Below are 72,089 nucleotides of genomic sequence, written 5' to 3'. Positions count from 1 at the left end.
GACTAATAACACACCGCTGGATAGATGAGCTGTTCCATAAGGGTGTTTCACCTCATCTGAGGAGTTACATCTGAAGCGTAATATCCCCAAAAAGACTTCCCTGCAGATAAGACATTTAGTTCAAACTAGACCTGGTAGTCTCAATAGTTCTGGGCCCGTATGTATAGACACTTCTCAGAAATGCTCTTAAGAATAGACTTAAGCTTTGACTTAAAACACTCTTGGTAAACAGCAGGACTTTTCTAAGAGTAGAGACTTTAATAAAGCAGCTAAAGGAAACTTTCAGTAAAGTCTAAGACTGATTCTTAAGTGCTGACAGAGGACTAAGGACTACAACACGACTACAATTTGAGAAAAAAGGTTTAGCGCATACATATATTTAACTGAGAAACCATACCTTACACACATCTGTTCTGTTCAAATACTCTTATTAATAGAGTTCTCACATCGTGATGAATACATTAGGAGAGTACGACAATGTAACTCGGTTCAATCTAAGGCTATTTGTGTTTGTTTGTGTGTGTGTGTGTGTGTGTGTGTTATCTGTTTAGAGAAACCAGACCTGGGCTGAGAATAGATCATAATGCATTTACTGCAGTCGACAAGAAACTGCTTACTCCTTCAACAAAAGATTTCATCTGATTCAGTCACTAAAGAGTTAAAACCGAATGACATTGAGAAAAAACATATGTGACTATATCATAACGTTTATAAAAGAAAGTAAATTCAATAGAAGTGTATTGAAATGAAACTGCTTTGTAATTTATATAGTACTAGACACATTTTTGAATACATAGGCCTACACTTTATTGGCTGAATAACTGGCGCGAAGATGCTCAGTCTGCACGTAGAGATGAAGGCGGCAAAGAGGACTGCATGGGGACTGCATCTGTAGAAAGGTTTGTGTTTTCAGTGTTAAATCGATTTTAACCGAGTTATCGTGTAGTAGGTACAAACTCTGCACGTACAGTAATTGTTTTATTATTATGATGTGTATGATTTCTCTCTCTGTCGTGTAGTGACAGAAAACAGTCTGCTTTTGTAAGCTTAATTTGGAGTCAGAAGCTCGTCAGAGTGACTGTTTGAATCCGCTGCTCGAGAACAACAGACACAAAGAAACAGTTCTTCATCGAGTGTAAGTCCGTCTGATGAGCTAACCGTCTCTCACAGATGTGGGGTGTGTGTTCATGAATGTGACTGTTGTACTGCAGATGTCGTTGATTAAGAGGAGAGAGAGGAGGTCAGGATTGATGAACAGACTCCAGCAGGTGAGCGTCATCATCATCTCTGTCACATCGCGTCATAGTACTGAGACTGCTCTCCTTAGAAGTATTAAAGCACCTTTTTAGTATATTAAGAACAAAATTAGTTTGTGAAAGTAGTGCACTAAGCACATAATGGAAGTGTACTTGTTTTTCACCTGGGGATCTATATAGCAAAAAAAATTAAAAACTTGTCTGTGTTCTGTACTAGACTAACTGAGACTTGTCAAGGCGCATGTATACTGTTGTTGTTCTCTTGTTGACCTGACTGCTTCTAATCTCATTTGTAAGTGGCTTTGGATAAAAGCGTCTGCTAAATGATTAAATGTAAATGTAATAGCACACTAGTATTGTCACGAGACTGGTAACTATCTTACATATCTATCTTACATAGGCCTACACTTTATTGGCTGAATAACTGGCGCGAAGATGCCGCACGAGCTCAGTCTGCACGTAGAGATGGAGGCGGCAAAGAGGACTGCATGGGGAGCAACAGCGCTGTTTCTGGTTAAACATGATTTTGACGACTTCATTAAGTTTTGTTTTATAGAAAACTATTTTTAAAAGATTTTCGTTTTGTATAAATTGTATCTTAATTTTGATCCATGTTTTATCAATCAGTTGCCCGTATTTAATAAATAAGAAGCAAATATATAGCCTAGCAGACAATGTAATAAGGCGCCGACACAATCACTTACATTGCATGTGAACTAAACTCAGCGTGTGCCTCAGATTTGAGAAATATAGGCTATATATTACAGAAAGCTTGAAATGTCTTCTTTTAAATGAAAATATTCAAACCAAAATAAACGGGCTACTCCCTGATGATGTAATCCATATGAAATGTGCATTTCTCTGGCGTTCATGGCGAGTCTGCATTGTCAACTTCATCTTTGCAGCGACACAGAAAACACCAGTTTATTACTAAACAATTAAATGACTGCTTGCATATTGTCGAACCAGCAGGCCGTTCTGGATTGAGCGAGACCCCACGGAATGAGCGAACGGATCGGGATATTCAGAAATGCGCTCTGCGCTCACGAGCTCTGATTGGAACAAACCCGAGCCTCAATGTCTGCTGACCTTGCAGAAACATACAAATAGACATAGCCAGACTAGACTCGTTTAGTACAAATTATGAGCTTACTGACGATTTTTTATGATTCTTGATGAAATTATAATATATAGAGCTGAAACAACGAATCGATTAAAATCGATTATTAAAATAGTTGTCAACTAATTTAGTCATCAATTCGTTGCTAAATAACTTTTATTCGGCTCATTTCGTGCATATTTCAAATCTGCGGTGACCAAAGTGTGGCAGTAATGAGCCACCGGGGGTTTTACTCAGCCAGTACAACTGGAGAAGTAGTGAATAGCCAATAGCTGGCCTCGTTTTATGTCACGTGCTTCCCGAACAGCGTCTCTGCAGCATTCAGTGGGATGTGGGAGTACTTTACTTTGAGCCTTCAAAATAGAAGATTAACCTGTAAACTCTGCACTACTGAACTGTTTAAGGGGCCGTTCACATGTCGTGTCTTTTGTGCGCTCAAGTTCGTTATTTCCAATGCATGCGCGCTCATAATGGAAGCGACGCGGTCGCGACGCGCACACGGTGCGAGGCGTCTGTTTTTCCAGGTACGTCCGCACCGCATTGCATCAATAGCTCTCCATCGAGTTAAAAACATCTCAACTTTTCAGAATGCTGCAAGCGCACCGCGGGTCATGTGACAAGAACTAACCAATCAGCTTCATCCTTTCCCGTAACAACGTTAAAAGCTCAGCCAAGATGAAGAAACAGCTGATCATAGCTGTATATGGATTTCCATTTTGAAATAAATTCAGTAGCAGAGCTACTGCAAGCGATTTTTAGAGTTGCAAATCCATTTATAATTTCCTGAAATTTCCGCGTCTTCATGGAGAGAGCACATCATGGTTGCTTAACAAAGGCAGACGCCTCAGGGGCGCAACTGCCCGAGCGCTTTGGAAAGAAGGAGAAAGTGGTGCGCCTAGCGTTTTACACGCGTTTTTAGGCACGATATGTGAACTGCCCCTAAGACTTTTATTTGTGCAGATTCTCCAGTACAAGGTTGTTTGCAAATGTTTAGTTGTAAAAGCTGATAACATTGCTTTTTAACTGTTAATATTTAAAGCTTTACAAACATGTTCTATGATCAGTTTGTCGTTTACCAGTTCCTAATTCAGTCTTGCAGCCTAATTATGACTGAATGAGAGAGGTAAATGTTTAAACATATTTGAAATGCACTTTTTTTCTAAGTATTCACTGCTCTTTTTTACACAGCAGGTTTTTTGTCTGTTCAGTTTTTTTTTTCTGGACAACCTTCTGATGGATTTTACTTTAAATTGTGAGTTCCATTCAGGTTTCATTTCAATTACATTTTATTCTGACGCTGAATTTCCATTTTCTAATGTCTCAACGGTTCTCATGTCAGATATAAGGTTGTCTAGGTCACGCTTGTTCTGCACGGGAGAAAGAACAACAGGATTTCACGGATTTTGATAAATGTGGGTATGTTTGTGGCTTCTGTCCAAAAAATTACGAACATTAAAATGTTACGAACGTGGTAAACTTTGGTTAAGTAAACATTAAATAGGATCATTGTGGTGAGAAAGGATGAAAGAGTGTGCTAGTCGTATGATTGCTAGTGGTTTCGGACCGAAAAGTGCGTCATGTTCATCGTGAAAGAGCATGCATGCATGGTGGTTGTACATTTTGACAGATTCTGCACATCTTGTTTGTAAATAAGACGGAAATTTTTAGTCTGTCCAACTTCGAACGTTATTTTCTGAGCATTTTTGACTCAATAAGCTGTTCATGAAAGTCAACATCATCAATGAATTTGCTGTCTTTTTTCCCGTTTTTTTTTTTTCTGTCCAATGTTCGTAAGAATATAGCTTAGGCTGCTGAAGTTAACACGTTAATAGTGCGTTAACACAATCTCACTTATGCCATTATAAACTGTCTGCGTTAATCGCATAGATTTTTAGACAACTGGGCTATAATGTTAAGAAACACGCAGATTTTCCGCACTGGCTAGCTTTGTGGTAAAATGAAGCTCCACAGCTTGTCAAGTGTACCTTCATCATGTCCAAATTATGTAGTCCACAGGCGATGCGCGAGGTTACTTTTAGTTCCACCGGAAGCTCCGTTTGATGGCAGTTGAGCGTACCGTGAATTTGTGCTCATTTTCTTGCCTGTATTAGAGCTGTAATCCCGACAGGTTTCGGCCCGAGCCCGACAAGTACATTTTGATTAACAGCTTTTTAAAAGCCATTATAAACATGGTCAAAACTTTTCCACACCTCAGACTTTGCTGTAGTTGCTGGTGCAACCAAAACGTAATCGCCAGAGGCAAGCCTCCATTACACCTACTCAGCACTAATTTTCTCATCTTTCTCGCACTAATCGAACACATCAAATGACCGCTCATTTACCTCGCAAACCGGAGCGCAAGACTGAGTCCGCGTAACATGATATAAATTAATCCCTAACCTGACCGAACCCGTTGGGTCCCATCGGGTCCGGTCGGGTTCGGGCAAAGATCTTCAGCTCTAGCCTGTATTGGTCGATTAGTCATGCGATTCAGCGTTACCTCACTTAATTGACCAGTCAAGAGTCCAACTATTTCCTGAGTGCAAGTGTAGCCGACAGCCACAGCTCAGCAATAGCCTAAAGTCTTGTGTATTATTTCTCCAAATCATATTTAGCACATCATGCCTAAATGTCCTAAGTAGCCTATTCATTATTTTAAAAGGCAGGCATAAAAAAAACTTTTCCAAATACTATGTAGGCCACCATTCATGTAGCATCATATTCTGTAAATCAGGCTATGTAAATAAGTTGTTGACGTCCCTCATGTGAAGTTCAAGTGTTTACACAAACATCCGGCGTGCAACTCATTCTCGTGGCCAAGGAGAGACGACATTGAGTGTGTTCATCCAATGTGGATCTTTTATGGACCCGTTACCATAACGGGACACAACCCATTCAAAGTTTCTGACTTGTTTGAAGTTGTTTTAGCATTCCAGGACCGCAGGACACAGTCATAGTAGGTTATTGACTGCCATGATTGTCACCAGGCAGATATCAGGCTCACCCTGACCGCTGCTTTATCTGCCTCAACTGCCTTTCAATTACTTCTGCAGTAAATTAATTGTCCTCTAGTTTACAAATATTCAGGTTTACTTTGAATAAAGAGTTATTGGTGCTCTATTCAGCAGAATTACTCATTTTATCTTTCCACATTACAAATGTTATTTCATTCACGATGTATGAATTTGCTAGTAAATGATGACAGGTTATTTTAATGTGTTTTGAACTTGTTCTATTTGCCAATTTTCATGAAATGGTATTATTTTGTGTTACAGAGGCAATCTTGCAGGATTGTTGATTTTTTTTCCGTCCACGTTACATGGGTTATAACTTTGCACACTTGTAGGAGTTCCTTTGGCTTCTACATTTGGCAAATACATTTGAAAAATATACCTGTTGTATTTGCTAGTAATTATTCTGGCTTTCAGTTTATGAACATACCAGAATCAAAAATGCATCTTTAAGTTTATAGAACAGATAATATTAGATGGCCACCCTGCCTACATGGAAGTCCTATTACCAGTTTTGTGAACCATACACAACACATGACTCATAATATACCAAATTAGGAACAAAGTAAAACATAAACTGGGATTCAACCAGAATTGTATTAAACTGAATTAGATTAAGTAAACTTTCTGCTTGAATTTACACAGTTTTTCCGTCCATGTTACATACGTTAAATTTTACATCAACTCAACTTTGATCAAAGTTTACTAGTTTACCATTGCCAGATTTATCCTGCTTTTAACACAGATGTAACCCAGGTTTTCTCAGGATGTTAATCTGAGGACAATGGCTATCATTATATTTATATGCAGTTCATTATATTTATATACAGTTGAAAAATATTTTTGTTTACATTTTCAGTTTTAAAACTTTATAAAACTTGTAGCCTACCTAAGCTTGCTCGAGTGACAATCTCACTGATCAATGTTGTGAATGTGTCCTCGCGTTCCCCTTCAGGGATGAAAGGAAGACTCTTGAAACGAGGGTCCGGAAGTTTCAGCGCAGCTTGCGATGCTAGATTTAGTGTGTGAGCAGTTCTTGAAGACCTGGCGCACATCATCTTCACAGATTTGAAGAGCAGGAGGTGTGGAGAGTGGGATTGCAGGATGTGTTAATGGTTGTGTAGGGAGATGGTCAGAATGGGTGATGGGGGTTTCAAATCTGCAATAAAACTCATTCAGGTCGTTAGCAAGTCGTTGATTAGCCTCAGTGCAAGGGGATGGTGTCTTGTAGTTTGTGATGGCCCTCAGTCCTCTCCACACTGAAGTTGAGTCGTTGGAAGTAAACTGGTCTTCCAACTTTTTAGCGTAGGTCTTTTTAGCTGCTCTAATCTCTTTGTTCAGTGTGTTCCTGGCCTGATTGTACAAGACTCTGTCCCCATTTCTGTAGGCATCCTCTTTGGCCTGACGAAGATGTCTGAGTTTTACTGTAAACCATGGCTTATCAACGTTGAATGTTAAATAAGTCCTGGTAGGAATGCAAACATCCTCACAGAAACTAATATAGGATGTTACGGTCTCTGTGAGTTCGTCCAGATCGGTGGTAGCAGCTTCAAAAACACTCCAATCAGTGAGGTCAAAACAAGATTGTAAATCCTGCTCTGTTTCGCTGGTCCATCTCTTCACAGTCTTTACTACAGGTTTAGCAGATTTAAGTTTTTGCTTGTAGGACGGTATAAGATGAACCAGAAGGTGATCAGAACGTCCCAAAGCTGCTCGTGGAACAGAGTGATATGCATCCTTTATTGTGGTGTAGCAGTGATCCAATATATTACTGTCTCTGGTGGGACATGTAACATGCTGTCTGTATTTTGGCAGTTCACGGGACAGATTGGCTTTATTATAAAACCACAGAATGATTAAAACAGAGTCCGGGTGCTGTTGTTCTGTGTCTGTGATCTGATCAGAGAGTTTCTGTAAAGCCAGACTTGCGTGCGCTTGTGGAGGAATGTAAACACTCACCAGAAAGAACGAGTGAAACTCACGTGGTGAGCAGAACGGCTTGCAGTTCATGAAGAGTGTTCCTAGATCAGGACAACACATTTTCTTTAACACTTGAACATGCATAGTTTATATTTCTATATTTACATAGTCTATATTTAATTATTATATATTTAAATATAAAATATAATTTCTAGTCTTAGTGTGTGTATGTTTCTTATTTTTTTTATATTTTAATTCTTTACATAGTTTTTGCACTTGTTTTGGTATTTATTATGGACAGCAAAGAAAGAATTTCATTGTACAAAACTTTTTTTTTACCTTTCTGTACACATTACAATAAACACTTTGATTATTGAATCTACTAACTACGGGGTCTATTGTACATATTTTAGTTTTGATTATCCATGTTGATTTTAATTCTTTAATGTATACAAATGTTTTGATGTCTGTGGCTTTGTGATTAAACTGGGGTAAACCTTTATTTGTCTTTTTGCCTTAGGCATGATGCTGCTGAAAGAGGAACCTGAAGTGCTGAATCAAATAGAAGAGAAAGCTCCAAATAAGAATCATTTCATAAACTGAAGGGAACTCTTTTAGGTGCCCACAGACTGAAAAGACTTCCTCAGAAGAAAAACAAACTAAGGGTTATTTCACCTGTTTTGAGTGTGGGATGAATTTCATTCACCCTGAAAGCCTTAGAATCCACATGGGAATCCACAATGGAGAGAATCCTTACACCTGCCAATATTGTGGACAGGGTTTCAGTGAAGATGAAAGCCTTAGAGCCCATATGGGAATCCACAATGAAGAGAAGGGTTTCACCTGCCAAGAGTGTGGAAAGAGGTTCAGTGAATATCAAAGCCTTCTAGTCCACATGAGAATCCACAATGAAGAGGATCCTTACACCTGCTAATGATGTGGAAAGAGTTATGTTCAAACTGCAAGCCTGAAAGTACACATGAGAACTCACATCGGAGAGATACATTTTACCTGCCAAGAGTGTGGAAAGAGTTTCAATCTAAAACAAACCCTTCTAAATCACATGAAAGTTCACATTGGACCGCAGCCTTTTGCATGCCAACAATGTGAAAAGAGCTTCACAACAGAAGTAGACCTGAAGTCACACATGAACGTTCACATTGGAGAGAAGCCATTTGAATGCGTTCAGTGTGGAAAGAGATTTCTTCATAAAATAAGCCTTAATAACCACTTGAAGATTCATTCGGAAGAGAACTGCTTTGTATGTCAACAATGCAGAAGACGTTTTGCTCACAAATCACATCTTAGAGTCCACATGAGAGTTCACACAGGAGAAAAGCCTTACTTTTGCAATCAGTGTGGAAAGAGTTTCACGTATAAAAAAACTCTCGAGTCGCACATGATAAGTCACACTGGAAAGAGCCGTTTCACCTGCAAAACATGTGGGAAGGTCTTCACAAACAAGGTGGGCCTCATGTATCACATGAACGTTCACACCGGAGAGAAGCCGTTCAAATGTGATCAGTGTGGAAAGAGGTTTGCAGGTAAAGCTGCCCTTGAGAGACACATGAGGATTCACTCAAAAGAGAAAAAGTTTTATATGTAACTAGTGCCATAAAATGATTGGCCTTAGGAGGCATAGGAGAATTCGCTGGAGAGTGAAAACCTCCCAAACGCAACCTGTGTGAAAGGATTTTGCTATTTATTATACCTTCAAGTATCACATGAGGCTTCACACCAGGGAGAAGCCTTGAAGTGTCATCTGTGTTTGAGCGGAGCTTCTCATATCGCCGGTGCCTGAAATGCTATTACCAAGGTGCATTCTGGGAAGAAACCGTAGTGCTCCAAGTGTGGCAAAATCATTTGTGCAATCACTCTGGACAAAGGCCATTTAAATGTGAGGAAAGCTTTAATTTGCCATCACATGTTCATATACATATGAAAACTCATGCTTATGTGAAGCCATATTTGTGTTTACTGTATGGAAAGAGTGTCATGGCTTAGCAATCTGAAATGGCAAAAGAAAATACGAGTTTGTGTGAAATTAAGGCTACATATACACTGCACAGATCGATGTGGCACAGATTCGATTTTTCTGGTCGAATGTATAACGTTTTTTGGCCAGGCTGTTAAAGTAACCTTTAAATGTGGCCCATATCCGATGGTCAGTGATTTGGTGATGTTCATTTGTTTTATTTGCATCCTTCATGTCATTATATTTTGTCTTTTTTTTTAAAATCAAGAGAAGTGAAAGTACAGCCAAGTATGGTGTCCCATACTCAGAATTCGTGCTCTGCATTTAACCCATCCAAAGTGCACACACACAGTAAACACTCAATTTGAGTCAAATTGAACACTTCTGAAATGTTTATATGACTCCCTCCATTTTGGAGTTAAAATAACACTTTTTGAAAGTGTGAAATATGTTCATTATTATATTATATTATATATATTATATTCATTCATTACACACAGACTGAATGTTTATTACTTTTAATTTTGATGATTATAACTGACAACTAAATTCAACCAAATTCAGTATCTCAGAAAAGTAGAATATAACTTAAGACCAATACAAAGAAAGGATTTTTAGAAATCTTGTCCAAAGGAAGAGTATGAACATGTAAAGTATGAGCATGTACAGCACTCAATACTTAGTTGTGGCTCCTATTGTCTGAATGACTGCAGCAATGCGGCGTGGCATGGAGTGGATCAGTCTGTGGCACTGCTCAGGTGTTATGAGAGACCAGGTGTCTCTGATAGTGGCCTTCAGCTCGTCTGCATTGTTGGGTCTGGCATATCACATCCTCCTCTTCACAGTACCCCATAGTTTTATTATAAGGTTAAGGTCAGGTGAGTTTACTGGCCAATTAAGAACACCATGGTCCTTAAACCAGGTACTGGTAGCTTTAGCACTGTGTGCAGGTGCAGAGTCCTGTTGGAAAATGAAATCTGCATCTCCATAAAGTTGGTCAGCAGCAGGAAGCATGAAGTGCTCTAAAACTTCCTGGTTTACGGATGTGTTGACCTTTGACCTCAGAAAACACAGTGGACCAACACCAGCAGATGACATGGCACCTCAAACCATCACTGACTGTGGAAACATTACACTGGACCTCAAGCAACGTGGATTGTGTGCCTCTCCTCTCTTCCTCCAGACTCTGGGACCCTGATTGACTTTCATCAGAGAACATAACTGTGGAGCACTCAGCAGCAGTCCAGTCCTTTCTGAAGCGAGACGCTTCTGACGCTGTCTGTTGTTCAAGAGTGTCTTGACACAAGGAATGTGAAGCTGAAACCCATCTCTTGCATGCGTCTGTGTGTAGTGGTTCTTGAAGCACTGGCTCCAGCTGCAGTCCACTCTTTGTGAATCTCCCCCACATTTCTGAATGGGTTTTGTTTCACAATCTTCTCCAGGGTGAGGTTATCTCTATTGTTTGTACATTTTTTCTACCACATCTTAATAATAATAATAATAATAAGTTTTATTTATATAGCGCCTTTCCAGAGCTCAAGGACACGTTACAATAAACAAACAACAATAAAGGCAATTGACAAAGAGAGCAGACAGAACAACAGTAGGCAAATGAGAGTACAAGTACAGTAAGTGAGAATTGGGTAGATGGGGCAGCAACCAGCAGAGAGAGAGGAAAAAAATAAAGTAAAAAATAAAAAACACACACTAAGAACTATAACATTCAGAAAATAGGTGTGTTTTGAGCATGGATTTCAATTCAGAGATAGTGTTAACAAAACGGAGTGATGGGGGAGAGAGTTCCACATTTTGGACGCAACAACACTGAATGATCTGCCCCCCATTGAAGCAAGGCGATGCCGAGGGACAACGAGGAGGCTGGAATCAGCGGATCGTAAAGAGCGAGTTGGGGTGTAGGGGAGAAGCAGGTTACAGAGATAGGGGGGAGCAAGGCCATGCAGAGACTTAAAAGTGAGAAGGAGAATTTTGAATTTAATACGGTAAGCCACAGGAAGCCAGTGAAGATCATGCAGAATTGGGGAAATATGTGCAGAACGCTTGGTGTGGGTGAGTAGTCTGGCAGCAGAGTTTTGAAAGTATTGTAATTTGGAAATGGAGCTACCTGATAGGCCGATGAAAAGTGCATTACAGTAATCAAGACGTGAGGTGACAAATTCATGGATGACAGTTTCAGCATCAGAGATACTGATAAAGGGACAGAGCTGAGCGATACGACGTAGATGAAAGAATGCCAATTTAGTGATGGAATTAATGTGAGAGTGGAAAGATAGAGAGGAATCAAAAATTACACCAAGATTTTTAACAGTACTAGTTGGTTTGATAAGAGAGCCGGCGATCTCACAGGTGAAGTTAGTAGGAATTTTATTAGTGAGTGATGAAGGTCCAGTGAAAATAATCTCAGTTTTGTCCATGTTAAGTTTTAGAAAATTTGAATGAAGCTAATCTTTTATTTCATGTACACAGGCAGAGATTTTGTCAGTTGTGAAAGATAAAGTTGATGTACAGGTAGTATATAATTGAATGTCGTCAGCGTAGAAATGATAATTAAAACCATGACGGCGAAGGATCTGACCAAGAGGGATTATATAGATTATAAATAATAATGGCCCAAGAACGGATCCCTGAGGGACACCTTGCTTCAGGGGGACAGTGGGTGAGCGAAAATTCTGAAGTGAAATGTAAAACAGTCTGCCAGAGACATAAGAGGAGAACCAGGAAAGAGCAGCACCAGAAATACCCACATCCGAAAGGCGTGAAATGAGTAGTTGATGGGAGACGGTATCGAAGGCAGAGCTGAGGTCGAGCAGCAAAAGCATAGACAGAGAACCAGAATCACCAGAGAGAAGCAGATCATTCAGTAACTTAACTAGAGTAGTTTCAGTACTATGCATATGGCGAAAACCAGATTGAAAAGGATCAAAAAGATTATTTTCAACTAGAAAAGACTGGAGCTGGGAGGCAACAGTGCTTTCCAGTAATTTAGCTATGAAGGGGAGATTTGAAATGGGACGATAATTAGATAAAACTGAGGGATCAAGGTTGGGTTTCTTGAGAACAGGGGTAACAGCTGCAGTTTTGAGTGACAGAGGAAATGAAGCAGAGGTAAGAGATGCATTGATGAAGTGAGAGATAGGTGCAGAAATAACTGAATGGCAAAGTTTCAGTAGAGTAGTAGGAGCAGGATCAAGATGACAAGATGAAGGGTTGGATTTCAAGATTAACTCAGAGACAGAAGAAGGAGTAGACAGAGAGAAAAAAGGCAGGGATTGACCAGGTTGATTCGGCAGATAACGAATGTTAGTGGCATCATTAAAGAGGCACTGGTTTATGGCATCAGTCTTTTCGAGCATGTGAGCCAAGAATGAAGTGCAAAGTTCATCAGAAGCTAGAGCAACATGAGATGGAGGTTTGGTAAGTTTATTTATTGTGTTGAATAATGCTTTTGGCCTGTTGCTTGATTTATTGATTATAGCAGATACAAAACTGGAACGAGCCAAATACAGGGCCGATTTATCAATCTTGATATGTTCAGTGAATGCCAAATGGTGATCAGTCAGGCCAGTTTTCCTGTAGTAACGCTCAAGCCGTCTACCAGTGGCTTTCAAGATACGGAGCTCAGGAGTGTACCAAGGAGACGAATGTGTGGAAGGGACACTTCTGGTCTTGACAGGAGCATGCTTATCTAAGATATCTGAGATTATGGAGTTATAGTTGGATAGTATCAGTGAGGGTGAGGAGATATCAAAGACATCAGAGAGATTAGAAGAGGAAACGGAGGTACAAAATAATGCAGTATCAACAGCTTTGACTTCCCTTCTCCTCTCTATTAATGTGCTTGGACACAGAGCTCTGTGAACACCAGCCTCTTTTGCAATGACCTTTTGTCCTTGTGCAAGGTGTCAATGGTCATCTTTGGACAACTGTCAGGTCAGCAGTCTTCCCCACGATTGTGTTGCCTACAGAACTAGACTGAGAAAACATTTAAAGGCCAGGTGTTTTGAGTTAGAGGGTTGGTTCTCCCAGAAATGAAAATTATTTAATTAATAACTCACCCTCATGTCGTTCCAAACCAGTAAGACCTCCGTTTATCTTTGGAACACAGTTTAAGATATTTTAGATTCAGTCAGAGAGCTTTAATTAGCTGATTAGAGTGTGGCACCAGGTGTCTTCAATATTGAACCCTTTCACCAAATTCCTATTTTCTGAAATACTGAATTTGAGAATCTGGGTTATAATCATCAAAATTAAAAGAAATAAACATTTGAAATATATCAGTCTGTGTGTGTAATGAATGAATATAATATACAAGTTTCACTTTTTGAATGGAATTAGTGAAATAAATCAACTTTTTGATGATATTCTAATTATATGACCAGCACCTGTATTAACACTTTTGAAAGTGTTATTTTAACTCCAAAATGGAGGGAGTCATATATACATATGATATATATATATATATATATATATATATATATATATATATATATATGTGTGTGTGTGTGTGTGTATATATATACAGTATTGTTCAAAATAATAGCAGTACAATGTGACTAACCAGAATAATCAAGGTTTTTAGTATATTTTTTATTGCTACGTGGCAAACAAGTTACCAGTAGGTTCAGTAGATTGTCAGAAAACAAACAAGACCCAGCATTCATGATATGCACGCTCTTAAGGCTGTGCAATTGGGCAATTAGTTGAAAGGGGTGTGTTCAAAAAAATAGCAGTGTCTACCTTTGACTGTACAAACTCAAAACTATTTTGTACAAACATTTTTTTTTTCTGGGATTTAGCAATCCTGTGAATCACTAAACTAATATTTAGTTGTATGACCACAGTTTTTTAAAACTGCTTGACATCTGTGTGGCATGGAGTCAACCAACTTGTGGCACCTCTCAGCTGTTATTCCACTCCATGATTCTTTAACAACATTCCACAATTCATTCACATTTCTTGGTTTTGCTTCAGAAACAGCATTTTTGATATCACCCCACAAGTTCTCAATTGGATTAAGGTCTGGAGATTGGGCTGGCCACTCCATAACATTAATTTTGTTGGTTTGGAACCAAGACTTTGCCCGTTTACTAGTGTGTTTTGGGTCATTGTCTTGTTGAAACAACCATTTCAAGGGCATGTCCTCTTCAGCATAGGGCAACATGACCTCTTCAAGTATTTTAACATATGCAAACTGATCCATGATCCCTGGTATGCGATAAATAGGCCCAACACCATAGTAGGAGAAACATGCCCATATCATGATGCTTGCACCTCCATGCTTCACTGTCTTCACTGTGTACTGTGGCTTGAATTCAGAGTTTGGGGGTCGTCTCACAAACTGCCTGTGGCCCTTGGACCCAAAAAGAACAATTTTACTCTCATCAGTCCACAAAATGTTCCTCCATTTCTCTTTAGGCCAGTTGATGTGTTCTTTGGCAAATTGTAACCTCTTCTGCACATGCCTTTTTTTTAACAGAGGGACTTTGCGGGGGATTCTTGAAAATAGATTAGCTTCACACAGACGTCTTCTAACTGTCACAGTACTTACAGGTAACTCCAGACTGTCTTTGATCATCCTGGAGGTGATCATTGGCTGAGCCTTTGCCATTCTGGTTATTCTTCTATCCATTTTGATGGTTGTCTTCCGTTTTCTTCCACGTCTCTCTGGTTTTGCTCTCCATTTTAAGGCATTGGAGATCATTTTAGCTGAACAGCCTATCATTTTTTGCACCTCTTTATAGGTTTTCCCCTCTCTAATCAACTTTTTAATCAAAGTACGCTGTTCTTCTGAACAATGTCTTGAACGACCCATTTTCCTCAGCTTTCAAATGCATGTTCAACAAGTGTTGGCTTCATCCTTAAATAGGGGCCACCTGATTCACACCTGTTTCTTCACAAAATTGATGACCTCAGTGATTGAATGCCACACTGCTATTTTTTTGAACACACCCCTTTCAACTAATTCAACTAATTGCCCAATTGCACAGCCTTAAGAGCGTGCATATCATGAATGCTGGGTCTCATTTGTTTTCTGAGAATCTACTGAACCTACTGGTAACTTGTTTGCCACGTAGCAATAAAAAAATATACGAAAAACCTTGATTATTCTGGTTAGTCACATTGTACTGCTATTATTTTGAACAATACTGTATATGTGTGCGTGTGTGTGTGTGTGTGTGTGTGTGTGTGTGTGTGTGTATATATATATATATATATATATATATATAAATTTAATCCACTAATCAATTAATGTCCTCACAATAATACATGTAAACAACATGTTCTTACAAAAATTAAAACAATGTCAATGCAAATCAGTTTAAAGGCACAAAATACATATTCTTATTTGGTCCATTTGTATTCTGAATTTCATTTGGTTTATCCACCCTTTTCCTGATGTCTAAATGTGTGCCGCCATTTGTAAATTCTATGGGTGTAGCTTCCGGTCTTATTTGCGTCCAGATAGTTTTAGCTGTACAAAACCGTTCATTTTGCTGCTTGATATTGACAATTGATGTGTCCTATCATACTATTTTAATTGGTTATCTATATTAGGAACACACTGGTTTGTATTGCAAACAGTTTTTACCGTTTACTGCACATTGATATTCTCCTCGTTATAGTGGCTAATGAAACGGAAGTGTCACCCATAGACTTACTTCCGCGTTGAGGAAAAAGGTTGATAGGTCTTACATCTATCTGCTTAAACCACAGCATCTCATTCATTACCATCAACCATGAATTCCGGGCCGTACTTATCTGATGCTTGGCCCGGTGCAAAGTGAGCGTTCCCGGCTGGGGGGTGGGGGGCTCATTCAGTCTGTTAACCCCTCAAGTGCAGGGCCCGGTGTGACCGCACCAGTCAGCGGGCTGTCAGAAAATCTGGCGGGAGACCCGCGGGGAACGGTGGTGTGCAGTAGAAATGTCAACGCAAGAAGTTGAGAAAATGAAAGCTGCTGTTTACTTGACAAAAGCAAAGCAAGGCAAGTCAGACATCTGGAAACAATTCTCATGTGTCACTGGAAAAATGCCTTTTATTTTTAGCTTTTTCGCCAGAGCATGTGATCGAAGCAGTAAGATTTCCTTAAAGGGGTCATATAATGCTACATGCACTTTTACAAGTTGTTTGAACTGAAATGTGTGTTGGCAGTGTGTGTACACAACCACCCTATAATGCTAAAATACCACCAAGGGGTTTTTTTTTGTTTTTTTTTGTAATCTCATTATATGTTTAACCTTTTCTCAAATCGAGCCGTCTGACCATGCGATGTCAAATGGTTGGAGGCCCCGCCCACTATTGTTTGATTGACAGCAGCGTACTTGATAACATCAGTCAGCTCGCCTTGGTTACTGCTATTGTCCTCTCTGTATATTTACAATAAAAAGAAACAAATTATTATATCAATTGCCTATTTTTATTTTCATTTTAACATATAGATAAATTGAATACAGGCCAAAGATTACCTGTTAGATTCCCCCAAACGAATGATATTTTATGTTTAACCACTAAAGAGACATCAGAGCCAGCGGCACATATCAGAAGATCTATCCCAGGTAAGGCTGCTTCTCGGCGGATAGATTATCACTGAGCTCTCGCTGATTGCGTGGAGCTGACCGTCTCAGAGATCGGCGAAACACATTTTTAAATAGGTGCTGTCTTTATAAATAAACCACAGATTTGAGTTTTAAACAACTACATTCTCACCTGAAATACTTTTAAAATTAAATTTCAATGCAAAGTAACAGTAATATTTTGAAAATTATCAGAATAAATGGTGGTTGAAATCACAATGCTGCGTGAACTCAACCAATGTTTAGCGCCAAAGTTTGAAAAAGTACTACATCTCCAGCAGGGACTTTTTGAGGGGCATGTTTTTACCCAGAACTTCATTTAGTTCCTGGTTCCTGCGGTGGAAACACACCGAGTACCAGCCCAAAGTCCCTAGTTCCTGGGGTAAAGTTCCTGAGGTGGAAACACGGCATCAGTGAGTAGGTACTTCATTTCAATAAGTACTTTATGAGCACTAAAAAGTACGTTCTCTACAGTCAAATCTCATTGAGGATGAATGTGATCCGCCATGTTTATGTTGTCATGTGACCTATGACGTTATAACAAATGCAACAACTTCAAATATATGACAGGTTTAATATCTACTAACGATGTTGATGCAATCTGCTGCTTTTGTGGACTTGTTGAAGAAACAGCTGCCATTTTGTTATGACTGTAGTTTAACCAATACATTTTGTGTTCAGTTTTTATATTTTAATGACCCACAGTTGAACCCTTAAAGATTAAACACCTTATATTATCAGCAGCTCCACAATCCGACCAAGTACGGTTTTCCTCAGTGTTTGCAATATCTGTAATATCTGCACAAAGGAGACATCGATCAGCTGCTTGATCTTGTCTTTGGAGAAGACTGTTGATTTTATACTTGAAAAATTTAAGTATTACTACTTAGAAATTAAGATTACCTCAGAAAGCATTTCTAGCCCACCCAACCCTTATCAACAATAATAATGATGAATGGTTTCTAATAATTATATGTTTTGTAAATCAAACAAATTGTGATTAGTTTTTTTTCATATGCCACATACTAGACAAATGCAGCCAAGATGAATACATCTAAATATTCAGTGAAGCAGGACTGGACTGGGACAAAAAATCAGCCCTGGACTTCATCCAGACCGGCCCACCATGCATGTAAACATGCGCGCGCACACACACACGCACACTACATGTCTATACATACATTAATCTGGATGTAAAATTACTGATTAGAATGTATTACTATCAAAACCAAGGAAAAACTATTAAAATAATAAAGAAAATGTAAATTATTTTATCAGGCTTTATTTTAAATATCTAAAGGTCTTATTTTATGTGCTTCTTATTATTCTAATAGAAATATTAATGCTTAGGCTACACAATTTCTGCTGTAACTATATTTCATGTGCTGCAACATAACACTTTTTTTTTATATTAATTCACGCAAATTACCTCTGACCTGTTGGCTGCTTATAGTAGGCTAGTATTAAGACCACTGAACTATAGTAAGCATTATTTATAAAGACCACTGATCTACAATAAAATAAAAGAGTAATTAAGACAAAGAACGTTGTGTAGTGATTTATTTTAAATTTTTCATAACATAATCAAAGGCCTTTAAAAAGCTGCAGCATAAATGGCTGCCCACAGCTCCGGGTGTGTGTTCACAGTGTGTGTGTGTGTGTGTGTGTGTTCACTGCTGTGTTCACTGCTCTGTGTTTGTGTACTTCGGATGGGTTAAATGCAGAGCGCGAATTCTGAGTGTGAGTCACCATACTTGGCTGAATGTCACGTCACTTTATTCAAATGCAGAGCTCAATGCTAGGGTTCAGAACTTTTCTTGCCCTGCCAAAAATAAATACATAAACAAAGATAAAAATAAAATTGCTATTGTTTTCTTTGTAAATAAGCTGCAATCTCATTTCACAATTGTAATTTCAATACCACAATAAACACTAACTATTAAGTTCAAACATTAATGAAGACAAGTGTACAGTCAGTAATAAAAATGTTTAAAAATGATCATAAAGAGCACCGTTTTCAGGTACAGATATTGCATAATCAAATGTAAAATACTTCAGGTGAAAATATAATAAATATGTACTGTAGTGCACATATTTAGCAAAATACTCCTTTCTTATGGCTTTTTTTCAATCTCAACTAACCTGCTATGGTCTTTAAAGGGCTTTCTTGAGGTAAATTTAACATTCTGTGAAATAATTGTTCTCCTGCTGTTTTGACTGATAACTGATCGATATTATTTCTGAGGCATATATAAATTTCTGTAAGTTATACTGTATCTTTAAACAGAAAGTAACAGATGATCGGTTTACTTGAACTGAGGCGCTAAAGCGATCTGTCATGTCACATTCTCTGACGCCAAAACGGTATTGTCTGAATTTTGTAATAAAATAGACAGAACTTGAGAGCTGAGAATTTTAAATGTAATTTATATAGATCAGTGAGTGGTTGCATATTACAGCTGGAATATCCTAACTTTTTGAAACAAAACAATGCAGTAGCCTACGTGTATCATTACATATCTGTCTCACCTCAGCAGTCAAGTTAAGTCACTTAAGTCTTTTGCCTTCCAGCAAATAATGGATTTATCTTGACACATTTGGTGGCATCTGCCTCAAGTGCTTGTCGTTTTCTCTCTCTCAACTTCGGCCCCTCCTTTACGCTTAGATATTTTATTATTTAACATATTGAATTTCGTCGCAGTTGTAAAGCGGCCGCTTTTCAAGGCTAGAACTTGATTCTGATTGGCCAGTGAGCAGTGAACACGTCACGTCTCGCAGCCGCATCAGCATCATGCGCACGCGTCGTTTTATCTGTTCTTTATTCTGCTTTTTGTAACGTTTTAAATAAATTATTGTGACTAACGTAAAAAAAAAAAAAAGCATCTTGCGGCTTCATGAGAGAGACACGTAAGGCCGGAAGTTGACTGTACAAAGATATACTTACGAATATATTTGCGATAAATAATGATTTAAAAACAAAATACATAACGCACCGGCCCAACCAGACCGCGGCCCACCGGGAATCTCCCGGTAGTCCCGATGGCCAGTACATGCCTGCCTGGCAGTGGTTAAGCGAATTATTTTAACACGCAACTGAATTCAGTTAGTGCCGCGGCGGTAAAGGCCATTTAGCTTGTCCTCCTACTCAATGTGAGGGTACTGAGCAGTTCCAGTATTAGCTTATAGCCCGTTATCATCGGCAGCGTGGTAGCTGCTAACCTTGCTTGCATTGCTAATACATTACCACTGCTTTACTCACTGTTACTTGCTTTAATGGCGGATGTATGTCTACCTTTGATTGCAGGTGAGGACACGTTCGAGCTGCATTCAGCGACGATCATCGTTCATCATCGATTGATTTAAATGAATGGTTGTAGTCATGGTGTAAAGAACAGAAACTGCTATTTGTTAATAACTGGAATCTTTTCTGGGAGCGTCCTAGACTGTTTCGCGCTGATGGCCTGCACCCCAGCAGAGGCGGAGTGGAGCTTCTCTCTGACAACATCTCCAGGACACTTCGCTCCATGTGACTAGTAAGACAATTCTCAAATAACCATTATGATGACTTTTGTTCCACCCGCTTAAATGATAAAAGTACTTGCGCTGTAAAAACTATCAAGACTGTGTCTGTTCCCCGAATAGTGAGGTCAAAATATAAATATAATGTAGGATCTAGAAATTTTTTTATTGTGATTAAACCAGAAACAAGTAAAGTAAATGAACAAAAACAATCTTTAAAGTTTGGGCTCATAAATATTAGATCACTCGCACCAAAAGCAGTTATTGTAAATGAAATGATCAGATAATAGTTTTGATGTACTCTGCTTGACTGAAACCTGGCTAAAACCAAATGATTATTTTGGTCTAAATGAGTCTACTCCACCAAACTACTGTTATAAGCATGAGCCCCGTCAGACTGGTCAACAATATATAGTGATATTCTCAGTGTTACCCAGAAAACAGGATACAGGTTTAACTCTTTTGAAATACTTCTGCTAAATGTTACTCTGTCAGACATGCAAAAGAAATCTAATGTATCTCTTGCTCTGGCTACTGTGTATAGACCATCAGGGCCGTATACAGAATTCCTAAAAGAATTTGCAGATTTCCTCTCAGACCTTCTAGTTACAGTTGATAAGGCGCTAATCATGAGAGATTTTAATATTCACGTTGATAATGCAAATGATACATTAGGACTTGCGTTTACTGACCTAATAAACTCCTTTGGAGTCACTCATTTTAATCATACACTAGATGTAATGATGTCACATGGAATCAATCTTACTGCTATAGATATTGTACCTCAATGTGATGATTTTACAGACCATTTCCTTGTATTGTGCATGCTGCGTATAACTGATATTAACTATATGTCTCAGCGATGCCGTCTGGTTCTAGATTCTACAGCGTCTAACACTTCAGTTTCATCCATCGCACCCAAAGATAAACTGCAGTGCTTTACAAATATAGGACAGGAAGAGCTAAATAAACTTATCACTGTATCTAAACCAACAACATGTTTATTAGATCCTGTACCCACTAAATTACTGAAAGAGCTGTTACCTGTAGCCGAAGAACCGCTTCTCAATATCATTAACTCATTTATCTCATTATCTTTAGGTCACATCCCAAAACCATTCAAACTGGAGCCTCTTATCAAGCCTCTTATTAAGAAACCAAAACTAGATCCTAGTGTCCTGGCAAGATTACTGAGTAGAACTAATTTTATAAACGCTGATCCATTCATCTAAAAAAATGTATAAACTTTTATCTTTTTATTTTCCTTTTTAACTGATTATTCTCCTGGCCAAGAAGTACAACTGTCTCACTGTTACTAATAATAAACTGTAACATGTACCGAAATAACACATTATGTGACCTTGATTCATGAGCAGTGAACACAGAGACAATCGAGAGTGTATATGAACAAGTTTTATAAATGGGACTAGGTATTATACAGCTAAACTATGCTTATATGTAGGCTTGCAAAAATCACCTTAAAAAAAGTGGTCAAAATTACAGTACATCTGATGGTTACTAGAAAGATTCCTTTTGATGTGTAATGAGAGTCTGAAATGTTGAGAAAGGCTGAGTTCAGTGTACTATGTGTGCTGGCGATGTCCTTGTGGGTCTTCCAGCAGGGGTTGGTCCAAGGTTAATTCTGAGAGTAAGCTGAGTTTAGTGCCAAATGAATAACTCAGACTGAGTTAGTTCATGAATAAAGTGCCAAAAAGGACAGAAGGCTGTGTCTGAAGTAGAAAACTCTCTGAAAGAGAGGAATAACTAGAAGCACAGAAGACCCACTTGGAGAGTTTGGGAGTCTTTTAATGGTTTCCCAGTCACCCTTTGGTGGAATGTCCAATAATAATAATAATTTTGAGCTGGAGAAATTTTCTTTGGCGTCATTTACATTTCACTTGCATGTTTATTGCTGGTAAGGATAATTGATGCAGTTTTACTCAAAGTCTAGTAAAAAAAAAAAAAATGATGCATTTTATGATAACAGTGTACACCAGGGTTCCTCAATATGAGGAAATCGCAGATGCTCACATGGTTGCTTCTCGTACACTGTTGGGAACATTACTTAAAAAAATTAATTAGTTATAGTTACTCACTACTCGTTTCAAAAAGTAACTGAGTTAGTAACTGAATTACTCTATAATAACAGTAACTCGTTACCAGGGAAAGTAACTATTTGCGTTACTGTTAAAAAAAAAAAGTTACTATGTGTCAAAGAATTTGTATTTTTTTTTTTTTTGCCGTTTTCACAAGTCAATTGAAATGAGTAGAACAGACAGGTGTTCGTACATAACTTTCTATATTTATTGCACGTCAACAGACAGTTTTATCTTGCACTTCAAGTTGTAAGTTCACTTCTTTGTAAGATAAAAAGTTACACCATTTAAAGTGCATTTAACTCTAGCTAATTAAATCAAACTCTCTCAACCTGAGACAACTGGTCAAGTAAACAATCTGTACTTCCAAGTGTTTTGTTCACAACAAAAGTAAACTTTTAAACAACAAAAAATTGTGTTGAGCTCCCTTGTCTTATTCTTAATTAAATAAATAAAACTCCCAATGTCAGACAACGGAACCTGTTGGCTGGCCTTCTTGGGCACTTCTCCGGCACTCCGCCAGCAGAAATGCCTACGCTTTTATCCAAAGTGACTTACATTGCATTTCAAGGTATTTGGCACATTTACATTCCTCTCAGTTCTTGTTTTCCCTGGGAATCGAAAACACACACACACACACACACACACACACACACACACACACACACAGAGAGAGAGAGACAGACACAGAGACACACATACAGATATACATTTCATTTTACTTTGATTTCATAATACATATTTCATGTATGAGAGTATGAATTCAATGTATTTACCTTGACAACAGCCTCTGGAAGGTCACCAAAGATTTGGAGGCCAGTCCAGGGTCTTGGAGATCAATGTCTCCAGTGTGGGTAGAAGCAGACCTGCCAACATGTACGCATTTTTCGTACTCTGCACGCATTTTGACCCATAAGTACGCTTGTACGATTCACTGCTCTCTAGGTACGCTTTTTGTTGCGTCTCGCATTTCGCCGATTTCAGTTTCTATGCAATCTATGACACTGATTCTGCCGCTGATCCACAGCGTGTAAGTGGAGTGAAAAGCTTTCGGCCAATCAGAGCGGTGCATGTTAACCCACCGTCCACCTGCCCCTCCTATCCACAAGCTTAGTTGGCAGTTAGAAAAGTGGTGGAATGGCTTGAAATCTAGAAAGTTTTAGACAGGCCAGGTGCTGATTAACGTAAGATAAAGGTAACAGTTAGGCTATGTTTAGCCTAATTGAATTTATGGACATTAAAAATGACCTTGACATGACATCATAACAAGCAGTCCAGCTGTGACGAGCTCAGTTCAGTTCACGCGTTCATGTAGGCTAACATGTAAGGGTGGCCCTGCCAATAATGCACCTAAAAGCTGTCACAAAGAACCGGCAAAAGTAATGATTATGAATATTTAATGATTATAAATATTAATAAACAAGTGTTTTCTGTATCAATGTCGCGTCGACTGCAAAGATAAAGTTGACGATGCTGTCTCGCGATCTTCGGAGTAGTGAACGCGCCAGAGAAATGCACATTTCATACGGATTAACGTTACATTAGCAGAGAGCAGTCTGTTTTCTTTCGTTTTGAAGTGTTCTGTTCAACCCTCGAGTCGGTTAACGCATATACGCATTATGAGTCATTTTCTCCTGATAACTCCGAAAAGAACTTAAATTACGCTTTCAGTTTTGATCGTGAAGATAAGAGCAAAATCGAATCCGTAAAGGGTCTACTTTTATTTGTATACAGAAATAATAACAACAAAACTTTGTGCACTTATAAAATAAAGATAACAAACAAGGTGTGCTGTCTGCAGCCTTTGTTTGTGCTGATCTTCATTTACAAACATAATTAAAATGAACTGTAACTCCGTGAATAATCAATGAAGAGACATGAGAGATATATCTATAGAAAGATTGACTTGTCTACTTTTAAACTTAACAAGTGCTGCCGAAAAAAAATATTCTGTGATAAAGTAATTCATATGAAAACAATGCGATGTCTTGTCCGTTTTTCACATCTCCCATTATCTTCTAATTCGACCACGCTCCCGCGCTGAACGCTCTATTTAGATTCTAATGTTAAATAAAGTTTTTATTTTTATTTTACTGTTTGCTTCCTGATGAGAGGAATAAGATATAAGTCACCCCAAAATGTGATGTGGTTGAGTATTTGAGATTTGGATTTCCTCAGAAAAAAAGAATGAAGCACTTTATTCAGCAGAGATCATAAACATGAGTAAGTCTCTTATTATTTATTTATATACTTGTACTAGTTTTCATATAACATATAAACATTTTACTAGTTAGACTTTTTCCAAACTATAATTCCTGACTAAATGTATAATCAAGTGAAACATTCTGAAGTTTCAATAACAATATGCAATATTATACCATTCAAAAGATTGATGTAAATAATATAAATGTAACTGTAACAAATGTAACAAACAATGCTGTTCTTTCAATTAATTCCCCAGAAAAAACGTGAAAAAAATAATATTCTCAGCTCTTTTCAACATTAATAATAATCTATTAATATGAGCACAGAGATGTTTAGTTCTCTGGTGACAAAAAAGTCATGATTGCCTCCAAAGGCAGCATTTGTTACAAAGAGACTTTCACTGATGCACTACTTAAAAAAAGCCAAATCTGCAACCTTTAACAGGTTAAACAATGCAAAAGTTTAAACACTTTGCATGGAAAATTATAAAAAAAAATGTTGTTTGTTTTTAGCAAACTGATTTTGATATTGATAACTGCTGGTTTTGCACATTTATTTAATGTTTTGATTTATTTATTTAGAAAGAATGTCCTCAGTTTACTTTTATTTCTGACAAGATTTTCAGGTGGAAGAAGTTTCTATGGGTTATGCATCCTGTACAAAATGTCCAGAGTGATTGCAGAAATTGTATAACATTTATGGTCTACTTGTATATGTTATGGAGTAACTAATAAGTCTTAATTGGTGAAAGTATATTATGTGTATAATATGTATTATAGTGTTAGGTACCTCATAGGTGTGTGTGCAACGGTGGAGCATACATTGGCGGTGGGCTGTAAGGTTCGCGCGCATGTGTGCGGGGGTTGGGGGTGTAGTACTCATAAAATTTCTTCAAGGTTGGCAGGCATGTAGAAGGGTGCCATAGAAGCAGTTGTCTTCGCCCCAAAGAATGTCAAGGGCTACCGTTAGTGGCTTCATCACTGTGCTGTATTCCCTGAGGAACAGGTACTCTCGATCTGTGATTGCCTTCCAACCCAAAATTTTAGGAAATGGTGTTCAGCTCTGCGATTGGGAATTCATAGACACGAGCAACAGCATTATGAAAGAAGCTCCATCTGGTCATACATGGGACAAGGATCTTCCTTTCAAGGACAGACTTTATTAAAGAGTTTGGTGATTTTACATCCAAGTTAGTTCTGGCTGCAGATAAAGTTTTAATAGTTGGTGATTTTAATATCCATTTTGATACTGAAAAAGATGCATTGGGATCAGCATTTATAAACATTCTGAACTCTATTGGGGTTAGACAACACGTTTCAGGACCTACTCATTGTCGAAATCATACTCTAGATTTAATACTGTCACATGGAATTGATGTGATGCAATTATATTCCTTCTTAGAGAAAAATGGTATATGTGAGGATTTCCAGTCAGGATTTAGACCGTATCATAGTACTGAGACTTCTCTCCTTAGAGTTACAAATGATCTGCTCTTATCATCTGATCGTGGGTGTATCTCTCTATTAGTTTTATTGGATCTTAGTGCTGCGTTTGACACAATTGACCACAACATTCTTTTGCATAGACTTGAACACTTTGTTGGCATCAGTGGAAGTGCATTAGCATGGTGTAAATCGTACTTATATGACCGCCATCAGTTCGTAGCAGTGAATGAAGATGTATCATATCGATCACAAGTGCAGTATGGAGTACCTCAAGGCTCAGTACTATGGCCGTTACTCTTCACACTTTATATGTTACCCTTGGGAGATATCATCAGGAAACATGGTGTTAGCTTTCACTGTTATGCTGATGATACTCAGCTCTATATTTCTTTATGGCCCAGTGAAACACACCGATTTGAAAAACTAATGGAATGCATAGTCGATATAAAAAACTGGATGACAAGTAATTTCTTACTGTTAAATTCTGAAAAAACAGAGGTGTTATTTATAGGACCTAAACACTCTGCTTTTTATAACCTAGAACACTGTCTAAGACTTGATGGTTGCTCTGTCAATTCTTCGTCATCAGTTAGGAACCTAGGTGTGCTATTTAATTGCAATCTTTCCTTAGAAAGCCACGTTTCTAGCATTTGTAAAACTGCATTTTTCCATCTCAAAAATATATCTAAATTACGGCCTATGCTCTCAATGTCAAATTAAGAAATGATGATCCATGCATTTATGACCTCAAGGTTAGATTATTGTAATGCTTTATTGGGTGGTTGTTCTGCACGCTTAGTAAACAAACTACAGCTAGTCCGAGTTCTTACAAGAACCAGGAAGTATGACCATATTAGCCCGGTCCTGTCAACACTGCACTAGCTCCCTATCAAACATCGTATAGATTTTTAAATATTTGTTTAAGTGAAGTGAAAGTGACATTCAGCCAAGTATGGTGACCCATACTCAGAATTTGTGCTCTGCATTTAACCCATCCGAAATGCACACACACAGAGCAGTGAACACACACACACACACTGTGAGCACACACCCGGAGCAGTGGGCAGCCATTTATGCTGCGGCGCCCGGGGAGCAGTTGGGGGTTCGATGCCTTGCTCAAGTCGTGGTATTGAAAGTGGAGAGAGAGCTGTTCATGCACTACCGCCACCCACAATTCCGTCCGGCCCGAGACTAGAACTCAAAACCCTTCGATTGGGAGTCAGACGCTCTAACCATTAGGCCACGACTTCCCATTACTTATATATTATTATATATTACTTATAACGCCCTGAATGGTTTAGCACCTCCGTATTTGAATGAGCTCCTTTTACATTATACTCCTCTTCGTCCACTGCATTCTCAAAACTCAGGCAATTTGATAATACCTAGAATATCAAAATCAACTGCGGGCGGCAGATCCTTTTCCTATTTGGCGCCTAAACTCTGGAATAACCTACCTAACATTGTTTGGGAGGCAGACACACTCTTCAATCAATCAATCAATCACCTTTATTTATATAGTGCTTTAAACAAAATGCATTGCGTCAAAGCACTGAACAACATTCATTTGGAAAACAGTGTCTCAATAATGCAAAATTATAGTTAAGGCAGTTCATCATTGAATTCAGTGATGTCATCTCTGTTCAGTTAAATAGTGTCTGTGCATTTATTTGCAATCAAGTCAATGATATAGTCTTGCAGTTTAAATCTAGATTCACGAGTTCACACTTACATATAATTAGCTGAAGTATTATAATGCATATTTGGCGTGCTGTCCAGGGAAGGGGCTTCAAGCTCGGGAATGGCCCGAACCTAGAGTAGAGACCCTAGAGGGTCTGAAAGTTTGGCCAGTGGGCCGTGATGGTGGCTCACTGTACCTGGACTGATAGGCCCTGCTGGCATGCAGGGAAAAGGTAAGTGCTCTACCGGGAAAGTTCTCACTGCGTCCGCTGTGAGACCAAATGCTCGCTGGATGAAAGAGAAAATGTAAGTGCTCTACCGGGAAAGTTCTCGCTGCATCCGCTGAGAGACCAAATGCTCGCTGGACAGAAAGAGAAAACGGGAAAGAGAGAAAATGAGAGCTTGACCGGGAGATTTTCTCACACTGCCTCTGCTGTGAGACCCAATGCTCCCTGGACGAAAGAGAAAACGAAAGTGCTCTACCGGGAAGTTCTCACTACGTCCGCTGTGAGACCAAATGCTCGTTGGACAAAAAGAGAAAACAGGAAAGAGGAAAATGAGAGCTTGACCAGGAGATTTTCTCATTCTTCGTCCGCTGTGAGACCCAATGCTCGCTGGACAGAAGAAAAGACATAAGTGCTCTACCGGGAAAGTTCTCACTGCTTCCGCTGTGAGACCCAATACTCGCTGGATGAAAGAGAAAATGTAAGTGCTCTACCGGGAAAGTTCTCGCTGCATCCGCTGAGAGACCAAATGCTCGCTGGACAGAAAGAGAAAACGGGAAAGAGAGAAAATGAGAGCTTGACCGGGAGATTTTCTCACACTGTGTCCGCTGTGAGACCAAATGCTCCCTGGACGAAAGAGAAAGCGTAAGTGCTCTTACGGGAACGTTTTCGCTGCATCCGCTGTGAGACCCAATGCTCGCTGGATGAAAGAGAAAACGTAAGCGCTCTACCGGGAAAGTTCTCGATGTGAGACCAAATGCGGGCAGTCGCTGCTGTGGCAGTGGGGAGATACGGGAAAGGCTCCTGCGGGAGCAGACACTGCTGCGGCAGTGAGGAGGTACAGGAAAGGCTCCTGCGGGAGCAAACACTGCTGCGGCAGTGAGGAGGTACAGGAAAGGCTCCTGCGGGAGCAAACACTGCTGCGGCAGTGAGGAGGTACAGGAAAGGCTCCTGCGGGAGCAAACACTGCTGCGGCAGTGAGGAGGTACAGGAAAGGCTCCTGCGGGAGCAAACACTGCTGCGGCAGTGAGGAGGTACAGGAAAGGCTACTTGCTTCGGCTGCTGTAGATGTTGGCTGCGGGAAGAGTAAAAAGGGTTAGTAACATTGATGGGGCAAGCTAAAAAATTAATGGGTAGCTTACTGTGTTACCAGCTTAGCAATTGGTTGCCTGATTTGACAATTCCTTAAGCCTTGTCCACATTATTATGTTCCTGTTGGAAAATCATCTTTCCTCATTTGGCCTCCGGGCTCTTAGGCGGTCTCCAGGGCGGATACGTTTGGAAGGCTGTTTTCATGTTGTAGTATGGACTGTGGAAACAGAGGCTTTTGGAAACGATGAAGCGTGTTTTAGTCTTGTAAGACATTGTACCGAAAGACATGATTATAGCAGTAATGTACCAGACAAACCCATGTTTTTTGGCATGGAGACAGAAATTACATACCTAAAATAAAAATGTTTCTGCTCATAATTCTTTCTGACTAGATACATGATCAACATTTGTCCACGAGCTGACACTTCGACATTCAGGAACCATTCAGGAATAGGAATCATTTTCCTGACATAATTTACTAAATAACTGCCACTGAAATGATGTTTTATCGAAATATTGGTCAAATATTGAAGCCAGAGTCTTTAGACTTTAAATTGATGCATGGTTTATACAGATCAAATAAGAGAGTGATGTTTAACATGCTGTGGAAGTGAAACGATAATAAACTGGGGCCGTTGGCGATGCTTGCAAGCAAATGGGTTAATAGCAGTTATGTGCTATTAGCTTCCAAGTGGTTTCTAAAGATATTTACTTGCCTGTTTTTCTTATTAAAATTGCCTGAAAAGGCAACAGTAATTTTACTCACACTTGCTATCCTGCATCAAAACACAAGGGCAGATGCATTTTAATTTTGAGTGATCACGCCAGTGAATGTAGAAATAGGTCCCTAAATAATTTGGTCCTGCCAGAAAACTTGCATGGAAATAAAAATGTAAAATTAAGCTAAGCATTTAACCTACAGTTTCATCCAGCGACCTACAGTGCATTCAGGCATTTTCTATTAATTTTTTATATCATGTAACTTATGTCTGTATCATTTCAGTGAGGTTTAAACGTCCGCCGTATGGCGAATGTAGTGTCTTGGACATTTCAGTGTGGATGAGACTCTGGAAATAATGCCTTGGCTTCGTGGTTAAGTGGCATCATCATCCGACGGAACTACGTTTGTATCTGTAGTCCAAATCAATGCGCACTCCACACTCCAGATCAGCAGGTGGCGGTAATGCATCTTTACGCTGGTTTGCCAAAACCGCCATAAAACACTAGTAGAAGACGGAACTGCGTAATGACGTCATATAACAAACTTTAGCCGCAAACCTGCTTTTAGATGCAACACTTTGGATGCCAACTGCCGTAAAAATCCAATGAAGAAAAAGAACCTGCTTTTAGCGTCTTCGCCTGAAAATGTATTGGTTAACGTTGTGCGGTCTGCGCCGCTAGAGGAAGCGACCTCAAACTGCCACTAGGCCGGAACGCCGGGGTGAAAAGCTTAGCCGCGGCGGGAAGTGAGAGTGGCTTGCTGCGGTGAGAACTGGGGTGCGGCCCAGGCTGGTTGGATTCCAGCTCGAGGAGAGCTAGGTCTCGGGCGGCACGATCACTGTGTCGAGCGAGGCGAGCTCGGAGCTTGCACGGTCTATTGGCCATGACGTGTGGCTTGGCGAAGACAACAGCTGTTGCTTAATGCTGCTCAACGGCCATGTTTGGCAGGGTAGGAATGATCGCGGGCCTGGCAAAAGCAGCAGGTCTTATAAATCCCCAGTGTAGCTCTCTTTTCGTTTGTACGAAAATTGGGTCTGTGGTAAGGTGACAAACGAAGTGAACCAGCATGCTGATAAACCATCAATGGAGACAGGTAGGCTAATTCAGCTGTATTTATATTTATAAGGTTGATTATCTTAAGTGGTTCCACCTGTGCTAATTAGGCTAAGTATCTGACATGCTTCTCCCAAACCTTGTTATGAAACTACATTTAAAGACCCATCTCTTTAGCCTGGCATGCACATAACATACTAATATGCTTTTTATATCCATATCTGTTAAAGGATTTTTAGGCTGCATTAATTAGGTAAACCGGAACCGGGAACACATCCCATAACACCCGATGTACTTGCTACATCATTAGAAGAATGGCATCTACGCTAATATTTGTCTGTTTCTCTCTTGTTCCGAGGTCATCGTAGCCACCAGATCCAGTCTGTATCCAGATCAGAGGGTCACTGCAGTCACCCGGATCCAGTACGTATCCAGACCAGATGGTGGATCAGCACCTAGAAAGGACCTCTACATCCCTGAAAGACAGCGGAGACCAGGACAACTAGAGCCCCAGATACAGATCCCCTGTAAAGACCTTGTCTCAGAGGACCACCAGGACAAGACCACAGGAAACGGATGATTCTTCTGCACAATCTGACTTTGCTGCAGCCTGGAATTGAACTACTGGTTTCGTCTGGTCAGAGGAGAACTGACCCCCCAACTGAGCCTGGTTTCTCCCAAGGTTTTTTTCTCCATTCTGTCACCGATGGAGTTTCGGTTCCTTGCTGCTGTCGCCTCTGGCTTGCTTAGTTGGGGTCACTTCATCTACAGCGATATCGTTGACTTGATTGCAAATAAATGCACAGACACTATTTAAACTGAACAGAGATGACATAACTGAATTCAATGATGAACTGCCTTTAACTATCATTTTGCATTATTGACACACTGTTTTCCTAATGAATGTTGTTCAGTTGCTTTGACGCAATGTATTTTGTTTAAAGCGCTATATAAATAAATAAAGGTGATGAGCGAGTACAGCATTATGTGTATCTGTATACCATATGAATTATCTGTATCTGGGCGGGGCCTAACCCGAAAGTGGGCGGGATTTAACCCGGAAGTGTGTCTGGTAGACTCAAAACAGGCGGGGCTTTAACCGGTATGTTATTTTAAGCATGCAATTGATAGGGGTTGATCAGAAATTGTTATATTTATTGCTGATTAGAAAACTATTTACATGACAGCGTCATCATTGAGCTTCAGATCAATGGTTTTGATCACGATGACAATCTCAACATAACTATCTGTTTTTTACTTTTAATTTTTTTTATAATCAGTGTGATATTTTTTTTTTGGGTTCTTTTTTATTTATTTAATTTCCACACCAGGTATGTGTGTGTATGGGTGTTTGTGTGTGTTACTTTGAAATATTATTTATACCACAACTACCTTTATTTTTTTTATGAAATAGAGCAAGAAAGTGTCACAGTGCGTTAAGTCAAAAAACTGGTTAGAGCCAGCAGACAGTTAAAAAAAAAAAAAATTCTGATGACCGGCAGGGAGAGAGGGAGAAAGAGACTGTGTGTGTGTGTGCGCGTGTGTAGCTAATTCATTTGTAATATCGTTTTATATATTTAACTATCTTTATTTATTTGTATGAAATACAGCAAGAAATAAGTGTCACTCAGTGCGTGAAGTCATAAAACAAACCCCACGTTTACCAAAACTCTACGGGTTAATAAGTACTACAAACCTGAAGCTGAAGAACACCTAAACGTTAACGTAAAAGACCGGCGAAACTGAGTGACTGAAGGAGAGAAAGAGAGAGAGAGCACTGTTCTCTTCTCAGTGTTCTGTGTGTGAGTGAGCAGAGCGTGTATGTGTGTAGGGGAGGGGCACTGTGACTAGCCTATCACAGAACATAGACACGGTCAGCAACCCAATGAGAATTTTTATTTAATCCGAGCACAGATATTGACTCGTATTACTCGTATAATACTTGTACTTGGCAAAAGTGCTTTATCCATACCGGATACTCGGTTGAAACGAGTATCCGGCTCAACTCTAATAGAAACTATTCTGTCACCTTATGTGATTAAAAAATTGTCCAGTAGTTATAGATTTCTAAGCCAATTAAAAGCTAGAAATTAGAATTAAAATAAAGTTCCCTATACCTATACACTACCAGTTAAAAGTTTTTTAACAGTAAGCTTGTTAATGTTTTTTTTTTAAAGAAGTCTCTTCTGTTCACCAAGCCTGCGTTTATTGGATCATAAAGTAAAGCAAAAACAGTAACTTTTGGAAATCTTTTACTAGCCTATTAAATAAATAAAAACGTATTGTAATCATGTTGAAAATAGCTGAGTAGAATTTTTTTAAGGTTTCTTTGATGAATAAGAAGTTCAGAAGAACAGCATTTATCTAAGATAAAAATCTTTTGTAAAATTACCAAAATTATCATAACTTTTGATCAATTTAAAGAACCCTTGCTGAATAAAAGTATTAATTTCTATCATTTCTTTTCCAAAAAATAAAATTATACTAATTCTAAGCTTTTAAATTATATAGTGTATAATGTTGCTAAAGCATTTCATTTAACATGAGTGCTGATCTTTGGATCCTTCTATTCAACAATATTGATTTTTAATTTTTTTACTCTGAAAAAACACCATTGATCACAGGAATATTAACATTAATGCATTTGGCAGATGCTTTTATATAAAAATAAAAAAAGTGCATTCAGGCCAACATTTTTTTTACCTAATATTTCACACTGAAGTCCAGAAAGTGAACTATTATCGATCTCGGCGACGGCTTTGGTTTGTGTGTCGTAGCTCGGTGGGCTTTCTCCAAAGAATTTATCATATCTTCTTGTAACTTTAGTGACATTTTTAAAAAAGCCAGTAATAAACGGTATCATTGCTTTCACCCAAATATTAAAATTATGTCATTAATAACTCACCCTCATGTCGTTCCAAACCAGTAAGACCTCAGTTTATCTTCAGAACACAGTTTAAGATATTTTAGATTTAGTCCGAGAGCTCTCACTCCCTCCATTGAAGCTGTGTGTACGGTCTACTGTCCATGTCCAGAAAGGTAAGAAAAACATCATCAAAGTAGTCCATGTGACATCAGAGGGTCAGTTAGAATATTTTGAGGCATCGAAAATACACTTTGGTCCAAAAATACCAAAAACTAAGACTTACGTTTTATCTGTCTCGGCTCGGTGTTCATCTTCAGTTCTCTCTTCACAGCAGTTCAGTCAGTGTACTGTTTTAGTAAATGAATTACTCCGGGATATTGGTTTGTTTGAACTCAGAGGGAGTGTCAGCCACATTAAACAAGTTAACAGCTTAAGTCATATGTGGATTAATCCGTATTGGAGATGCGAACCGTTTAAAACGATTCAGTTCGATTTGGTGAACTGGTTCTAGAAGATCCGGATACATCGAATGATTCGTTTGCGAACTTGATATCACAAACTGCTTTCCATAGTGAAGTTGTGCCCTAATGGTTAGAGAGTCGGACTTGCAATCGAAAGGTTGTGAGTTTGAGTCCCGGGCCGGCAGGAATTGTGGGTGGGGGGAGTGCATGTACAGTTCTCTCTCCACCTTCAATACCACGACTTAGGTGCCCTTGAGCAAGGCATCGAACCCCCAACTGCTCCCTGGGCGCCGCAGCATAAATGATGAACACTGCTCCGGGTGTGTGTTCACTGCTCTGTGTGTGTGCACTTCGGATGGGTTAAATGCAGAGCATGAATTCTGAGTATGGTTCACCATACTTGGCTGAATGTTACATCACTTTCACTTTATTTGTTTTGAACTCTCTCACAACAAACACGTAAGAGAAGACAATGATGAATAAAGTCTTAGTTTTTGCTATTTTTGGACCAAAATGTATTTTCGATGCTTCAAAATATTCTAACTGACCCTCTGATGTCACATGGACTACTTTGATGATGTTTTTCTTACCTTTCTGGACATGGACAGTATACCGTACACACAGCTTCAATGGAGGGACTGAGAGCTCTCGGACTAAATCTAAAATATCTTAAACTGTGTTCTGAAGATAAATGGAGGTCTTCTTGCTTTGGAACAACATGAGGGTGAGTTATTAATGACATAATTTCCATTTTTGGGTGAAGTATCCCTATAAGGAGTAATTTTCTTTTTAACAGGCAGATTAAACAGAAATTCGGGCTGAGCGATGTTCTTAAAAGTCTGACTCGGGCATGGCATTACCGGAAGTCAAGTGTGAACTTTCATGTGAGCTTTAAGGTTTCCAGTTTGAGCAAAACTCTTTCCACACTGTTGGCAGGTGTAAGGCTTCTCTCCAGTGTGAACTCTCATGTGCCTGTCAATAGATTCCTTACGAGTGAAACATTTTCCACACTGTTGGCAGGTAAAAGGGCTCTCTCCAGTGTGAATTATCATGTGGACGTTAAGATTTCTATGATGAGCAAAACACTTTCCACACTCAGGGCAAGTGTAAGGCTTTTCTCCAGCGTGAACAGTCATGTGCCAGTTAAGACTTCCTTTCTGAGTGAAACTCTTTCCACACTGTAGGCAGGTGTAAGGCTTCTCCCCAGTGTGAACTCTCATGTGGACGTTAAAGCTTCCTTTATGAGTGAAATTTTTTCCACATTGTAGGCAGGTGAAGGGACTCTCTCCATTGTGTATTTTCATGTGGGCTTTAAGATGTACATGTTGTGCAAATGTTTCACCACACTGCTGGCATGTGTAAGGCTTCTCTCCATTGTGGACTGTCATGTGGACTTTAAGGTTTCCAAGTTGAGCGAAACTTTCACCACAACGAAGGCATGTGTAAGGCTTCTCTTCAATGTGGACTCTCATGTGGACCTTAAGGTTTACACGCTGAGCAAAACTCTCTCCACACTGCTGACATGTGTAAGGGCTCTCTTCAGTGTGAAGCCTCACATGTTTTTTAAGGCTTACTTTATGATGGAAACTTTGTCCACACTGTTGGCATGTGTATGCCTTTTCTCTAGTGTGAATTCTTATATGCATGTCAAGATTGACTTTACGAGTGAAACTCTTTCCACACTGTTGGCATGTGTAAGGCTTCTCTCCAGTGTGAATTCTCATGTGCACATTAAGGTTTCCGTGATGAGCAAAACTCTTTCCACATTCAGGGCAGGTGTAAGGCTTTTGTCCAGAGTGAAGAGTCATGTGCCAATTAAAGCTCCCTTTCTGAGTGAAACTCTTTCCACACTGTAGGCAGGTGTAAGGCTTCTCTCCAGTGTGAACTCTCATGTGGACGTTAAAGCTTCCTTTATGAGTGAAACTTTTCCCACACTGTTGGCATGTGAAGGGACTCTCTGTATTGTGTATTGTCATGTGGGCTTCAAGGTTTAAATGTTGAGCAAAGCTCTCACCACACTGCTGGCATGTGTAAGTCTCCGCTCCGGTGTGAATTCTCATGTGTCTGTTAAGGCTGATTGTATGATTGCAGCTTTGTCCACCCTGTTGGCAGATAAAAGGGCTCTCCCCAGTGTGAATCCTCATGTGGGCTTTAAGGTTAACATGTTGATGGAAACTCTTTCCACACTCAGGGCATGGGTAAGGCTTCACTTTAGCGTGAATTCTCATGTGCGTGCTAAGACTTCCTTTTTGAGTGAAACTTTTTCCACACTGTTGGCATGTGTACAACTTGTCTCCAGTGTGAACTCTCATATGCACGTCAAGACTTAATTTACGAGGAAAACTTTTTCCACAGTGTTGGCAGGTGAAAGGATTCTCTCCAGTGTTGACTTTAAGTTTTCCTTTTTGATTGAAAGTGAAATAATTAATTTGAGCTTTTTTTGGTGTGGAAGTCTTTTCAGTCTGTGAATGTCTAAAAGATTCTCTTCTAGTTGTCAAATCATGAAGATTCCCATAATCATCTTTCTCTTCAGTTCCATTCAATACTTCTTTCTCTTTCATTGGTATTAGGTCTAAAGTGAAAAACCACAAACAAAAAACTAGTTATCCCAAGTTTAATGGTACAATACATCAAAACTTTAAGATATGTTATACATCAAAACCAACAGCATGTATGCTAGACCCTGAACGAGAAGTGTCCAAACCTGCTCTGGAGGCCACTGTTACTAATCCTTGATCCAAAACACCTGCTGGAAGTTCCCAACTCTGGCCCTTGTAACCCCCTTTCCGTCAGAGCTTAGCTCAAACCCTAATCAAACACACATACTAATCAAGGTCTGGTGTATTATTGAAAGATAAAGACAGGTGAGTCTGATCAATGTTTCAGAAAAGGGGACCTTGAGGGCCAGAGTTGAGAAACGCTGATCTTCATAATATTACTAACTTTCTTTAGGTCTTTAAGCTGACAGTTTGACCCAGGATATATTTTTTATTATAAACTTATCTCAATTAGCGATGCTAATAATTAATCCGTGATTAACTGAAAAAAATAAATAATAATTCAAAGAAACTGAAACAATCTATATAGTCATAAAAGTGAAAAGATATTTTCTGCACAAACCAGACATTAATATTAGATGTTGTGCTGGGGGAAAGCTAAACTGAATTACCGGTGTGTGTGAGAAATGTCTAGGCCCCACATGAAGCTTAATGTTTCTAATAAAAATATATATAATAATTAATTCCTATGACTTTAATTTGTGGCTATGGATCATGTTACATTGATTTCTTCTGTCTTTAAAATAAAACTAAGCATCAGGCTTCCCCAAAATGTTCTTATCGCTAAGTAGTTCTTAACCTATTCCTTAACCTCTCTCTTAACCTTATGGCATGATTCCCAACACGTTCGTACGCTGAGTATATCTTCTGTAATGCTGTGTTCACACCAAACGCGAATAGAGCATCTGGCGCGAATGATTTCAATGTTAAGTCAATGCAAAGGCGTGTTTACGTGCGTCTGGAGTGCCCGCGGCGCGAATGGGGGGTTAAGTGCGGCGCGGAAGACGCGAATTCGCCTCATTCGCGCGAATGACGCGCGAAGGTGCTTTTTGTGCATTTAGCGTTTGACGCGAATTCGCGTCTGCCGCCCGAGTTGAAAAATTTCAACTTTGGCGTCAATTCGCGCAGCGTTAACCAATCAGGAGCCTGCTAGGAGTCACTCATTCAACAATGTTCCTGCAGCCTCCGGTTGTGCAGGAATACCCTGCTCCACTCATTCAACAAGGAGGAACGACTGATGTTGTCAGTGAGCAGTCAACCGGAGCTATATGACAAAAGTTCATATTTCTATAGAGACCGGAATAAAAAGGACATACATGTATATAAAAAACATATGAATAGATAAATTGAATAAAGGCCAATTGATAAGAAACGTTTCATTTTACCCCAAACGAATTATATTTTATCTTGAACCACTAAAGAGACATCAGAGCCAGCGGCAAATGTCATAAGGTCTAGCCGAGCCGAGGCTGCTCTCGGCGGATACATGATGACGGAGCTCCCGCTGGTCGCATGGAGCTCATCTCCGAGATCGGCGAAACACATTTTTTTAAATAGACGCTGTCATTATAAATAAACCGCATATCTGAGTTTAAAACCACTACATTCTCGTCTGAAATACTTTTAAAACTACATTTCATGACACAGTAACAGTAATATTTTGAAAATTATCCGAATAAAAATGGCAGTTGAAAATGCTGCGTTAACTCAGCTGGCAGAAGCCCCCCCATGACGCGAATTCGCGTCTGTTGTGAAGTTAATTCCACGCGCGAATGAAGCGAATGATCTCAAAATGGTCAAGCGGCAAACTAGACGCGGTAGACGCGAATTTGACGCTCTATTCGCGTTTGGTGTGAACACAGCATAAGTCACACTTCCGTAAGGTTGGTCAGGACCATTCGTAAGCTCTCTCTTAGCGTTGTTTGACTCTAGTCGCTGCCACCGTGAAGCAGTCTTTAGAAATCAGCGCAGTGCAGTACAAGTCAAACTGTGGTATGACAACAAAGATTTTATGTTATGGACATTTTAAGACTACTAATAAAATATGTTCGCAATGGATACAGGCCTATTTATGAAGTTGACTTTATTTGGTATCAGAACTAATAGTGGTAATTAGCCTAGGCTATTTCTTAATGTCATTAAAGCGTTTACATTGGCAAACACTTTTGATAATTAAAATTTGGCAAACATTTTGGCTATAAATGGCTAAGATCTATAAATGGGTAAGCATGGTGGTGTCCAGTAAGGCAGCTATGGCAGCGATCCAACGTGTCCTTGTATTGAATAAAGTGCCAGCCGTCAATATTTATATTCTGCAAAACTTAAGCCCTTTTGGCATTTTGCCTGACATGGTTATATAAAATAAATTGCTGGCATCCCCAGAGTCTTGGGCCTGGTGAATCCCTAACGCCAATCCATGAGTGATTGATCAGGCATACATATCATGAAAGGGATATGCCGCCATCAACATGCAGGTTATAGTGGACCATAGGGGTGTGATCTCCGACGAGGTCCAGCAAAACTTCAAGTTCCTCTGACAAGAAGCTTGGTGTCCTTTTTTACAATGTTTCCCCACCATATTCTGTATCTAACTCTCTCTCTCTCTGTTTATTGTAGATAGAGAAGATTGCGTTTTATTGAAAACATTAACCAATGGCAATCAATACCTCATTAAATGAATATTATTAGCTTCAAGGCCAAGATGAGCAATACAGTCCATCTGGTCCAGCTCTCGTCGCCCTCCATGCTCCACCAACCGGGCTGTCAACCACAACGTGTTAGCCCGCCTAGCTCGGTCAGCTAGCACCACCATCAGCTGTGACAACACTTCACTAAATCGCGCTCTGCTCAACATCCGCTCACTGACAGGCAAGGGACATCGTATCCAGGACATTATCTCCGATCGTAATTTAGACTTTCTTTGTTTAACCGAGACATGGCAACAACCCAACGTCTTATCTCAGCTGAATGAATCCACTCCTAGCGGATTTGTTTACATCTGTCAACCCCGTGGCTCTGGCCGGGGGGAGGAGGTCTCGCGTTAATTTACTGCGAGAAGTGGAAAGTCTCACTGGTGTCCGTGCCTGTCTCCAGCTCGTTTGAATCTACCGTTTGCATGTTGTCTGGCCCCACTCCAACCATCATTGCTACTGTCTACCGCCCCCCTAAACTGTTTAGTGAATTTTTTAATGATTTTGCTGCTTTCCTCACCCATTTATCCTCTCTCTCGCCGAACATAATACTGCTGAGCGATTTCAATATCCACATGGACAATATCAATCTGCCTCTCACCAAAGACTTCACTTCATGCCTTTGGATGTCAGCAACATATTACTTTTTCAACACACTGTAAAGGACATATTCTGGACTTAATCTGCTGCTCTGGTGTCACCCCTTCTGACCTTACAGCTGATGAACTCCCCATAACTGACCACTTTCTCCTCTCATTTACTGTGAAACTCACTTTATCCATATCTGAAAAACCACACCTTATTTCATTTCGGAATATAAAAAATATCCCTCACCTAAACATCTCGGCTGACTTTCAACCACTCACTCACTCATTCTCCTCCTTCCAGCTCACCGCTATTTTAGAAATTTCAGAACTCATCCGGACTACCAAGCCATCTACTTGTCTACTTAATCCCCTCCCCACACAACTTGTAAAATCCTGCCTTCTCCTCCTGGTCCCCCTCATTTCAGATATCATTCACTCCTCTCTCACCACTGAAACTGTCCCTACATCCTTCAAAACTGCTGCCATTACCCCAATTTTGAAAAAAACTGGTGCCGACCCCTCCGACATCAATAACTTACGTCCTATATCCAATGTACCCTTCATCTCTAAAATCCTTAAAAAAACAGTTGCCTCTCAAATCCATTCTCACCTATCACATAATAACCTGTATGAACAGTTCCAGTCCGGTTTCTGCCCACTCCATAGCACTGAAACAGCACTTATCAAAATCACCAACGACCTTCTTATAGCAGCTGATTCTGGACTTCTCACCATCCTCATTCTCCTCGACCTGAGTGCAGCCTTTGATACCACCTGTCACACCACCCTCCTCAACAGGTTTCTTCCATTGGCATCACGCACACTCCATTTGACTGGTTCACATCTTATCTCTCTGGCCGCACTCAGTTTGTTCAGCTAAAGTCTTTTAAATCCATTCCCTCCTCCGTCAATACAGGTGTGCAGAGCACTTTTCATCATTTACCTCCTTCCACTCTGCAATATCTTCTGCAAATTTAACATTCACTTCCACTGTTATGCTGATGACACCCAGCTATACCTCTCCACTAAATCCTCGTCCACTCTTCCATCCACTTCTCTTATTAATTGCATCTCTGAAATAAAAACCTGGTTCACCCAAAACTTCCTTCAATTAAACAGTAATAAAACAGAGGTTCTCCTCATTGACACCAAATCAAACCACAGCAGTAATGACTTTATGAACTACTTTACTTCTAAAATCGATACTATTAGAGATAAAATTGCAACCATTCAGCCGTCAGCTATAGTATCACATCAGACAGTGCACTATAGACCCCCTGAGGAACAGTTCCACTCATTCTCTACGATAGGAGAGGAAGAATTGTATAAACTTGTTTAATCATCTAAACCAACAACATGTATGTTAGACCCTATACCATCTAAGCTCCTAAAAGAGGTGCTTCCAGAAGTCATAGGTCCTCTTCTGACTATTATTAATTCCTCATTGTCATTAGGATATGTCTCCAAAACCTTCAAACTGGCTGTTATTAAGCCTCTCATCAAAAAATCACAACTTGACCCCAATGAACTTGTTAATTATAGACCAATCTCGAATCTCCCTTTTCTGTCCAAGATACTAGAAAAGGTGGTATCCTCACAATTATATTCCTTCTTAGAGAAAAATGGTATATGTGAGGATTTCCAGTCAGGATTTAGACCATATCATAGTACTGAGACTGCTCTCCTTAGAGTTACAAATGATCTGCTCTTATCATCTGATCGTGGGTGTATCTCTCTATTAGTTTTATTGGATCTTAGTGCTGCGTTTGACACAATAGACCACAACATTCTTTTGCATAGACTTGAACACTTTGTTGGCATTAATGGAAGTGCATTAGCATGGTTTAAATCGTACTTATATGACCGCCATCAGTTCGTAGCAGTGAATGAAGATGTATCATATCGATCACAAGTGCAGTATGGAGTACCTCAAGGCTCAGTACTAGGGCCGCTACTCTTCACGCTTTATTTGTTACCCTTGGGAGATATCATCAGGAAACATGGTGTTAGCTTTCACTGTTATGCTGATGATACTCAGCTCTATATTTACTCGCAGCCCGGTGAAACACACCAATTTGAAAAAATAATGGAATGCATAGTCGATGTAAAAAATTGGATGATGAGTAATTTCTTACTGCTAAATTCAGAAAAAACAGAGGTGTTAATCATAGGGCCTAAAAACTCTGCTTATAATAAACTAGAACACTGTCTAAGACTTGATGGTTGCTCTGTCAATTCTTCGTCATCAGTTAGGAACCTAGGTGTGCTACTTGATCGCAATCTTTCCTTAGAAAGCCACGTTTCTAGCATTTGTAAAACTGCATTTTTCCATCTCAAAAATATATCTAAATTATGGCCTATGCTCTCAATGTCAAATGCAGAAATGTTAATCCATGCATTTATGACTTCAAGGTTAGACTATTGTAATGCTTTATTGGGTGGTTGTTCTGCACGCTTGGTAAACAAACTACAACTAATCCAAAATGCAGCAGCAAGAGTTTTTACTAGAACCAGGAAGTATGACCATATTAGCCCGGTCCTGTCCACACTGCAGTGGCTCCCTATCAAACATCGTATAGATTTTAAAATATTGCTTATTAATTATAAAGCCCTGAATGGTTTTGCACCTCAGTATTTGAATGAGCTCCTTTTACATTATACTCCTCTACGTCCGCTTCGTTCTCAAAACTCAGGCAATTTGATAATACCTAGAATATCAAAATCAACTGCGGGCGGCAGATCCTTTTCCTATTTGGCGCCTAAACTCTGGAATAACCTACCTAACATTGTTCGGGAGGCAGACACACTCTTGCAGTTCAAATCTAGATTAAAGACCCATCTCTTTAACCTGGCATACACATAACATACTAATATGCTTTTAATATCCAAATCCGTTAAAGGATTTTTAGGCTGCATTAATTAGGTAAACCAGAACCGCAAACACTTCACATAACGTGTACTTTCTACATCATTAGAAGAATGGCATCTACGCTAATATTTGTCTGTTTCACTCTTGTTCCGAGGTCACCGTGGCCACGAGATCCAGTCTGTGTCCAGATCAGAGGGTCACTGCAGTCACCCGGATCCAGTACGTATCCAGACCAGATGGTGGATCAGCAGCTAGAAAGGACCTCTACTGCCCTGAAAGACAGCGGAGACCAGGACAACTAGAGCCCAGATACAGATCCCCTGTAAAGACCTTGTCTCAGAGGAGCACCAGGACAAGACCACAGGAAACAGATGATTCTTCTGCACAATCTGACTTTGCTGCAGTCTGGAATTGAACTACTGGTTTCGTCTGGTCAGAGCAGAACTGACCCCAACTGAGCCTGGTTTCTCCCAAGGTTTTTTTCTCCATTCTGTCACCGATGGAGTTTCGGTTCCTTGCCGCTGTCGCCTCTGGCTTGCTTAGTTGGAGTCACTTCATCTACAGCGATATCATTGACTTGATTGCAAATAAATGCACAGACACTATTTAAACTGAACCGAGATGACATCACTGAATTCAATGATGAACTGCCTTTAACTATCATTTTGCATTATTGAGACACTGTTTTCCTAATGAATGTTTTTCAATGCTTTGACGCAATGTATTTTGTTTAAAGCGCTATATAAATAAAGGTGATTGATTGATTGATTGATCAACTCTATCCAAAACCGTTAGTTTTTCTCTCACTTTTGATAACTCCTCCATTTCACCTTCCCCCCAGGTTAAGAGTCTGGGTGTCATCCTTGAGGGCACACTATAATTTCAATCCCACATAAATAGCATTTCTTGGTCTGCCTACTTCCACTTATGAAACATCAATCGCCTCCGCCCCTCCCTAACCCCCCACACTGCTGCCATCCTTGTCCACAGTCTATTCACTTCCCGTCTGGATTATTGTAATTCTCTCCTCTTTGGCCCCCATCACAAATCTCTCCATAAACTTCAACTGGTCCAGAACTCAGCTGCCCGCATCATAACTCGAACCCCCTCCATTCAAAAATTACTCCTGTCCCCCAAAAGCTCCATTGGCTCCTGGTCTAGTTTTGCATCCAATTCAAAATCCTTCTGTTTACATTCAAGACCATGCACAATCTTGCCCCCCCATATTTGTCTGATCTCCTCCAGGTTCCCACTCCATCCCGTTCCCTTAGATCCTCTTCCTCCATACACCTGTCTGTCCCCTCTGCCCGTCTCACCACCTCTGGAATTCATTACCACCCCAACTTAGAAACATTGATTCATTCCCCCATTTTAAATTACAACTCAAAACACATCTGTTTAAAACAGCCTATTCCATTTGATTTTTTTTTTTGACTTATATTGTTTTACGTATTCATGTACAGTGTCCTTGAGTGCCGAGAAAGGTGCTTTAAATAAAATGTATTATTATTATTATTATTAAACAGATGTAACTGCAGCTGCTTGCCAATCAATTCTGATTGTAAAGTACCTTACCATTAATATAAAAGTGTATTACATCATTTTTAGAAGTCGAAGAAGCGGCACAACGGGATAAGGAGGGTGGATGATTAACGAGGGATACCCGGTTCGTGTAACTGTCACAACATATCGTGTCAACTTATTACTGACCATTTGATAATTAAATTTAAAGTCTATATTCTACTGATAACTTAGAGTATGTTCAAATAAATTTTACTGGAATCATTTGATGAATGTTTCATTTACATAGAACGTGTTGTCTGTCTTAACGCTGTACTGCACCTTTACGTGAAGTGGAAAATCGATTCATGAGCAATCGATGGCAACAAATTTTAGCACCTTCACTCGGGACAGCGCTCTTGTAACATCGCATGTAAGAGGCAGCGTGCTAAGGATCTTCCCTGAAGGGACACTTCAGGGAACACAATAAGGAACATAAACAACGTTGGTAAGATATATCTTTCGAGGCTTCTTAGTGCACTAAGAGTGAGCGTTACCGGGGAACCGGGCCCTGATTAGTACAACATGGCCATGCCTTCAATATTTGTCCCCTCATTTTAGTTGTGTTATTAATATCTTTAAAATGTGGAAATTTGAGTGGTCAAGCTTCAAAACAGAAGACAAAGCTGCATATGGCTTGATTTAAAGGATGGGTTCACCCAAAAATGAACTGATAATTTAAATTTTTGGGTGAACTAACGCTTTAAATTTGCACGAGAATTAACATTATTGGTTCTTTTGAATCTCAAACATGCCACTTAACAAAAGAATGAAACCCTATTGGTTCTCACACATTTCCTTCTTATTCTATCCTTCAAATACAACAGTATGTTTCATAATATTGGGATAAGACTGTGAAACTAGCTATCATTAGACACCCACAGCACAGCTGTGTGCAGCAAAGGTTGTACAGTAGTGTGCTTCTTATACATTAATGTGTGAGCTGCTTATTCAAACCAATCAACGGTCAAGAGTCAAGAGTGCTTCACTGATATTTATTCACATTAAGATATTTCCTCATAACACAAGTTCTGCTTTTGTAATTATCAACGTACACACTGTCTTGTGTTTGTACAGTGTGCACACATTTATGTCTATTTTTTTATATATATTTCCTGATATGCCCATGTTGTTTGTACACAACTTATATACTTATACACCAGGCCCCAGGAGAAGAAACCCCATCCTAGATCAAATTATGATGCTACATTTACACCTGCTTGACCGCAGAAACTCGTTCTTCAGCTTGAGACTTTGATGTGAACTGTGTGTCATTCAGAAACATTCAAACAGTTGAATTAAAACTAAGTTTGTTATAAATGTAGTGCCCAGTGGTGGTTTTATTTGCCTGTTATGTGATCTCAACATGTCTGTCCACACGGGTCATCCTGATCCATGTCAAATAAACCCACTTTAATTGAGACACTCATACAAATATCATACATTTCTGTAGAGCTGGACATCTGAATAAGGACCAAATGAGTGAGTTCAGCTTTGAGACTGAAACCAACCTGTTTGTTGCTCAGTATCTTTCATACCGAACATTTCTTCAGTTGAGATGTCTTCACTCTCCTCTTTAATAAACAGCATCTCTGATTGTTCCTCAGTCTCTTCTTGTTTCAGACTGGATGTTTCTTCAATCCTGAAGTCTTCCCTCTCGTCTTTAATAAACTCCATCTGTATACCAGCGTCATGAGAATTTCAGTCACTTCAGCGGGAGCTTCTTTGTGTTTGGACACTATGTCACAATTAAGATGAGAACAACACAGAAAGGAAAACAAACTAAGTATCTGTGTGTGTCTCAATCAGCTCCCTAGTTCAGTAGTGAGTGCACTAGTAAACAAAAACACTAAAAACTAGCACGGTCTACAACATTAATGAAATAACACAATTCACAATGAAAGATATTTCCTGCATCTAATGATTAGCTTTAAACCAGCATGAATCATTTGATTCAAACAGGGCCAGTAAGGTTACTTTTAAAATGTATTTCACTACAAATTGCAAAATACAAGCTTTAACATGTAATCAGTAATGTGTTTCGTTAGATTACTCCGGTTTAGTAACTTAATCTAAATACTTTTAAATACTTAAGCTATGAAAAACACAAAGGAACATATTAACTGTCTTGAATTTATGCTTTCCAACTCTAAATTAAAGTGATAAGATTTGAGTCTTCTTTGCATTTTCTTTTTAACAACAACAAATGTTTTTTATGTTATTTCATCTTCCAATCAATAGAGATTTGAACATTATGAATATGATTCTGTGCTGTTCCAAGCTCCAGAATGAATCCAGACACGCCAAACCAGTGGTGTAGCCAGAATTGGGCAAAAGTGATTAGGCTCTAGACTAAGAGACGGAGTCCAGTGTCATAGAGCGAATCCACTGCCCACAACCGTGAACTCAAGGAGGGGGGCTAGTTATGTAAAATATATTAAATATTTGTAATAAATCAGGAAGGCGAGCCAATGGATATCACCCAAGCAGCGTGCAAACTTTGCACAAGAATTATAGGTGAACCTCTTAATCTCAGTCTTTTCACGAGAAAGTGAAAGTAAAAACTGACGGCGCATTCAGCATCTGACACTGCATTTAAAGATGCACAGAGACGACGAAAGACAAATCTACTTCATATGAGGGTAACAGTATATATAGAGGAGTTAAATGTTTTAATTTATTTCCTTGATATTTCTCATGTGGCCTGGACATATAGGCTAGTGCAAAATAAATAAATACATCATACAAATAAATAAATCAAGAGAGAAACGATGCTTTTGGGAATCACACCTCAGATCTATCCAGTTTGTGAACCATTGGTTTCCACACTTGACTCTAAAGAATCATCTGTTCACGATTTGGATTGTTACTGTGGATGGTTACTGTGCCAAAGATGAGCTGTTCATCTGTAAAGCACATAAAGTTTGGACTTTATCAACTTTTATTTCATGCATGACTCGTATGGATCTGTTAACTGAATGCAGAAGGTTTGTGTGGTGATGATAAGCATGTGTCCTCACTAGGAGTTACTAAATGAACAGCCGCTGCACGTGAAGAAGATTTTTATTTGGTCAATATGTAAACTAATCAGGCATAATCAATGTGACTCTAGCCATTTATGTATGAAGTTATTCTGAATCAGAATCAGAATCAGAAAGAGCTTTATTGCCAAGTATGCTTACGCATACAAGGAATTTGTTTTAGTGACATAAGCTTCCAGTACACAGAGACAACAACACACAGACAAAAAAAATAAATAAATAAATAAGTGTATAAGCAATTGTGCAATAAATGATAATGGAATAGGATTGAGTGAGATGCAGGAATGTTCTAGCATGGAGGGTTAACAAATAAATATAAGGATATTGCACGTTTATAGGCATAAGTAGGGAACATTTAACTGTTCATGAGGTAGATTGCCTGGGGGAAGAAACTGTTCTTGTGCCTTGCTGTTCTGGTATTTGCGGCTCTGAGACGCCGGCCAGATGGCAAAAGTTCAAAAATGGGGTGACTTGGATGTGAGGGATCCAGAGTGATTTTATGAGCCCTTTTCCTCACTCTGGATGTATACAGTTCTTGAAGGGTGGGCAGGGGAGCACCAATAATCCTTTCAGCAGTCCGAACAGTTCTCTGTAGTCTTCTGATGTCTGATTTTGTTGCTGAGCCAAACCAGACAGTTATTGAAGTACACAGTACAGACTCAATGACGGCCGAGTAGAACTGTTTCAGCAGCTCCTGTGGCAAGTTAAACTTCCTCAGCTGGCGAAGGAAATACAACCTTTGCTGGGCCTTTTTCACAATGGAGTCATGATTGTCCCACTTCAGGTCCTGAGAGATGGTGGTTCCCAGGAATCTGAATGACTCCACTGCAGTCACAGTGCTGTTCATGATGGTGAGTGGGGAAAGTGCAGGGGGGTTTCTCCTGAAGTCCACGATCATCTCCACTGTTTTGAGCGTGTTCAGCTCCAGGTTGTTGAGAGTGCACCAGACAGCCAGCTGCTCAACCTCTTGTCTGTAAGCAGACTCATAACCGTCCTGGATGAGGCCGATGAATGTAGTGTCGTCTGCAAACTTTATGAGCTTGACAGAGGGGTCTTTAGAGGTGCAGTCGTTGGTGTACAGGGAGAAGAGCAGAGGGGAGAGAACACATCCCTGAGGGGCACCAGTGTTGGTGGAGCAGCTGTTTGATGTGAATTTCCCCAGTCTCACTAACTGTTGCCTATCTGTCAGAAAGCTGGTGATCCACTGACAGATAGAGCGAGGGACAGAGAGCTGGGTCAGTTTGGTCTGGAGGGTTGTTGGGATGATGGTGTTGAAAGCCAAACTAAAGTCCACAAATTGGATCCTCACATAAGTCCCTGTTTTGTCCAGATGTTGCAGGATGAAGTGCAATCCCATGTTGATTGCATCATCCACGGACCTGTTTGCTCGGTAAGCAAACTGCAGGGGGTCCAGTAAGGGTCCAGTGATGTCCTTCAGATAAGCCAGAACCAGTTTTTCAAACGACTTCATGACGACAGACGTTAGAGCCACAGGTCTGTAGTCGTTAAGTTCTGCTATCTTGGGTTTCTTTGGGATGGGGATGATGGTGGAGCGTTTGAAGCAGGAAGGCACTTCATACAACTCCAGGGATCTGTTGAAGATCTGTGAAAAGATGGGGGCCAGCTGGTCAGCACAGATTTTCAGACAGGCTGGTGTAACACAATCTGGGCCTGGTGCTTTTCTTCTTTTGTTCTTCTTGAAGACCTGGCGCACATCATCTTCACAGATTTGAAGAGCAGGAGGTGTGGAACGGGGGATTGCAGGAGGTGTTAATGGTTGTGCAGGGAGATGGTCAGAATAGGTGATGGGGGTTTCAAATCTGCAATAAAACTCATTCAGGTCGTTAGCAAGTCGTTGATTAGCCTCAGTGCAAGGGGATGGTGTCTTGTAGTTCGTGATGGCTCTTAGACCTCTCCACACTGAAGTTGAATCGTTGGAAGTAAACTGGTCTTCCAACTTTTTAGCGTAGGTCTTTTTAGCCGCTCTAATCTCTTTGTTCAGTATGTTCCTGGCCTGATTGTACAAGACCCTTTCCCCCTTTCTGTAGGCATCCTCTTTGGCCTGACGAAGATGTCTGAGTTTTACTGTAAACCATGGCTTATCATCGTTGAATGTTAAATAAGTCCTGGTAGGAATACACATATCCTCACAGAAACTAATATAGGATGTTACAGTCTCTGTGAGTTCGTCCAGATCGGTGGTAGCAGCTTCAAAAACACTCCAATCAGTGAGGTCAAAACAAGATTGTAAATCCTGCTCTGTTTCGCTGGTCCATCTCTTCAAAGTCCTTACCTTACGCTGTTAGACAGTGTTTTCTCTACTTCCTGTTGGCCTTCTGTAGCTAATCATAGCTCTGTGTAGCTGTTTTTATTTTATATTTTTTCTCTATAATCTTTCTTACTATCACTGTCTGTTTGTTTGTTTGTTTTTTAAGTTGTAAAATATAACTTAATTCACACCATATTTCTGATATTATCAATCAATCTTATCAGATTAACTTTGATCGTTCACTCTTCCGTGACTGCAGTACACCTGCAAAGCGTTAGCACTCGTTAGCTTGTCATTAGCGTTTTCTTTTCTCCTCTCCTCTCCTCTCACGCTGCAGTTTTTCACAAGTTCATCAAACAACCGCAGAAAGAATATTTCATCAAGCACGGTGAGTAATGGCTTCGCCTACTATCGTTATTTGCACCTCTTGCCACATGTACAGTTTATCTATCTCTGTCGCTGATGAGGGATTCACATGTGATAAATGCAGGGAAATAGTTAGGCTGACAGAGAAGATTTCAGAATTAGAGACACGCATCCAAACTTTAATTGAGGACAGTAAGAATGTTAGGGCTCTAGATATGGCTTTGGATGCGTCTAGCTCAGGGATTCCTGTACATTGTCCGGTTCCAGCAGAGCCCCTGCAGCAGGGCAACTGGGTGATGGTGAGGCAGCGTAGTCGTGGGTCAAAACACCGCTCTTCTGTTCCGATCAAAACATTAAACAGGTTCTCCCCACTCAGTGATGCACCCACTGAGAAACTTGATGAAAGTGCTCTAGTGATTGGTGATTCTATTGTACGGAACGTGAATATAGAGACACCAACCACCATAGTCAAATGTTTACCGGGAGCCAGAGCACCTGACATCTTGGCAAATTTAAAAGTGCTGGCTAATGCTAAACGTAAATACAGTAAGATTGTTATTCATGCCGGCGCTAATGATGTTCGACTTCGCCAGTCGGAGATCACTAAAAATAACTTTAAAGAGGTGTGTGAACTTGCAAGCACGATGTCAGACACTGTAATATGCTCTGGTCCCCTCCCTGCTTACCGTGGTGACGAGATGCATAGCATATTGTCATCACTCAATGGCTGGATGTCTAAGTGGTGCCCACAGAATAACATAGGTTATATAGACAATTGGACGAGCTTTTGGGGCAGACCTGACCTGTTTAAAAGAGATGGTCTTCATCCCTCCTGGGGTGGCACCGCTCTTCTGTCTACAAATAGTGACAATAGTCTTAGTGTTTATACTTGACTAACTGGGGCCCAGGTCAGGAAGCAGACAGACTGGCTAAACCGACCGTCTGCTAGCTGCCTCCCGTCACAGAGGTCAGTTAATTCTCAGCACATAGAGACTCTTTCACCTAGATATCACACTATAGAGACTGTGTCTGTTCCCCGAACTAGAAAATACAAAATACGTTGTTTAATTGAGGTTCAACAAATGAAAAACAAATGCAATATGGATAAACAAATGATAAAGATTGGCTTATTGAATATCAGATCCATTTCTACGAAAACACTTTTTGTAAATAATATGATAACTGATCATAATATAGATGTGCTCTGTTTGACAGAAACCTGGCTAAAACCTGATGATTACATGATTTTAAATGAGTCCACCCCCCAAGATTACTGTTATAAACACGAGCCGCGTCTAAAAGGCAAAGGGGGAGGAGTTGTTTCAATTTATAACAACGTTTTCAGGATTTCTCAGAGGACAGGCTTCAAGTATAACTCGTTTGAAGTAATGGTGCTTCATATAACATTATCCAGAGAAACCAATGTTAATGATAAATCCCCTGTTATGTTTGTACTGGCTACTGTATACAGGCCACCAAGGCACCATACAGACTTTATTAAAGAGTTTGGTGATTTTACATCCGAGTTAGTTCTGGCTGCAGATAAAGTTTTAATAGTTGGTGATTTTAATATCCATGTCGATAATGAAAAAGATGCATTGGGATCAGCATTTATAGACATTCTGAACTCTATTGGTGTTAGACAACATGTTTCAGGACCTACTCATTGTCGAAATCATACTCCAGATTTAATACTGTCACATGGAATTGATGTTGATAGTGTTGAAATTATTCAGCCAAGTGATGATATCTCAGATCATTATTTAGTTCTGTGTAAACTTCATATAGCCAAAATTGTAAATTCTACTTCTTGTTACAAGTATCGAAGAACCATCACTTCTACCACAAAAGACTGCTTTTTAAGTTATCTTCCTGATGTATCCGAATTCCTTAGCATATCCAAAACCTCAGAACAACTTGATGATGTAACAGAAACTATGGACTCTCTCTTTTCTAGCACGTTAAATACAGTTGCTCCTTTACGCTTAAGGAAGGTTAAGGAAAACAGTTTGACACCATGGTATAATGAGCATACTCGCACCCTAAAGAGAGCAGCCCGAAAAATGGAGCGCAGCTGGAGGAAAACAAAACTAGAGGTATTTCGTATTGCTTGGCGGGAAAGTAGCATATCCTATAGAAAAGCATTAAAAACTGCTAGATCTGATTACTTTTCTTCTCTTTTAGAAGAAAACAAACATAACCCCAGGTATTTATTCAATACAGTGGCTAAATTAACAGAAAAAAAAAGCCTCAACAAGTGTTGACATTTCCCAACACCACAACAGTAATGACTTTATGAACTACTTTACTTCTAAAATCGATACTATTAGAGATAAAATTGCAACCATTCAGCCGTCAGCTACAGTATCACATCAGACAGTGCACTATAGACCCCCTGAGGAACAGTTCCACTCATTCTCTACTATAGGAGAGGAAGAATTGTATAAACTTGTTAAATCATCTAAACCAACAACATGTATGTTAGACCCTATACCATCTAAGCTCCTAAAAGAGGTGCTTCCAGAAGTCATAGGTCCTCTTCTGACTATTATTAATTCCTCATTGTCATTAGGATATGTCCGTCCCCAAAACCTTCAAACTGGCTGAATGGTTTAAATCGTACTAATATGACCGCCATCAGTTCGTAGCAGTGAATGAAGATGTATCATATCGATCACAAGTGCAGTATGGAGTACCTCAAGGCTCAGTACTAGGGCCGCTACTCTTCACGCTTTATTTGTTACCCTTGGGAGATATCATCAGGAAACATGGTGTTAGCTTTCACTGTTATGCTGATGATACTCAGCTCTATATTTCCTCGCAGCCCGGTGAAACACACCAATTTGAAAAACTAATGGAATGCATAGTCGATATAAAAAATTGGATGACGAGTAATTTCTTACTGCTAAATTCAGAAAAAACAGAGGTGTTAATCATAGGGCCTAAAAACTATGCTTGTAATAACCTAGAACACTGTCTAAGACTTGATGGTTGCTCTGTCAATTCTTCCTCATCAGTTAGGAACCTAGGTGTGCTACTTGATCGCAATCTTTCCTTAGAAAGCCACGTTTCTAGCATTTGTAAAACTCCATTTTTCCATCTCAAAAATATATCTAAATTACGGCCTATGCTCTCAATGGCAAATGCAGAAATGTTAATCCATGCATTTATGACTTCAAGGTTAGACTATTGTAATGCTTTATTGGGTGGTTGTTCTGCACGCTTGGTAAACAAACTACAGCTAGTCCAAAATGCAGCAGCAAGAGTTCTTACTAGAACCAGGAAGTATGACCATATTAGTCCGGTCCTGTCCACACTGCACTGGCTCCCTATCAAACATCGTATAGATTTTAAAATATTGCTTATTACTTATAAAGCCCTGAATGGTTTAGCACCTCAGTATTTGAATGAGCTCCTTTTACATCATACTCCTCTACGTCCGCTACGTTCTCAAAACTCAGGCAATTTGATAATACCTAGAATATCAAAATCAACTACGGGCGGCAGGTCCTTTTCCTATTTGGCGCCTAAACTCTGGAATAACCTACCTAACATTGTTCGGGAGGCAGACACACTCTTGCAGTTTAAATCTAGATTAAAGACCCATCTCTTTAACCTGGCTCACACATAACATACTAATATGCTTTTAATATCTAAATCCGTTAAAGGATTTTTAGGCTGCATTAATTAGGTAAACCGGAACCGGGAACACTTCACATAACACCGTACTTTCTACATCATTAGAAGAATGGAATCTACGCTAATATTAGTCTGTTTCTCTCTTGTTCCGAGGTCACCGTAGCCACCAGATCCAGTCTGTATCCAGATCAGAGGGTCACTGCAGTCGCCCGGATCCAGTATGTATCCAGACCAAATGGTGGATCAGCACCTAGAAAGGACCTCTACATCCCTGAAAGACAGCGAAGACCAGGACAACTAGAGCCCCAGATACAGATCCCCTGTAAAACCTTTTCTCAGCTGACCACCAGGACAAGACCACAGGAAACAGATGATTCTTCTGCACAATCTGACTTTGCTGCAGTCTGGAATTGAACTACTGGTTTCGTCTGGTCAGAGGAGAACTGACCCCCAACTGAGCCTGGTTTCTCCCAAGGTTTTTTTCTCCATTCTGTCACCGATGGAGTTTCGGTTCCTTGCCGCTGTCGCCTCTGGATTGCTTAGTTGGGGTCACTTCATCTACAGCGATATCATTGATTTGATTGCAAATAAATGCACAGACACTATTTAAACTGAACAGAGATGACATCACTGAATTCAATGATGAACTGCCTTTAACTATCATTTTGCATTATTGAGACACTGTTTTCCAATTGAATGTTGTTCAGTGCTTTGACGCAATGTATTTTGTTTAAAGCACTATATAAATAAAGGTGATTGATACTACAGGTTGAGCAGATTTTAGTTTTTGCTTGTAGGATGGTATAAGATGAATCAGACAGTGATCAGAATGTCCCAAAGCTGCTCGTGGAACAGAGTGATATGCATCCTTTATTGTGGTGTAACAGTGATCCAATATATTACTGTCTCTGGTGGGACATGTAACATGCTGTCTGTATTTTGGCAGTTCACGGGAGAGATTGGCTTTGTTAAAGTCCCCAAGAATGATTAAAACAGAGTCCGGGTGTTGTTGTTCTGTGTCTGTGATCTGATCAGCAAGTTTCTGTAAAGCTGAGCTCACATGCGCTTGCGGAGGGATGTAAACACTGACCAGAATGAATGAGTGAAACTCCCGCGGCGAATAGAATGGCTTGCAGTTGACAAACTGCATTTCTAGATCAGGACAGCACATCTTCTTTAACACAGTTACATCTCTACACCACCGTTCATTGATGTAAAAGCATGTCCCGCCACCGCGCGATTTCCGAGTAGACTCTGATTCGCGATCCGCTCTGAACAGCTGAAAGCCCGGCAGATGGAGCGCGCTGTCCGGTATGGCGTCATTCAGCCAGGTTTCCATGAAACACAGAGCAGCAGAGTGAGAGAAATCCTTATTTGTCCGAGAGAGCAGAAGGAGTTTCTCTGTTTTGTTGGGTAGAGAGCAGAGATTTGCGAGATGGATGCTAGACAACGGCGTTCGAAATCCGCGCTTCCTGAGTCTGACGAGCGCCCCCGCTCGCTTCCCCCGTCTGCGCGTCCTGAAGCGCTTGATCAGCGCCGCCGCTCCTCCGATAACAACGTTCAGTAAAACGTCTGAATAATATAAATCTGGTAAAAGATCTTGTGGTGTGTCCTGCCGAATGTTCAGCAGTTCATCCCTGGTGAAACTGATCATGTTTGTTAAACAAAAAACAGGAAAAATGAACAAAAAAAGCACAAACAGTGGAGAGCCAAGCACTGAAGCAGCCATGTGCGGCGCCATCGAGTACCTTTACATTCTACTGTTATAATCATGTATTTGACTATATGCAGAGACCTGCGTAAGAATGTAATGTGAAGAGAGTGCAGGAGTATAGTATATGGTGCAGCTGCACACTCTATTTGGACATATGACAAAATATATGATCAGACCTCCTTGTTGCAGACATGACCAAAATACAGCATATAGTAAAGTTGCATGTCCTGTTTTGACATAAGACAAAATATATGATTAGGCCTCCTCGTTTCACTTCAAATAAATTCTACATCCTAAAAGCAAGCTGGAGACACAGCCATAAAAGGTAAAAGACTTAATAAACAGAACCATATGAATGAAATGTGTTGAACATGGGCACGTCTTCAGAAGCACTATATAAAATAGAGAACCGACACAGACTCGACAGACTGTTCTGCAGAGCTTTCTCGGTTTTATTTTCTCTTGAAAATAAAATCTTTCTTCTGGAAACAAAACCCAGGGACTGGGTGATTCCTCAGATCCATGACAAACGAAAATACACTACACATGCAGTTTTGTGTGTTTCAGCCACAGACTGTAAAAAAACACGGACGTAGTGTCCGTGCCATCTGGATATCACATGCACGACTCTCCAAGTATAGGTCTCTCCAGGAAGTAATGGGAGTTACGAGATCAAGGTGTTTTTACACCATGATACCTGATTAGTTGATGTTATAGTGACGTTAGGTTTAGGGGTGGGGTGGGGTTGGGTAAGGGGGATCATTTATATTGCATGATTCAGAAACACCCAGCAGTTTCAAAACAACCACATGGTGATAAACGCCCACTTTTGCTCTGCCGACTCTCCCGAGGAATCGAAAATGGGCAAAAAGGCGGGAGCTGGTTGCTGAAGCCACGCCCACCTAGCGTGACGGCAGTCAGAAGCAGCAATCCACATGTCACTCAAGTGACCACGCCCTTAATTATGCAGAACTTTAAGGCTTTATATAATTTAAACGGATGAATTATAAAAAAAAATCACCCCCTTCACAGTTGTCATAAAGGGCAAAATTAGCTATTTAGACCAAAATCATTTTTTGCACCAGGCTGTAAACATGTTTTTTCCTACTGTAAAGTTGGGCATTTTAACATGGGGAGTCTATGGGACTGACTCCCTTCTGCAGCCAGCCTCAAGCGGCCAGTCGATGAATTACACTTTTAGTAACTTTCTTGTTGGATTCACGAGAGAGAGAATCCGTTGACTTATTGATTAAAATCCCCAGACTGTTTACTTAAGTATTAAATTAATAAAAGACATTAAATGATTATTAATGTCAAAAATCCTATTACTCCTCATTTAAAATGTAATTATAACGAAACTAGGGCTGAACGATATATCGTTATCGTATCCATATCTAGATATGAACTTTCAAGATATTACTATCGAAAAAAGCAACGATATAGATTTCCCCTCTCCGCGCTCGCCCTGCATACAACTCTGGCAGTCACAACAAACATCAGTTTTAGGAGTGCCCTTGACTGCACCGCTAAAGCCAGCGCACACACACCAGGGACGTGGGAACTATATTGTGAGAGGGGGGGGCGGCGTTTCCATGGTGACGCGTCATTGCTTGTCACGTGACACACTGCAGCAGCAACAGCGCTGAATGAATGATGATCTGCTTTTATATCATTTTTCCTTTTTTATTCAGAATATTCACAAATGTGTTAGTTATGGCATGAAATATCTGATATTCCGATTGTCAAATACATGCAAGTGGAAGTATATTGTTGTTTAAACACCTTTATAATGATCGCATTAGTTGATCTGTATGCACGATGGGCGCCGCCGTGTTAGTTTGTGCCGCAGACGCAGTTCAGAGAATCGGTTGGATTTACAACCTCTATGTTTACAACACGTGAATTCATCCACTTCTCCTGAAATACCTAAAAGTAAGTGGCTGGTGAACTGGGAATAGAATAGAGTAAACACTGAAGTTACTTACACAATGTGTATCTGATATGAATAAAACATGTCGAATTATAATGGAAAGGATTATTATTACCTCTTCCATAGACATCAGTATGTATTTTATAAACTCTAAATGTATTGTTTTTTAGTCCTTATGTGAATTTATTTGTTTGAAAACTAAAATAAACAGTATGTGGTTGAAAACACTGAAAAGTTGCGACCTCTTTGTCCGGCGCGAATGATTTCAATGTAAAGACGCGGCGCAGAAAATGAGTTATGAAAAGGACCGTTGCAAGCTGAGAGCGACCGGCTTTTGTGGTGGAAATTGGCAGTAATACCCCCACCTTGCGCAGCTGTACCTGAGTGTCCCTGGGACATCAGTGCGGTCGGAGCGCATCTTACCAACAGCTGGACATATAGTGAATAAAAAACACTCTGCTCTGGACCCCGAAAGTGTTGATCGACTTGTTTTCCTGTCCAATAAATTTGTAATGGCCTTATTTTGCGCATTACAATATACCTACCTAGTGTCGGTTATGTTCAATAAAAAAACACACACATGGCCTGTTTCTCAGGTCCATTTAAAGTTTCATTTTTTGAACAGTTGTTTGAAATGGATTGAATCATTATTTAACCTGTTAAATGTCACCCCGTCCCGTATTCGGGATGCCTACGTTGACTATACTATATTACAATCAAATCTAATCTAATCTTGACAAACTATATATCGTTGGAAAGGTCTAAGACTCCCAAATATATATTTTACCAATATTTTTGGTTAGAAATTATGTAGGAAAAGTAATAGATGAATTTATGACAAGAGTGCACCCTCAGAAATCTACATTACAAAAGGAGCTTTGACCTTTGTTTAAAAATAAGACTTCCTCGTTGCCTTTTTCTCTATCACATTTTAGAAATCATCAGAAGTTATATATCACTTGAAAACATAAAATCTCAAAATTCATCCTTCAAAACCCATTTTAAAATCAGACATTGCATTACCATGTAAATGGTACATCAAAATCATGTTACAAAATGTTTTCAGACATGAATTAAAAAAATTTAGGTTTGTATCATGCACATTCAAGTCTATCTTCAAAAACGTGAGTGACAGTTAACAGGTTAAAATAATCTTGGAGATTTTTGAATTGCCTAAATCATAAATGAAGCCTGCAGTGATGTTTTTCTTTTGTTATGGCAGCCGTCCCCTCTGCATATATATTTTTTCGAGAATGTTGCACGAATCTTCATGCCAATAAATAAGAAATATTGCTGACCTGTGCGTTTCCAGCGCTCTCTTTACGTTCGTCCATTATTTGACGTTGAAAAAGGAAACCTTTTTTTTTTTTTTTTTTTAGACATGGAAAATCGATTTTACAATCGATTCAATTAACACTTATGTCTTAAAAATCTAAAATGATTTTTTCACAAAAGTGACAGCACTAGCTCTGAGCGCGCCTGTCTCTACCCCCCCCTCCCCAGCCCCCCCCTGTTCCAACGTCTATGCATGCACACTGTACAGAGACAGCGGATAAATTAGAAAGAAATGAGTGCGGGAGATAATGCGGCCGGTGGCAGTGCAGAATCTGACTTGGTGCCAAAACATAAATCATCTTCTATAATTGGGAAGTATTTTGGATTCAGAAAAGGCGATGTAAACCAGAGTGACGTGTTGTGCAGGTCGTGCTTAGCAAAAGAACACGTAGTCATATCGTATAGATATTAGGGGTGTCACGATTCTCCAAATCCTCGATTCGATTGCATTTTCGATTCTAAGGTCACGGTTCGATTCGATTCTCAATTTTTACATTTATTCTCTTTAAAGCACAGATTGTCATTTTTCAAACTAGACTTTTATGTAATATAATATCTGACCTTTGTTTGCAATGTACCACATTACACTGTCAAATTTAAAACTTTTATTAACAATATAATGTAACAATAACTTATATCTTTAGTCAATTGAAAACTTAAAATAAACTGCCATCCAGTTTCTCTTTTGTAAGTGCAGTCACAAAAGATGACATTCAAGTTCATAACAAAACAAACAAAAACAATAAAAAAATGACTAAACTAACCTTCAAATATTACGATGTATCTATTTAAAAGATTAAAGATAAAACACTTGTTAAACACTTCACAGTCATTCATTTAGATTTATTTATATATATATATATATATATATATATATATATATATATATATATATTATGTATGTATGAACAGTATGTGTGTGTGCAGGCATGTACTGGCCATCGGGACTACCGGGAGATTCCCGGTGGGCCGCGGTCTGGTTGGGCCGGTGCGTTATGTATTTTGTTTTTAAATCATTATTTATTGCAAATATATTCGTAAGTATATTTTTGTACAGTCCTATTCTGGCCTTACGTGTCTCTTTCATGAAGCCGCAAGATGCTTTTTTTTTTTTTACGTTAGTCACAATAATTTATTTAAAACATTACAAAAAGCAGTATAAAGAACAGATAAAACGACGCGTGCGCATGATGCTGATGTGAGCTGCGAGACGTGTTCACTGCTCATTGGCCAATCAGAATCAAGTTATAGCCTTGAAAAGCGGCCCATTACAACTGCGACGAAATTCAATATGTTAAATAATAAAATATCTAAGCGTAAATGAGGGGCTGAAGGTTGAGAGAGAGAAAACGACAAGCACTTGAGGCAGATGCCACCAAATGTGTCAAGATAAATAAATTATTTGCTGGAAGGCAAAAGACTTAAGTGACTTAACTTGACTGCTGAGGTGAGACAGATATGTAATGATACACATAGCATAGGCTACTGCATTGTTTTGTTTCAAAAAGTTAGGATATTCCAGCTGTAATCTGCAACCACTCACTGATCTATATAAATTACATTTAAAATTCTCAGCTCTCAAGTTCTGTCTATTTTATTACAAAATTTCAGACAATACCGTTTTGGCGTCAGAAAATATGACGTGACAGATCGCTTTAGTGCCTCAGTTCAAGTAAACCGATCATCTGTTACTTTCTGTTTAAAGATACAGTACAACTTACAGAAATGTATATATGCCTCAGAAATAATATCAACCAATTATCAGTCAAAACAGCAGGAGAACAATTATTTCACATAAAGTTACATTTACCTCAAGAAAGCCCTTTAAAGACCATAGCAGGTTAGTTGAGATTGAAAAATAGCCATAAGAAAGGAGTATTTTGCTAAATATGTGCACTACAGTACATATTTATTATATTTACACCTGAAGTATTTTACATTTGATTATGCAATATCTGTACCTGAAAACGGTGCTATTTATGATAATTTTTTAACATTTTTATTACTGACTGTTCACTTGTCTTCATTAATGTTTGAACTTAATAGTTAGTGTTTATTGTGGTATTGAAATTACAATTGTGAAATGAGATTGCAGCTTATTTACAAAGAAAACAATAGCAATTTTATTTTTATCTTTGTTTATGTATTTATTTTTTGGCAGGGCAAGAAAAGTTCTGAACCCTAGCATTGAGCTCTGCATTTGAATAAAGTGACGTGACATTCAGCCAAGTATGGTGACTCACACTCAGAATTCGCGCTCTGCATTTAACCCATCCGAAGTACACAAACACAGAGCAGTGAACACAGCAGTGAACACACACACACACACACACACACACACACACTGTGAACACACACCCGGAGCAGTGGGCAGCCATTTATGCTGCGGCTTTTTAAAGGCCTTTGATTATGTTATGAAAAATGTAAAATAAATCACTACACAACGTTCTTTGTCTTAATTACTCTTTTATTTTATTGTAGATCAGTGGTCTTTATAAATAATGCTTACTATAGTTCAGTGGTCTTAATACTAGCCTACTATAAGCAGCCAACAGGTCAGAGGTAATTTGTGTGAATTAATATTTAAAAAAAAAAATGTTTTGCAGCACATGAAATATAGTTACAGCAGAAATTGTGTACCCTAAGCATTAATATTTCTATTAGAATAATAAGAAGCACATAAAATAAGACCTTTAGATATTTAAAATAAAGCCTGATAAAATAATTTACATTTTCTTTGTTTATTATTTTAATAGTTTTTTCATGGTTTTGATAGTAATACATTCTAATCAGTAATTTTACATCCAGATTAATGTATGTATAGACATGTAGTGTGCGTGTGCGTGTGCGTGTGTGTGTGGTGGGCCGGTCTGGATGAAGTCCAGGGCTGATTTTTTTGTCCCAGTCCAGCCCTGTGTGTGTGTGTGTGTGCATCATTACAGTCTGTAAAATATGTGTATCTCTTATTACAAGACTGCAATCACTAGCAATCAGAAGAATTCCAGTTAATCAAGTATCTACAAAAGATCTACTCTATAAACAATGCATTAAATTACATTAAAGACAAAAATAAATTAAACAAGCAAAAGAAATAATTACTCGCATGTATCTGGTCCACTGATGAAGTCATGGGTCAAGTCAAGTGAATAGTATGGAGTCAAAATAGGGCCATATATATCTGCAAAATAAAACAATGTTTTGCAAACAAAAAATATGTTTTGCAAACAAAAAATGTTTTGCAAATAAAATTATAGTATTGAGAAAAAAAATTGCTTTTTTGCAAGTAAAAAAAAATAATTGCAAAAGAAAAGTTTACTACTGAGAGAAAAAAAAATTAAGTTTACCAAAGTAAAACTTCAGCAGCATTGACTTTGCAACACATTTCCCTTTGCGCCGCTCCTTTAAATCCGCGTTTCAGTCATCCGTGCCTCTGCAGTGCAAGCTTTCCTTTGCGCTTCATTTTTTCTTTGCGCCTGGCTTTCTGTCCCTGATTTGACGTGGGGGAGGGGTCAAGAGGTTGAGGTGTGTTACGTCATCAGCGCGAGCCCCAGACCGAGTGGATCGATCGAAATGGAGGAGCAGAGACATGCAGGTGATTGATCACAGGTATGTTTTATTGATCGCTTTCTTCTTATTATTATTAGACTCCTATATTATTAATAACAGATACTTCAGACCGGCCAGAGGGTGATATTTAGCGGGGTTTTGAAGTAAAATTATTTGAGTAACACATAGGCTATTATGTGTGGAGAGCTTTCACTGAACATCATAATCTCATTATTTGATGGAGATGGGCCTGTAGAGGCTTTTTGCACCTCTTTTGTTGTCAGTTTGTGTTCCTACCTCGTCTCCAAGCCAGCCTTGACTCCTTTACTAGTGGGTGGAATAACCATCCTCTCCACACAGAGTAATCTAAGCCCAGACCAGTTGTGGGAAATTGGACTCCTGCAAAACCCTGTCACTCCTCCAGTCCTATCTGAGGTATTTTAAGAATTTGTGTCGTTTAATGTAATGTTTTCATGCAAGATATTGCCCCAATGTCCATAAACTATTACCAACTTTTAACAGATTGCACAAGACGACGACTCTGACTGGGACACAGATAGTATCTCTGATCAGCCGTGGACAGGAATTGTAGTTTCCTCCAGTCGAATGCCCCTTAACTGAAGAACTTAAGGCCCAAATTCAAACTTTTTTAACCCAACCTCACGCTCTCAAAACTATGGAAGAGACCAGTATTTAGAAGTTTTAAATTTTGTGCGGTTTCATTCTTAATTGACACTAAATCAGTCATTGAAATGACTAGTGAACAAATGATCCATTTACAAGCAAATTAACATCCAATTCAATAAAAAAAAAACTTATGTTGACATTGCATGCTTGTTTTAATTTCTGTATTGGCTATATTTAAAGCAGAAATAGGTTTGTATAACAACTTGTGTTTTCTTAACCCCTTCATTAAGATATACAATTTTACAATATGTAACACGTTGTGTTCTCTACACATACACAGTAAATTAAAAAACCATAAGAACATTTACCAATGTATAAAAGTTTTCTTCCTGAACATGTACAATTCCATACATTTAGTAGCATTTTAAATTCCGTTAAAACCGTTGTCAAATTGAATGGCTTGCAACATGACTGATTTAAAAGAACTGTAGTCACCCATGTGTACGGTGGGAAATGTAATTTTTCTGGCACAGGCACTAACAACTGGGAAGCATATTATATGTTCTGGCATCCTCTACATACACTCATGGTCAAAATGAAGAGAAATCTTTAAGTTCTGACATTAGAAGAGGTTTGTGTCCCTGGCCAGTGAGCCATTGCATGACACCGGGGACAGTTAAGGGCAGGATGTCTCCGTCAGGGTTATCCTCTACAAGCAAAAAAAAAAACGTATCTCTAGGGTTGGTTTTGACTGAATTAAATCAACTACATTTTAACATTAATTTGTGTAATCTGCATTTTTTTTTAACAATATTTATACTAAATCAACTCTGTAAGTTCATACATAACACAGCTTTCAATTGTTTGGAGAAAGTCTTGCAGAAAGTTGATTATAGCTGTTTCATAAGTCTCTCGTACTGATCCCTTTTCCGACATTTTCGGAAGAATGTTCTGCATGATGAAGTCTGCATCAGCCTGTGGGAAAAAAACAAAACAACCATCCATTTTCAGGTACATATACACATATGCATTTGGCTTTTATCCAAATCTACTTTATAAGTATAATAACATTTGTTTTAAGTATGTGCAATCCTGCAATTCCTTAGATCGAACCCAAGCCCTTGGGCTATGCTAGCACCGTTATCTAACCAATAAGCTAGGAAACCATTACTGAGGTATTAAAAGCAATCCATTTTCTACTATTATTTTTTTGTAAGGAACAAGTGTTTGACAATTATTTTTTAACTTGGCAAATAATAATTTTCCTATATTTAACATTCCTAAAATGAAATACAAGATATAGGCATATTTTTTTTTCCAGTTACTGATACCTTATAATCATCCACCACATCAGGGACAAAGAACTGGTGGCAAAGTCCTGAATGGTTTTCCAGGATGTCCACAAAATTGTAGACTTCAAGACCTTTTCAGATTTGCTTCAACAAAGGGACCAAATGTAGAGTTGCATGAAGCACAATTGATCTGGAAAAAGAACCAGAAAATGATTGCGTAATATAGACAGTGTTGTGGCTAATCAGTATATCTGGTAGGCAGAAAAATTAAAACCGTTTGCAAGGTTTCAAATGTAAAGAAGTTGGCAGACTTTTTCTGACCTTATTATGGCCTCTTTGTTGTCAGGTTTAACGGTCTCCGTAAAACCAGTTAATTACTTGATCATTCCATGCAGAGAGATCGGTTTCTTCTGCCTCCACCTGAAAACACATAAAAATGTAAACTGTGCATAGAAATAAAGGTTTTATGAATTTGAGGCAGGAGGCTGCTGTCGTTGTTGTGGCTGCTGCTGCTGCTGACCCTGAACTGACTGAATCTGACCAAGGCTTTAGGTCAGAAGACCTATTCAATTCTGTGCAGCTGTACAGACATCAGAATATTCTCTCTGTTAAATATGTCATCACAACATCATATAGGATTATCTGGATCAGGTGTTTTAAACTCAGTTCCTGGAGGGCCACAGCTCTGCACAGTTTAGCTCAAACCCCAATCAAACACATCTGATTCAGCTAATCAAGATCTTCAGGATTACTAGAAACCTCCAAACAGGTGTGGGTTGGAGCTAGTTTGAGCTAAACTGCAGAGCTGTGGCCCTCCAGGAATTAAGTTTCACACAGCTGATCTAGAATAAGTGCATTAACAATGTATCATAAACATCACAGCTTTTAAACATAGTATGTGACCTACTGTATATAAATAAACTTGTTCGGAATCAGAAAGAGGTTTATTTCGAATTATGTTTAACGTTACACATAAGGCATTTGTTTTGTATTATTTGTTTTTTATTTACAGTATATATTGAGAGACACCTTTGGCATCGTTTATAGTCCATAATACAACTAGGGCGTGTAGAATAATTATTATTATTTATTAATTATAAAACAACGCGAAAGGTGTGCATATTGAGAGAAATGTACAGCCGCCAACACACTTAACGTTGCGTCGGCGATTAGCTAATTGCCACATCAACCGCATTAATTGATCTCTAACTTACTTAACTTGAGCAAACACGTTGATACACATAGTTACATATAGTTATCGGTCTATCTAGCGAACTTGAAGAAAGCGATCAATAATACATACCTGTGATCAATCACCTGCATGTCTCTGCTCCTCCATTTCGATCGATCCACTCGGTCTGGGGCTCGCGCTGATGACGTAACGAGAAGGACGCGCCTTCGTCCCTTGTACACACCTCAACCTCTTGACCCCTCCCCCACGTAAATCAGGGACAGAAAGTGAGGCAAAAAGAAAAAAATGAAGCGCAAAGGAAAGCTTGCACTGCAGAGGCACGGATGACTGAAACGCATATTTAAAGGAGCGGCGCAAAGGGAAATGTGTTGCAAAGTCAATGCTGCTGAAGTTATACTTTGCTAAACTTGATTTTTTCTCTCAGTGGTAAACTTTTCTTTTGCAATTATTATTTTTTTACTTGCAAAAAAGCATTTTTTTTCTCAATACTCTAATTTTATTTGCAAAACATTTTTTTTTTTTTGCAAAACATTTTTTTTGTTTGCAAAACATTGTTTTATTTTGCTGATATATATGGCCCTATTTTGACTCGATAGAATTATTACTCATTTTCTAACAGGCGTCGAATACTGACTTTAGGAAAAGGGGAATAACCAATGACATTTGAGATAACAACTAAAACAGCAAGCCCCGCCCCACGACTGACAAAAATAAAATTGTTCGCGCGAGCAGAGGTGAGATGATCGAGCGCGAGGATGTGGGGAATGCGCACGTGCGCGAGGGCTTTTATTGCGCGCAGAGTACATGTCACGCGCGTGCGAGAGTTTGAAATGAGCTCGCGGGCTCCCGTTTCTTCGCATCCGATTCAGTTTTCCTATCGCGGAAGCCATATAGCGCGCGCGCCAGCATCAGTTGAATGCTCGGTTATTTTTGTCATTGATTTGCCGTCATACAACATGGGGGCGTGGCCGCATCGACGATTCCATTTTTTAATTCGAAGTTCGAGACTGTGACTTAATTTCGAAATCGTGACACCCCTTATAGATACCGAGATATCTGGCATGAAAATCGAGATATGAAATTTTGTCCATATCATTTTGCCCTAAACGAAACACAGTCATATTTTGTATTTAAAATACGTAAGACTGTTACATGTATTTCATTACTCCCCAGCCCTGATTCAGAGTTTGAACAGCTCAGTTTCTCCATCACTGAATTCATGTTCAGAAATGAGAGGTTACTTTTGAGTTAACGTTACTCATGTGTGGACGCGCTTATTTACTCACACAATTACATTCATATATTCTAGATAAGGCATTAATATGTTACAGTCAATAATAAACTATTGATTTTCCATCGCCTTTACACCTGTCGAGATGATTGAAGGTTGTTTAAAGATGCTTTAAACACAGACCTGTCTCTAGTCGAGTCACAAAAGATGCAGGAGTGCGGCGCACAATTGTGACGTCACATAGCCGCGCCATAATAAAAGTCCTGTTTACCCGCTGCTGTCATCTCGGTTACGTATGTAACCTTGGTTCCCTGAATAGGGAACGAGATGCTGCGGTGACGTCACCACGTATGGGAACACCTCTGGTGTGACGAATGTCTGAAGCCCTATACCATCCCGCCAATCCTATTGGCCAAATGGCGCATAGCACCACCCTGCGCATGCGCACGCATGATATACCTGGGTGCAGCGCGCCATTTCGCTCAGATTTCATGACTGAAGATGAAGAGTTATCAAGGTACGGAACGGCCAGAACCGCAGCATCTCGTTCCCTATTCAGGGAACCAAGGTTACATACGTAACCGAGATGTTCCCTATCATAGGTCACTTCGATGCTGCGGTGACGTCACCACGTATGGGAACGATATACCAAAACGCCTGACGTACCTGATAACTGAGATCCGAGGAAGCATCTGCTCAAGCGGAGAGAACCCGGGAGCCAGGGGCCATCCTCACATCCAGACTGTAGGACTTGATAAAAGTGCTCGGTGAGGACCATCCTGCCGCAGCACAGATATCATCCATAGAAGAGCCACTGAGAAAAGCTTGAGAAGAAGCTACAGCTCGAGTGGAATGAGCCTTAACCCCTAAGGGCGAAGCGAGTCCGCGCGCCTCATAGGCCAAAGAAATTGCCTCCACCAGCCAATGGGACATGCGCTGCTTTGTAACTGCATGGCCCTTACTTTTATGTCCAAAGCAGACAAACAGCTGGTCAGATTCACGCCAAGGGGCTGTACGATCCACATAAGTCTTTAAAGCTCTCACAGGGCAAAGACTTAGATCTCCTGACCCAGCCTCAGCAGGTGAAAAAGCTTCCAGAACCACTTGCTGAAAGCGAAAAGGGTTAGATGCGACCTTAGGAACATAGTTAGGCCTGGGCCGCAGCAGCACCTTCACAGAGCCCGGTGCGAATTCCATGCATGAAGGTGAAACAGAAAGAGCCTGTAAATCCCCAACTCTCTTGAGGGAGGATAAAGCCATGAGAAGAAGTGTCTTCAGTGTCAGGAATTTATCTGATACGGTCTCCAAGGGCTCAAACGGATGCCCAGATAAACCTAACAACACAATGGATAAATCCCATGAAGGAACTCGCACAGGGCGGAAAGGCCTCAGCCGTCGCGCACCCTGTATGAAACGAGAAACTAATGGATGACGCCCCACAGAGGCACCGCCTATGTATTCGTGGTAAGCTGAAATGGCTGCCACGTAAACCTTTAAAGTGGCTGGTGTAACGCCATCCGAGAAACGCTCCTGGAGGAACTCCAGCACTGAAGCCACTGGGCAGTAAACTGGATCCACATTATGATTGCCACACCAGGCTGTAAACAGTCTCCACTTGAAAGCATATAAGCGTCTCGTAGAAGCTGCTCTAGAATTCAATATAGTCTCAGTAGTTTCAACAGAAAGACCGGGACATACTAATGCACTCCGCTCAATGGCCACGCCCACAGTTTCCACAGATCCGGCCTCGGGTGCCAAATCAGCCCCTGTGCTTGTGATAATAAATCCTGTCTGAGGGGAATCTCCCACGGAGAGCCCGCTAGCAGACTGATCAGATCCGCAAACCACGGCTGCGTGTGCCATCGCGGAGCCACCAGCAGCAGCTGTTCCACTCTGTCCCGGCGTATTCTGCATAATACCGCTGGGATCAAACGAATCGGAGGAAAAGCATACAGACTGGTCCTGGGCCAGCTGTGAGCTAACGCATCCACGCCCAGGGGCGATGGGGAGCGTAGGGAGAACCAAAGCGGGCAATGCGTAGTCATGCTCGACGCGAATAAATCCACTTTCGCTTTGCCGAATATCCGCCATAAAAGATCCACCGTCTGGGGGTGTAATCGCCATTCTCCCTGTTCCAGAGCCTGTCTGGATAGCAGGTCCGCTCCGAAATTCAATCGTCCGGGGACATGAATGGCCCGGATCGACAGAAACTTGTCCCGAGACCACAGAAGAACACGCCTCGCCAGCCTGCACAGGGGGCGAGAGCGCAATCCTCCTTGATGGTTCAGATAAGACACAACCGCTGTGTTGTCTGATCTGAGCAGCACATGACGGCCGATCAGCAGATCCGCGAAATACTGGAGAGCCAGAAAAACTGCCAGTAATTCCAGTCTGTTTATGTGCCAGCCGCGCTGAGCCGCTGTCCACACTCCGTGGGCTGGTCGCCCTCGACACACAGCTCCCCAACCAGTCAAAGACGCGTCCGTCGTGACAGTCTCTCGGAAAGCATACATTCCCAGTCGAACTCCTGACAGGAGAAATTCGGTTGACATCCAAAATTTTAGCGACATCACACACCGCCGTGTCACCGAAATCGTGCGATGCGGGAGACAACGGGGTGAAATATTCCGCCTTTTCGTCCACCACTGAAAGGGGCGCATTTGAAGCAATCCCAGACGAATCACGGGGGATGCTGCTGCCATTAGACCCAAGAGCCTGAGGCACAATCTCACTGTCACCGTGCGACCCGCTTTGAAGTGCCGCACGCATGACACAATCGACTGAGCGCGCGGGAGAGAAAGCTTCGCTGTCATCGCGCGAGAGTCCAGATCTATTCCCAGAAAAGTTATCCGTTGAGAGGGAGTTAAAACACTTTTCTTGAAATTTGTTCATAAGCCCAGGCTGTTTAAATGATTCAGCACAAGATCTCGGTGAGAGTGTGCTTGAGTCCGCGATTGCGCTAGCACCAGCCAATCGTCCAAATAATTCAACACACGAACGCCCTGGAGCCGCAACGGGGCCAGAGCTGCGTCCATGCATTTTGAGAAAGTACGGGGCGCTAAAGCCAAGCCAAAGGGAAGAACGCGGTACTGATACGCTTTGCCCTCTAAAGCGAATCTGAGGAACTTCCTGTGTCTCTTGACGATCTGAATATGGAAATACGCATCCTTCAGATCGATCGTAATAAACCAATCGCTTGGTCGGATCTGAGACAGAATAGATTTCACCGTCAACATCTTGAATTTGCTCGGTCTGAGTGCAAGATTCAGACGGCGTAAATCCAGAATGGGTCGTAACCCGCCGTCTTTTTTCGGTACCACGAAATAACGGCTGTAAAAACCTGTCTCCATCTGAGAGGGGTGTACTTCTTCTATAGCCCCTTTGCTCAGCAGAGCTGACATTTCCTGTCGCAGCACCGCCATTTCCGTAGACTTCACCGTAGTGGAAAGAATTCCGCGGAAAGGAGGCGGGCCTTTCCGAAACTGAATGGTGTATCCGTGACAAACCGTGCGTAACACCCATTGAGGAATGCCGGGCAAGCGTTCCCACGCGGCCCGAAACAATATTAGCGGTTTCAAAACTTCCGCTCCCTGCAACGCCGTCATACGCGTTAAAACGACCGGACACGAAAAACCCCGTGGTGTTCGTGCACCGGGGAAGCGTATGCGCCAGAGTCGTTGCGTTCCGTTGAGTATAATCCTGAAACGTGTCCACGGCAGGAATTAGGCCAACAGATGGAACATCGGGCTCTGCCGCTAGCGAAAAAGCGGCGGCTGTGCGAGCCGTCATAAACGGGCCGTTTGTGCAGGGTCCTTGAGTCGTCCCTCGAACTCCAAAAGCAGGATTGCGCAGAGTGTCTGAGGGAGCGTCTATTATTACAGCTCGATCCAATGTTGCTCGAGGCGCTATTTGCGGCGAGACAATCAATGTTTGAGCATGGGAACTGCAATGAGAGTGTAGGATGCGCGAAAGCGGTCCGACAGCGCTCTCTAGCGGAGGGCACAGTCCCTGGCAAGCAGCAAAAAGATCAGGAGCTGCTATTCGGCACCCGAGAACGAGAGGCTTTAGCCGTCGAGGTCAGGTTCAATCGCTTACGTTGACGCTGGTGCGCCGGAGGAAAAACCCTAGGGCCCCAGTCCTTACGAGGAGGCGCCATAGGTGTGGGTTCCTCTCGAGAGGCTGCTCGCTGTCGGTGAGAGGAGGTTGAGCGAGAACGCGCGGGCGCTTGCCGGCGTTCGACCTCCCTGGGTCTGCGGGGAATCAGCTGGCGGAAAGCGGCTGATTGCTGTTTCGCTGCCCTGAACTTCTCCACTACTGACGTGACAGCCTCACCGAACAGTCCATCCCTGGAGACAGGGGCATCCATAAGGAAAGATTTATCCTTCTCCTTAATATCGGTGAGATTAAGCCAGAGGTGGCGCTCAACCGAAATCAAACCGGCCATAGTACGGCCCACTGCACGAGCGGTATGTTTGGTAGCACGCAGCGCCAAATCCGTAGCTCTACGCAGTTCTTTCACTACCTCCGGTGTGATGCCCTCACCTTCATCCAATTCCTTCAATAACTCCGCTTGGTAGGCCTGAAGGACCGCCATAGAGTGGAGTGAAGCAGCCGCCTGACCAGCCACCATGTAGGATTTACCCACCAAACTAGACGTGACTCGACACGCCTTCGAAGGAAGAAGGGGGCGAGACTTCCAAGCCGCGGCCGAACTAGGCGCAAGGTGTTCGGCGAGAGTCTCTTCCACCGGGGGCATCATAGTATAGCCATGGTTCGCCATATCAGAAACGGTGACGAAATCCGCGGCCGCAGCGTTAGTAATCCGCGCCGAAAACGGCTGTTTCCAGGACCTCGAAACCTCCTGGTGGAGGTCCGGGAAAAAAGGCAAAGGCCTCCGGGGCTGTGTAGGTGTCCGACTGGTTAGAAAACGGTCGTCCAGCTTAGAAGAAGGTTGGGCCTCGGCCTTGTCAACCTCCCAGTCTAGCCCCAATTTACCCACCACACGAGAAACCACATCCAACAGCTCACTGTAGGAGGGGGAAACACGCCTCTCCTGTCCGCTAGGAGGAAGAGGGCTAGTGTCGGTCGCGAAGTCCTCAGACCCCGAGGCCGCGGTGGATAAAACATCGTCGTCATAGCGTCCACAACCGAAGGAGATGGCGGCGCATGCCTCCGGTGTGGGAAGTAAATCCTCATTAGAGAAGACGACAGGCTCAGTATAAGTTTTATTCTGCAGCAGGGTAGGGGAGAGCGAGCGATGTGGAGAATATTCCAGCGCTGCGCTGTCCACGAAGTCCATGTCGCACGTGTCACCCCAGGCCCTCGCCTCGTGCGGTGCCTCGGCAGTCGCAGAGGTGACCTGACGGGGGTTAGACTCGAGGGCGACATTAGAGAATACTTCCACCCTGGA

The 72,089-nt window shown here is 40.4% G+C and overlaps 2 protein-coding genes across 2 annotated transcripts; both read right to left on the bottom strand.

Annotated features, from left to right (window-relative positions):
- Positions 1-35,010: 35,010 nt before the first annotated feature.
- Positions 35,011-66,926, bottom strand: LOC127952710 (gastrula zinc finger protein XlCGF57.1-like). The gene is made up of 3 exons (XM_052551403.1): positions 66,863-66,926; positions 46,009-46,235; positions 35,011-36,805 (listed from the first exon to the last, which is right to left on the bottom strand). The coding sequence occupies exons 2-3, from the start codon at positions 46,172-46,174 to the stop codon at positions 35,100-35,102; spliced, it is 1,872 nt and encodes a 623-aa protein (XP_052407363.1). The 5' UTR covers positions 46,175-46,235; positions 66,863-66,926; the 3' UTR covers positions 35,011-35,099.
- LOC127952722 (uncharacterized) lies at positions 42,630-55,717 on the bottom strand. The gene is made up of 2 exons (XM_052551425.1): positions 53,722-55,717; positions 42,630-42,848 (listed from the first exon to the last, which is right to left on the bottom strand). Exon 1 carries the CDS (start codon positions 55,551-55,553, stop codon positions 54,543-54,545), a length of 1,011 nt encoding a protein of 336 aa, XP_052407385.1. The 5' UTR covers positions 55,554-55,717; the 3' UTR covers positions 42,630-42,848; positions 53,722-54,542.
- Positions 66,927-72,089: the final 5,163 nt, after the last annotated feature.

This window comes from Carassius gibelio, chromosome B3 (assembly GCF_023724105.1).
Source record: "Carassius gibelio isolate Cgi1373 ecotype wild population from Czech Republic chromosome B3, carGib1.2-hapl.c, whole genome shotgun sequence".
NCBI classification, from domain to species: domain Eukaryota; kingdom Metazoa; phylum Chordata; class Actinopteri; order Cypriniformes; family Cyprinidae; genus Carassius; species Carassius gibelio.
The sequence above is the reverse complement of the archived record's forward strand: the minus strand, read 5'-3'. Positions and strand labels throughout refer to the sequence as shown.

Excerpts from the sequence above, each read along its gene's own strand:
- LOC127952722 (XM_052551425.1), bottom strand. The coding sequence starts at position 55,553 with ATGGCGCCGCACATGGCTGCTTCAGTGCTTGGCTCTCCACTGTTTGTG.
- LOC127952710 (XM_052551403.1), bottom strand. The coding sequence starts at position 46,174 with ATGGAGTTTATTAAAGACGAGAGGGAAGACTTCAGGATTGAAGAAACA. Across the intron at positions 36,806-46,008 it reads AGATACTGAGCAACAAACAG|ACCTAATACCAATGAAAGAG; the intron begins GTTGGTTTCAGT and ends TTTTCACTTTAG.